Raw genomic sequence first — 72,089 nt, forward strand, 5'->3', positions numbered from 1 at the left:
AAATCGTCAGGAGGTTCTTTTTTTTATGTTTTACAAAGTATGGATGGTTAACAGCTGTTTAAAGAAAGCAATGTAGTTACTAGGCATGCTACTGGGTTCTGCTGAGGAGCGCTGTCATCCGTGCGCACACTTGAAGTAAAATTGTAGTCCTTCTTCTATTTCAGTTAATTGTCCCGGTTTTTGGCTTTAAAATTCTGGTCACCCTACCTAGATCATTGTGTGCGGCACGCCTTGGCGCCATCACAGCCCGGGGGGAAATAATTATTTGGAACAACCAGCACTGGACAACGAGTCTCGAGCTTTAAGCCACAAACAACACCCACAGGTACGAAGTGTACTGTTTATTTATTCTGCAGTCACATTATACACAATTACAAAAGCACCACCGGAAACGACGAGCAGCATAATCACCACAGAACATCTGGTGTACCACGATTTGGCAGCAACACTCGGCTCTACCCACAATGCACGCAGTGTTAAGGCTAAGCCCTCATTTGTGGCTGCATTGTGGGTGGGTGTTGTGTAGCTGGTCACAGTTAGGCAGTGGACTTCATTTGAAGTGGAATCTTGTGATTTTCATGTATTTGGCCCACATTTTCCCACCATATAAAGGATAGCTGTAACTGTTATGTTATGTTATGTTATGTTTCAGATGTTATCGAGAATGGAGTTTTGAACCTTACCCCCAAGGGCATTTTGAAGGTGAAAAACAAATGTATTGCACAGGTCGCTTCACACTAACAAGGGATGAGGAGAAACGTGGTGCTGTATACATTATGCACAGCATACTATGAACTTCTGTTGCAGAGGTAGTGCGTCCGTTTCATGTGAACTGCCTGTGCAAACGTCTGCTGTCTGTATCACTCCCATGTTCATGGATTTGGTAAAATACTACCCTCAGCATCCCTGAAAGGGATTTGGACATAGACACTGGGGTCCCAAATCCATAAGGAACACCCAGACTCTGAAAGTGCTACCGGACCTTACAAATCATAGAAGTGTGTCATGCAGAACATATGTGTAACAACAGAACATATCTAATCATTTGGAGGAAAATATTTTTTAGCATATGGACTGATAAAAAAATCATCGCTGCCTGCTGGAATAAAGCAGCAGCTAACACCTGGTTGCCATCTCTTGTTGGAGCTGCTCAGGTGAGCGTGGCTGCTCCATGCAGCAACCTATGCTTGGGAAGAGTTTGTTTCCCTGTGTGTAATGTCTAGCTCTTGTCTCGACTTATGGACATAAAGTGCTTTAAGTATGGAAGTGTCTTGCCCTTGCGGCTTTTCGACAACTCCGATCACCACTGCTGGCCCTGATAAAGTGGGACATGCGTTCTACATTTGGGCAGCTAGAAAGGAGAGCCATCTTCCCCCACCTTGACGTATGTAACTGATAGAACTCACAGTATATGATTTACCAGGGCAGTGCTTAATTTGAGAAGGTGCTTGCAGTTCGGGCCCATGGGCACTTGTTTTGGGGGATCAACACCTATTTTCCCTCAACAGAATTTGATCCAAAACAAGAGAGAGAAAAACACAGACGGGAGATACGAAGGAAGAGAAAGATGAGAACCGACTGACAAACGGAGAAAGCGGTGTTTAAAGAGATCATGCAAGAGCGAGTTTAAGGGGCAGAGAGTAACTGATAATGGATTAAAGATGCCTGAGGGGGAATCAAGACTATGCAGCCTTAGCATTCCACGCCACAATCTTCTTCAGCGTTGACAGTAGCTTCTGAGCAAAATGTTTGGGCACCAACCCATATTTTTTTACAAATTAAGCATTGGTTGTCGGGCAAAAATCATGTTTATGTATCATCATTTTCTTTGAATTGTTGTGAAGCACTAGAAGTCATCTTGCATAACTTGTATCAAACTTGTCAACCAGTGTGGTCCATCTCCATGGTAACCTCCCTGTACCAAGCGGAGTACTTTGAAATTGATGTAGCGTGTCACCAGAAGCGATTGACGCGACGAGTGTAGAATGCTCCCTATGGTCCAGATGTAAAAGCAGGGGCCGTACCATAAGCATGTGGGCGTGCTGTTTCACCATATTGGAAAACACAAGAAATAACATTATAGGATTCAAACCTATAGGTTTGACATCTGTAGGGTACTTGAATCGTATACAGTAGAAAGATGAAGGGAGAAGAAAATATTAGTCCTTCGATTGGCATGGGGCCTGTCGAAACCCTGCAGCTCCACTGTAAGAGAGGAGATGTACCTGTAGACAACGGGGAAGAGTTCCTACTAGAGTGCCAGGATTGGAAGGGGTTCTATCCCTTGTCAGACTTCACTGGATACGGGACTGCTTCCTTCCTGCCCCAGCTCTACCATCCTGATCGGCCCATCCACCTCAGACCTCTATCTGAATCCTCCCTCCATGCTTTCTCCCTCACTGTCCCCTCCTGGTTTCTCTTTCATCATCACCTCTCTTTCTTCTTCACTGTCACACGCTTAGTGGTGTGACAAGGGAGCCTGGCCCGACACAAGGAACGAAAATGCCCCCTCCACAGAGGGTTAGTAATAGGCAGCCTGGTTGTAGTGCAGTGGGCACCTCAGCATCCCTAGGCCCCGGTTTCACTGCACCTGCTGCATTAATGACAGCCATTTCTCTGCTTCACCATAAATCCTCTCAGTGTCACCTCCACTGGCCGTCTGTCACCTTCTCCCATGCCTCGCTCACTGAGGCTCTTGGTGTCTCGTTTACTCCCGCCCCTTTTCCAGGTTCCTCTTTCTTTTTTTTTATTTCTGTAGTTTTTTATTGTATACAAAAATATATATTTACATGGAGCATGATATATACATGGTTGGAGGAAAAAGAAAGTAGAAGAAAGAAAGGCGGAAAGGAAAGAGAAGAAAAAACGCCCGGGGGGGGGGGGGGGGGGGGACGGGGGGTTGGCTGTCTGCTTCCAGTCTCATTTGGTTAGTTCGATTACTAGTCATCAAAGTTCTGCTTGTCGTTGTCGTCTGCCATCCCTTCGTGTTGCTTGGCTTGCATCTTTGTCCCATGCCCCGGAGGATGGAGAGGATAGAGAGGATAGGGACGGATCGAAGAGGAAAAAGAAAGGAGCGTTGTAGGTTATTTTCCATTTGTATGCGCATGGACCGGCCGGGTGTACCGCCTCGCTGATTGGCTAGATTGGCTAGATTCGCCGCCTATGCGGGTTTGTGCGAAGATAGGTAGAGGTCTAGGGAACCCCACATGTTTGACTGCCTGTGACTTTTCGGTGAGTGTTTCGCTGTGATGTTGTCAGCCCCCCTTAGGAAGGTGATCCAATTAAGCCATGCCTGGGGCGCAGCTTTCGATGTGTCTTTCCAATTGCTGAGGACTGTTTTGACTGCAGCCGTCAGCAGTAGATCAATGAGGTCCCGGTCTTCTGCAGTTGTGATTGATGGGGATGTGAAACCCAGGATCAGGCTTGGGAAATCTATGTGTATGGCTGCTCCTGTGATGTCATTAATATGTGTCCCAATTTTGTCCCAGAATCCCTTGACCTTAGGACAGCTGAGGAGTAAGTGTTCCAGGTCTCCCTTCCCCTTGCCGCAGTTCCAGCAGGAGTCGTTCTCTCAGATCCCCATGGAGGCTAGGCGGGCTGGTGTCCAGTATGCCTTATGTACTAGCCAGTATTTGGTCTGGTTTAGGGCTGCCGTTACCTTTTTCCTAGAGGTGGATCTCCATAGCTCTGCTTTCTCATCCTCGCTTAGCACCCTCCCCGCTAGTGCTCCCCAGAAATTCGTGACTTTCTCGTTGAGTTTAGTGGATTTGGGGCGTAGGGCTTTGTACAGGTGTGCCACTTGGTGTCCTAGTGTGTTGAGTTTAGCGGCGTGTTGTATGAGCGATGGTGTTGGGCTATTAAGGTTTGCCTTCCTGACTGCCACCTTGATTTTCAGGAAATTGTACAGTTCTATGTTCTGTAGGTTGTGTTCCTCCTTGAGGGTGTCGAAAGTTGCATGCATGCCTTCTTTCTGAAGGTCGTAGGCGGTGGAGATGCCATGCCTATACCATGAGTGCATGTTGAGAACCTTATCCCTGTACTTGATTGTGGGGTTGTGCCAGATGGACTCGAATAGGCTTTTCCTGATGCTTATTGTCAGTAGTTTGTCAACACTCAGAAGCGCTGTTTTTGTGTTCTTTAGGACGGGGTTGTCCTTGATTGCTGGGTGTCGGGTGGCCGTGAGAAGGGTGATAGGGTTCATGCCTTTTAGTAGTCCTCGCTCGAGTGACAGCCATGCGGGGGTGTATTCCTGTCTCGGGTCAAGCCAGTGGAGCCCCTGTCTAGCTATGCACGCTATCTGAAATCGTTTGAAGTTGGTTAAGTTAAGACCACCCAGATCTTTTGAGAGTCTGAGCTTGTGTATGCTTATTCTGGGTTTTTTCCCCCTCCACAAGAAATTGTTCAACATTTTGTCCAGTCTCTTGTGGAAGTCTTCTGTGTTTATTAGTGGAAGCATGCTCAGCATGTAGTTAACCATCGGTGTGAGCATCATTTTAATCGTCTCCACTCTGCCCCACCATGTTGTGAATTTGGGGGACCACCCTTTACTCTGTCCTTAATTTTCTGGAGGGTTGCTTGCTCGTTGTGTTCCAGTGTTGCTCTTAGGTCTCTCTCAAAGAGGAGGCCCAAATATCTTATGGGTTTCTGTTGCCATGTTAGTCCGGACGTTCCTAATACCGTTTTTGTTGTGTGGACGTTCAGTGGTTTGCATTCGGATTTGTCCTTGTTGAGTTTGTACCCCGCGACCTGGGCATATTGTTCTATCGTGTCAGTCAGTGCTTTGATGGATCTCTCTGGGTCTTCTGTGACTATTAGTACATCATCCGCATATGCAGCTAGCTTAAACGTTTCTCCCCCTATAGGTATTCCTGCTATGTCTTCGTTGGTTCTGATCATGGTGAGGAGTGGTTCTATGGCTAGTAGGAATAGGGCTGGTGATAATGGGCACCCTTGTCTAGTGCCCCGACCTAGGTTAAGTATGTCTGAAGTGCCTCCGTTTACTACCACCCGAGCTTTGGGGTCTTTGTATAGGGCCATCACCATCTTCCTGTAGTTTGGTCCTAGCCCAAATTTCCCCATGCATTGATCTAGGAATGGCCAAGACACCCTGTCGAACGCTTTCTCAGCGTCTAAGGCTATCATGCAACCAGCGACAGCGAGCACAGAAGCAGAGACGCCGAGAGACGCCGGAGGTGAGCGGGGGGGAGAGGTGCAGAGCGGAGCGGAATCGAGCGGATGCAAGGTGAAAGAGGGCGCAACCGTGGGAGAAGTGCAAAGGTCCGCAAGCGGTGTAGCGCCTAACCGGAGGCAAAAAGGCAGCGGCGTACTCCTACCGACAACAAGAAACGGGGGGTGAAAGCGAAACCTCCACACAAGGGGGCCGCCATTACCGGAAGTGCAATAGTCAGTAAACAAGTACGCCGGAAGTGGCGCACGCCCAGCAGAGAGCGCGGTCTACACACACCGCGACCGAGACCGTGACTTGTGCGGTATTCAGTCGGACCGGAGTGCGGGGCTAAGAGGCGGAAGCAGCGGCTGTGAATAAAGAGCAGGGGCCACCGCAGAACCACACGAGGGCAGAGGCTGGCGGGAGCAGAAGGGTGCAAAGAGACAGGGCGCAGAAGTACGAAGGCAGCAGCCCGAGGTCGTGGAAGCGCGCAAGTGTTCAGGAAGCGACAGGGGGCACGTACTAGCGAACTAATTCAGTGACTAACTGCCACGACGGTGGCGCCCACCCCACCCCTCCTCCCGACACAAGGGGCACAAGGGAGGGCAAAGGAAGACGCACAAGGGGGGAAGCGCTTAAGCCAGCAAAAGCAAACCAGGAGCCGCTAGCAGCGAGGAAAGAAGCTGAGGAGAAGCGGTGGTGAGAAATCGACACATCAACAGGCGCAAGAGGCCAGGAGATACCCGGCACAATCAAGCCTAGAGCGAAATAAGGCAGCCAACTCAAGGCCCCCAAACCTCCAAAACCTCGCAGCGAGCGGCGCAACAGCCACGAACGAGACAAAGCACACGCTGGCAGGTCCCAAAGCCAAGACCAGAACAAGGCACATTAGAGAGCCCAGCAGATACAGATCTCAAGGAAATTGCGCACCATCATCAAAGGCAACTCTAATAAGCACACCTGCAGCGGACCGGAAGGAGGGGCCTCTAGGCGACATTCTGTCAAGAAGAGGCATTGGAACTATGGCTGGCAACGAGGGGAAAACGGTGGGAGACCAGAAGAAGCCCAAAATAGACAATCAGGGGTCCCCACTGAAACCTAAAGGTGAAGCAGCCACCCTAGAGACCATCCTAAGAAGAATTAACGAAGGTAATGAAGTGGCGAAAGAAACGAAACTAAAAGTGGAGAACATGCAACTCGAGCTAGCAGCAATAAGAGCTGACCTTCACAAAACCAACATAAGAATGGAAGCGGCAGAAGGTCGAATCAGCTCTGTGGAAGACACAACCACTAAGAACACCAAGGCCATAGCAGAATGTCAGATGGCCACGAAAGCCATACAAAAACAGCTAGCGGAGCAGGACGACAGGGCAAGAAGAGGCAACGTAAGGATCCTGGGCGTGCCAGAGGGGGCTGAGGACAGAGCAGGCTCGTGTGCAGCCATGCTAGAGGAGATGATCCCAAAACTCACAGGCATCACCTTCGAAAGGAGGTTCAAGGTGCAAAAAGCCTACAGAGTGCCAGCAGGGAAACCGACGACAGGCAAAGGACCAAGACCAATAATTTGCAATCCGCTGAGAATAAGCCAAACAGACGCCATTTTCGCCTTTGCCAGGAAAAATCAGAAACTGACATGGGAAGGCTGCAAGATAGTGCTGGCCCAGGATTACTCTAAGCCAACGGTCGAAACCAGAAAGGGATTCCTAGCCCTCAGAGATACCCTGCGCAAAGGAGGCGCCAACTTCGGCTTCGTTGGCCCGGCCAGGTTCAAGGTCACGGACAAATGGAAAACTCGATATTCGAAAGCCCAGGAGACCTGAGACGCTACCTGCAAGGACCACCGGTGGAGGAGATGGAGGAAACAAAAAGCCCAGGAGCAGCGAAAAGAAGTGCTTCACCGGACGTGAACGGACAATCGGAGTAAGCCGCATTACAACCTACAAGACAACATGCCTACCTCACGATACCTAGACATATGGGAAGGAGGGAAGACCGGCAGCACAGGCCGGAAATCTCCACCCCATATGAGACAATAGAGCATGCTGGGGACTGCAGAACCAAGAAAGCCAAGCTAAGCTCAAGCGCGTTTTCATACAACATCAGCACAAAAAGCACAAAAAGCGTCCAGGTTCCTCTTTCTACTTCCCTATCAGTCTCTGCTCTCAAGGCCTACTCAAGGCTGCTGTTAGGGACAAGGGGGCATATCATCAAGCCTTGGAGATAAAATTATCGCAGCTTTAGCATCCGTTTTCGGACGGAAAGCGGCGATAATTTTATCGCTTAATCAGCAAGGTCAAGCTATCGCGTGAAACCTTGCATTTTCGCCCTTTCCCCCAACGCCCATCTTTGCATCTCTAATGAGATACAAAGTGGGCGTTCCTGCCCTGACATAACTGGAGAAATGTCGCTAAGCGACATTTCTCCAATTATCAAGGGGCACGCTAACCTGCAGAGCGACAAGCAAAGTAACGATAACTTCTGTTATCGCTACTTTCCTTACGCCTGCTTTAAAACTGCCTTCTATCCTATGTAAGGTGGGTATCATGGCTAAGTATGTCTTGCCCTATCAGCAAGCTTTCGCCAAACCTTGTGCGATTATCGCTGTATTTCCCAAGATAATCGCACATTTGGCAGCTTGTGAGCTGAATTTTATCGCTTTGGAGATAAGCGAGGCTGATAGCACACTATCTCCGCGATAAAATTCAGAGTTGGCCGGGGATAATTATCCTCGCGCTAAGAGCCCTGAGCGATAATTATCGCATGGCCTTGATGATATGCCCCAAAGTAGTTTGTACATCCCGAGTAACCAACAGAACATTCCATGATGCCAACTTTTGTGCCCAAAGTCCAGTGGCGTTGAGTAGCTGGCTGGGAAGTCGCATGCTTTACTCCTGCGTCGTTCTCACAAGAACAAGGTTTTACCCCCGGTGTGCACAGGCATCTGTTCACGCAAAAGCGTGACTCCCACATGCTTTTCCTCACAAGAACCCTGTTTTGCCATCTGTCACGGGCATCACTGATTCCTGCGAAACACTTCTACTCCGACCCCTCTCCAACAAGGGAGAGCTGCACAATCAGTGTAAGACGGAGAAGAATATTACACACGCAGCTAGGAGCTTGACAGGTTGACTGGACGCTATGCTCGTGTAATAAAACCTATGCACAGGCCTAGGTTCTCGTTTCAATCATGTCTACCACAGTCTTCAGGCACAAAATGTCTCTACACCTTCACATTGATTACTCAGCATGTAATACACCCCGCAGCCCGGCTCCCTCACATCTGAGAAGTCAACGAATAGAGAAAACAGTGCATTAAAATATCCGAACGAGCTAAGGCGATTGCACATTATCTGGTCTTGAGCACGGTTCCCCTAGATAGCGGCTGTCTAGAATTTAATCTTTTTAAGTTTAAGGAAATCGGTACCATTGCGCTTGGCAACAACAGTCGCTGCTCTTTGTAGCGCGTCGAAGCCACGGGGCTGTGACTGTAAGTGATATGTATGAAAAGACAGTTTCACAATATGAGAACTCTCATACGAATTGTAGTTTTCGGGAGAGAGGTTATTCCAGAACAAGGTAAATTGGCTCACCGTGTGCGCTTCACAAATCAGCGAAACAATGTCGCCACACAGTGGTGAACTTTGAACATAACAACCGGCTCCTTTCCGATGTGGAAGCCAGCTTGAATTCTCAGACAGCGGAGGAGTGAGAGATATCTAATAAATGTGCGGTTTTGCTATCGAGGTTAATTAAGCCTGATTAAAGCGCTCCGTGTTTTTATCAGAAAAAGAACGTGGGCAACTGGAGATAAAGCGATCGTGCTAGGATCATGCAAATGTCGTTAAGAGACTAGGCTAGAGTTAAAATCCCAGCTCCTGGTACAAAGTTGGACATTATCCACGTTGTATTATCCGCCCCAGAATTCGCGAACTGCACGTAGGCCGTGATCAGGCCACCTGCCTTGCTTAGAGCCACTCCGTCGTGCACTCTCTAAGAGATACGTTTACATTACACAGGCATTGAGATGTCTCTCTCTTGCATCTGGTCTTTATATTTATCTAGTATTATTCATGTTTTTCGTACCCTCTGGTCGGGGGTAATTAAGAATTTTAATTTCCTGGTTTGTTTTTATTGTATTGCAACAACAAGCTAACGCACTTGGCCACAGATATCAAGAATGGTCAGGCTATGAAAGGACTCAAAGGACCACTCAGTCTTACAAAGGAATCCTAATGCATAACAACATATTTTTAAGAAGAGGAAAACGCAAGATCAGTCTACGCAAGAAGAGTTCTATGTGAAGAGCATCAAACATTTCAGATGAGTATGGCAATCCCAAGGGAGACACGGGCCCTCGTCAAGGTTACAAAGGATGTCATCCGTGGTCTAAACCAATGTAGGGGAACAATTAGGAAAGAATCGCACGTCTGACAATAGCTTGACAAGCGTCATCTGGAGGGCCAGATGACTTTCAGTGGCTGACCGCTGCGGACAGTGAAGATCATGCCACTGAAGAAGAGTTCAGAGCTGTCGTACTGAGCGAGACCTGTGCATGGGTGAAGCAATCCAAAAGAATCGTACATAACCACTCGGATGCTAATAGGACTTGTCTTTCAGAGCACGTGTCTTCATGCCAGCAAGGAACAGCACATGTGGAAGTTGCTGCACAGCATGCATTCTCTTGAGGGGCAGAGTTCTGTAACATCTTGAGCTTTTTGGCATGGATTCCAGGAAGAGAAATGATGAGTTGGGCTACAGGAATCCCACTTGTTAGCCTGTGACAACGCTGCTCAACCCGTAATTACACATTTCCCTAAACTATCTGAGAGCTGGAGCTGGGAAAATGCACTTCAATACAAGGGGCGTGCACTTCCAAATATGTGGCTACATTTATAAACATGTTGCACTGTGCAAAGTCACCAAAAGTAATGCAAACCGGCACAAAATGTAGATCTGATAGATACTTTCCAGTGCAACTTTTTTTTATGCTGGAAAGTTGCCTATGAGTAAAACATCAGTCATGGCATTACTTAGCAGCAAGGGGTCATCCCAATGGCGGTACATGGGCATTGGTATGCAAACACCCATAGTTTTTTTATGCAAAGCTCGGTAACTAGACACAATATAAAAAAATATATAGAATGGACAGAATATCGAATTAAAAATATAGAATGGACATAATATCGAATGGACATAATATAGTGGTTAATAATATTGACATGCAGGTAAGTAATATTGACTGTCAAAATATCGAAGTATATAATATAGGCATTAAAATATATTGAATTTTTTATAATATTGAATTTTTTAAAGTGTTTTGTATGTTAGCATATGTGTTAAAAGTGTATATAATTTTTGTAATATATGTTTAATTTTTTTTAAAGTTAAGAAATTTATGTAAAATAATTTTTGCGTAATTTACTTCCGTAGCAGGTTGTGGGTTTATAGGGAAAAAGGATGGGAAGTAATTGAATTATAATAAATAATTTTTGAATTAATTAAAATTAATTAAATATATGTTATTTATTTTTTATGTAATTTAAATTTGTAGCTGGTTGTGGGTTTATAGGGAAAATGGTGGGAAGTAATTTCTTTTCAATTAATTGATTACATATTTTATTAATTAATAATTTAATATTTAAAAATTGATACTGTTAATTAGGTTAATTAATGTATTATTAATTAATTATAATTTGGCTAATAACAATAAAAAATTAATTGGTAATTATGTTAATTGTGTTAAAAAGAATTAATTAGTATTTAAAAAGTTATTAATTATTAAAATAAATTTTCTAAATATGTTAATTGTATACGTTTTTTAGGACTGGGTTCAGGGCTGATAGGAGAGTATGGTGGGAAGTAATTTAATTTTAATGAGATTTTATAATATTTAAAATTAATATTTATTAAAAGTTATTTTATAATGTTAATTGTGAAGATTAATTTCGATTTGATAATTATAAATGTGATTGTTAATTGTTATTAGTTAATTAATTAATTGTTCATTAATTATGCTAAATTAATAATAATTTAGTATGTTGGAGGTGACATTTATAGGGGAAAATGGTGGGAAGTAAATTAATTTAGAGAAATTAAATATTTTTTAATTAATGTTGATTAAATTGCTTGAGTGGGAATTTGAAATTATTGCTATCCAACACTTTCCTTACTGTTCCACTTGCTGGAGTGGGAACAGTAAATTTAACCCTCCCGCTATCCAACACTTTCCTTACTGTTCCACTCGCTGGAGTGGGAATAGTAAATGTTACCCTCTTGCTATCCAACGCTTTCCCTACTGTTCCACTTGCTGGAGTGGAAATAGTAAATTTTACCCTCCCGCTATCCAACGCTTTCCCTACTGTTCCACTCGCTGGAGTGGAAATAGTAAATTTTACCCTCCCGCTTTCCAACACTTTCCCTACTGTTCCACTCGCTGGATTGGGAATAGTAAATATTACCCTCCCGCTATCCAACGTTTTCCCTACTGTTCCACTCGCTGGAGTGGGAATAGTACATTTTACCCTCCCGCTATCCAACGTTTCCCCTACTGTTCCACTCGCTGGAGTGGGAATAGTAAATGTTACCCTCCCACTATCCAACGCTTTCCCTACTGTTCCACTTGCTCGAGTGGGAATAGTATATTTTACCCTTCCGCTACCCAACGCTTTCCCTACTGTTCCACCCGCTGGAGTGGGAATAGTAACTTTTACCCTCACGCTATCCAACAGTGATGTAAAAGATGTTTAAGAGATTACATATATTACTTATTCATTTTAATTTTTTTTAAATCATTGTAAGTATGTTTTACTTAATTGTATTGATTATTTAATTAAGTTAATTTTACTTTTAACAAATTTGATATTTTTACAAACTATATTTTAACCAACAATATTTTGTCTTTGCTATTTTTGTACTTACCTGTTTGCAGATAGGGAGACGATATTTTGTACTTTGTTATTTTGGCGTCAATATTATGTCCATGCTATATTTTGGTCCTCGATATTATGTCAGTGATCCACAAAGCTCTATCTACTCACATTTGTATACATGACTATGGGTCGTAAAATTACACTGCCTCAAGGGAGGCACAAGGAAGAAGAAAAGCTTATTTTTCTCCGAGCATTTCTAACTTGGCATGTGCACTGTATACGGTTTGGTGCACAAATTGTCAAAGGGTTAAAAGTACATCTAAGCATAGTATTTTCACTGGAAGAGTACCTTCCAGTTCCAAACCTATGTTATACTCATACAGACTCCTTTGAACTATGGTGCAAAGATGCATGTGGTGCTAGGCAGTAGAAGGTGCACCAGCGCTTAGTAAGACAGCAGCAGCCCTATAACATCATAGATATGACACTGTCCTGCTTTCTTCCTCTCACACAATGCAATGCAGCAACGTTGGTGGCTGTGCTGCATTGCATGAAAAAATTGTACAGTTGCCCCCTGTTCATTTGTTTTCAATCCACAAAAGGGCTCGAAGAGTACTACATTGTTACAGTGTAACTCTGATTGCCACATTACACAGCATAAAAAGAAGGGAAACGAATCCAAGCTTTTAATTAAAAACAGAATTGTATTAGCAGGTTGTTGCAAGTAGATTGGCAGGAGGGTGTTTGGCACAGAGTGTTTCTATAAGCCTAGACATTTTTTTGTGGCACGAGATCTACCAAAAGCACTTTGCTGTCCCTTTTCATCCTTCACATCATGGCTGTCACGAGAAGGGAGCAGCCAGGGCTGTTTGCTCCATGCCTGCTCTATTCAGAGCCCTCTTTGCCACTGCCAAATGTATTTATATATCACACAAACGCAGTCCTCGCGTGCTTTCCTGATTTATTGATGACGAGGCAGGTAACGTCAGTTGCCATTAACCTGTGTCATGCACTTCAGCTACCTGTAAATGTGCCTCAGGACATTGTTTTTACTTTGAACAATATGCACTTAAACCAAAGAGGGGCCCCACATGACATTTTTGATCCAGGCCCAGAAAAGCTTCTAACAGACCTGCTACACGCCTCTCAGTAGGCTTTCCTCGTGTGCTCAGTAACAGCAAAAACAGTAAAGACACCCCATTCCCAATACATCAGCCAGGTTGGGTGCATTCAGCCATGGGCAGGGCTACAGGCAGGCCGACCTGGGAAGTTCATTACCACAAATGATCTAAAAAATTGACATGATGCTATTAGAGGGAGCACCCAAACGATAAAATTTCATTTTCCTGTCCCTTCAAAAATATTTCATCAGAGTTTCTACCGGTTAGAGGCCCACCTGGGATAAAGTATATAAGTATGAAGGTGGTGCCATAGCAAGGCATCGTACATGCTTGGCTTTGGCTCCCGGTGTCTGTCACAGTGAACCCCCATGTTTGTCAGTGATGGCTCCTAACAAGAGAAACAGGGTACCTTTTCTAATGTGCACTCCTGTCAGATCACACACCGGCGTTAGTCTGCTGAAAGACTACATGTTTGTTTATTGACTGCCTCATATCTAGATAGAACTGAGGTACTTTCAAAATAGACAAAGTGTACACATTCTGTGCATTGTGTGATCTGCACATATGGGTTGTGCATATAGTGGCACCTGCAGATGCTCTGTAAGACCACTCAAAGGGAATGGAAGCCACAGAAAGTGCATGAACTATACTGTAAAAATAAGTAACTTTATCTGACAAAGCGTGTGAATTGTGAAGACTATTTCCCTATCTATCTCACTCTGTGCGACCAGTGAGTACTTTACCTTTGGCCTGAATGTTGTGCACCAGCCCAGTTGTGTTAAAACAGGGCTCTTACCTTCGTCTCTGTTACATGGTGAGCTTTCATTCTTTCAACACGTCATCACTCTCCAAGAAACATATCAAGTTCTGTGTGTTTCTAGAGAACATGTCACGTCATGGGTATCACTAATGAACTGGCCATACGTATGTCGTTACTGACAATGTATCATGCTACGTGAATGTAAGAATGTAGCAGTGTGTCCCTTTCATAATGCAATTCGCCTTCCAGAATGTCACATACTTGAGCATGGGTTGTATGGCTCTGCATGCCGCATTTGCCTAAGCATGAATCAACAAACTCTTGCAATGTCAACATTCTGGTCAGATTGTGTTCATATTACCGTAAGCATTTCCGATCTACCTCTCATGGTATAACACACAACCCTCCACTTTTTACTCTTGTTTACTTCCACATATCTCTCAGTGTGTGCGTTTATATTAACAAGTGTTAGGTGAAACTGTCAAGATATTACATGTACCTCTTGGCATTTCATGTGTGCCTTAAGTATATGTCATGTGTGCCTCCGAATGCCACACGAGTTAAATATGTTATCACTTTTTAGTGCCTCAAAAAGCACCATGTTGGCCTCAGTAGGTCACATGGTATATGTATGTTCTTCAAACCTCAGCATCTATCTGAGAATGGCACATGGGGCTAAGAAAGTCATGTGTACTTCTGAGCATGTCACGTGTGCCTCAACACAGGACGTGTGCTGCGTCAAGTCATGCATGCCTGAACCTTTGAACAACCTGCCTTTCTACACAAGTGCACTCAGGACTCCGCACACATGCATATGTGCTTTTGGAGCATGTATGTTGACTTCTCCATCCTGCAGGTGCCTCGCGTGGGTCCTAAGCAGCTTTGCCCAGTCAGGGCTTCGTCTCAGCTCCGGGGACTGTGACGCCAGCTCAGATCCTGTTAGACATGAGTCGCGTGTTCAGTTTCCGGAAGAATGACCTGAGCTTGCAGATCTTGCATTTCTTCTTTTTGTTCTTATTTTTTAGAAGACCATCAGCCTCCCCCCACCCATCTTCATCCTCTTCCTCGCTAGCCCATGGCCCCCAGGCACCCCCATTCAGCTCTGGGTTTCCCCGGGGGTCCTCGGCTGGGTACCTGACAGGCAAGGCGGTCCTGTTATACTGGACCAATCTCATCAGCAAGGCCTTGACCACATCTGGACGCTGCTCAGACCGGTCATAGCGTTCATAGGGGTCAGCGCTAATGTTGAAGAGCCATATGGACTTGGGCACCCCATCTGTCAGCCGCTCCAGGTTCCACCAGCTCCCAGGAAAGTTGGTTAGAGTCTGTGGGGGTATCCAATCACTGTAGCCGGGATCCCCTGTTAGGAGCTTCCAGTCCCCAACTCGTATGGATGCCTGCACCCCGGTATTCCATATACCCTGCCCTTCCTCCAGTGAGCCAGACTTGGCATAGTTATACAGTGGGTCAATATTGTGAAGAATCTCTGTCCTTGGAGAAGGCTTTCCCTCGCTGATGGCAGGCCACACGTTGTACCCATCTAGACCTTCTGCATCTGACAGGTTTCCACGAGCCAAAGACACCAGTGTGGGGTACCAGTCTGTGATGTGGACCATTGCACGGCTGGTGCGCCGCTTGCGCTTCAGTAGGGGGCTGTGGACAAATCCCAATCCGCGGATGCCACCTTCCCAGTAAGTACCCTTGCGTCCTCGAAGAGGCCAATTGCTTCCACCAGAGAATGTCTGGCCACCATTGTCACTGGAAAAGACCAAGACAGAGTTGTCATAGTAGCCATACTTCTTGAGAGCCCAAGTTATGTTCTTCACCGCCTCATCCATGCAGGTCACCATGGCAGCATACTTGCGACGGGCTACGTTGCCCATGTTGCGATAGCGGTAGATGTACTCTTTGGGGGACTGCAGTGGTGTATGTACTGCCTGGAAGGCCACATAGATGAAGATGGGTTCCTGGGGGTTGTGTGCAGCCAGGATCCGGCTGACCCTCTGTGAGTACAGGAGTGTTGAGTACTTGCCACTCTGGTCCCAGGCTACATTCTCACCCTCATGCAGATCAAAGCCGCAGACACCGGGACCATCACAATTGTCATAGGTATAGTAATCTACATTACCAGTCAGAGAGCCCAGGAAGGTGTCAAAGCCCCTCCTGGTGGGCAAACACTCCTTCTTGTAGAAGCCTAGATGCCACTTGCCCACCATGTGAGTGGAGTATCCGGCCTCCTGCAGCTTCTGAGGCAAAGTGACTTGATTGAGGGGTAGGCAGTTGGGCTGGCGCGGGCGTATGATGGAGTGCTGGAGGCCAGTGTGGATTTGATATCTGAGAAGAAAGGACCAATAAAAACATGAATTAAAATCTAAATCGATCAGGCACAATATACTTATAAGTACTTTCTAAAGTACTTTCTCAACCATTCCATATACAGCTCCAAACAAAGCATCACCTCTCCCCAATAGACTTTAACGTCACCCAGCGTACCTTCACATAACATCCAAAAGGCTCTCCACAGCCCGAAAGACCCGCCCTCCCCCACTCCCATAGCTCAAAATAATATTGGATTGCCTCAATACACTCTCACATAGCCCCCCAATAATTTCTCACAGAGGGCATAAAAGGCACTCACAGAAACTTCTAAAAACTAAAAAAGACCCTAACAAAATGTCTAAACATACATAAATTAGTCACAAGAGAATATTTCTTAAGCCACCACAGACCCTCAGATAGCCTGTGAAACACCCAGCACTCCCCCTCAACAAACTTTCATATACACGTAGCAGACTTTCGAAAGACATTCACATATCCCAAAAAAGACTAAATCATAACCACAGCACATACTCAATCAGCTACAATGCACACTAATCATTGTCCACTTGACCCTCACAAAGTGCCACATGAATCTCATTTGAAGCCACTGCACCCTACAGAAACTCCAAAATCCATCCCATAGGGCCCAACAGATTATTGCCTAGTGCCAGTAGAATTGCTCATTAGTTTCCAACCCCCCAACAGTGGTTCACATAGCATTTAAGTACCCTCACATAGTGGCACTGTTCCTCACATATCTCTAATAAAACTTGCATACTCCTAGCAAGGCCTCATATAGCCCTCAACCGTGCCTAATATAGCCACAGAAGAAACTCACATGCCCTCAACAAACCCTCACATAGGGGTCGATTCCGATTCGGGAAAAAAAGCGTCCGTCCGAATCGTATTCGAAGCCCTCTCAGTACGAATCGTACACATTCGTCCGAATCGCGTAGTACGATTTGTACGGACAGTTTCCGTCCGAATCTTCACGACCCATACAAATTGCACCGGAGATTCTGTACGACTCGTACCCTCACAGTGGACCGTACGATTCGTACACATGCTGTACGACCCGACAAGTACGATCTGGACCGTGGAATGGAGAAGCGATTCGTACGGTACACGTCAGGTAAGTGTGATTCGTATGGAGGGTCACACATTTACATACTCACCGTACGGTGCGTACAACCCATGATCGTAGGGGTACGGTGCATACCCCTGCGATCATGGGGTGTACGCACCGTACCCCATGATCGCAGGGTGTACGCACCGTACACCTTGCGATCATGGGGTTCGCACCGTACACCCTGCGATCATGTGGTACGGTGCGTACACACCATGATCGCAGGGGTACGCACCGTACCCCTGCGATCATGGGGTGTACGCACCGTACAGTTTTCAGCTCTCTTAGGAAAAGAGTCATACAGAGGGTCGGCGGGACAAATCGTACTTGCTGGGTTGGGAAAACCTGCTTCGAACCGTACAAACATCGCTTGCTGCGTGTTCCGGTGGCGATTCGTACAGGAATTCGAGTCGTACGGTTCCTGGTACGATTCGTACGGGGAGCTGCATTGGGTGAGAATCATACTACGTCGTACGTCCGGGGACGTTGGAGGGTATGATTCGTACGGGAAAAAGACTCCATACGGATATTCGGAGTGCTTTTTCCCGAATCGGAATCGGCCCTATAATGTTATATAGCAGCCAACACCATAACAGCACATAGCCCCAATGTAACCTCGTAACATTCGCCTTGGAAAAAAGGTTTATCTTGCTGGGAGAATAGAGGCTGCCTCTAACTCCTGCAAGGAAATCTTTTCCATAGTGAGAGAATTTACAGCTCCCCGCTCTAATGTTTCCCGTGACACGCCCCCGAAGTCCTGGGCTGCGGATCTTGCGAATTTTTTCACCAGCAAGATAAAGCTCATCCAGGACTCTTTCCATCTGGTGGCGCCTGCAGGGTCAACCTGTATAGAGGATGGCTCGCGTCGGGCAGCTTCATCAGGCCCGACGCTGGCAATCTTCCCCCCCCTCTCAGCCGCTGCTTCCTTAGGGCTTATGGGCACGCTTAAATCTGGGTCGCCCTTGGACCCCTGCCCGGCTAAGTTTTTGTCAAAAATGGTGGAAGTTTTAAATCCCCTGGTCAACCCACTTCTTAACCTTTCGCTTAGCCAGGGTCTGGTTCCGCTAGTATGGAAGCAGGCAATGGTGATTCCTCTGCTGAAGAAGCCTGGCCTCGATCCTGAGGCTTTGGTCAACTATAGACCAATTTCTCTCTTGCCTGCCCTTATGAAAATTCTGGAGAAGCACATACACACGGTGCTCTCCAATTTTCTGGAATCGCACGAGATCCTGCATGCCTCCCAATCGGGCTTTCGCCCTAATCTCAGCACTGAGACAGCGCTCCTGGAGGTGTCGGAAGACATTAAAGGGGTACTGGACTCGGGGGGCAAGGCCATGCTGGTCATGTTGGACTTGTCGGCGGCCTTTGACACCGTCCCCCATGATGGCCTCCTCTTTAGACTCTATGAGATAGGCCTCAGGGGGACGGTGCTCAGCTGGTTTTCATCATTTCTAGCTGACCGCCGACAAACGGTCTGGGCCTCCTCGGACTCTGCTGTGATGCCGCCATTGGGTGTTGGGGTCCCGCAGGGCTCTATTTTGAGCCCGACCCTCTTTAACATCTTTATGACCCCTTTGGCGGCACTGGCGGAGTCTTTTGGGGCCCGGATCGTGTCCTATGCAGACGACACACAGCTCCTCTTCTCCTGTAAGAGTGGAGGAGATTTTAATGGAGAGAGCATCCGGGATTGCCTTGGGGCTGTCTTCAGATGGTTTCATCTGAATGGCCTCAAGTGCAATTCTGAGAAGTCTGAGGTTCTCTTCTTTGGCTGTGCGTCGGACCCTGACTGGCAAATCTGGTGGCCTACTAGCATGTTTCCACCCTCCCGTCCATCTTTGGTTGCTAAGAATTTGGGGGTTAAGATGGACAAGGGCCTGACGATGAGAGCCCAGATTCTGGGGGTGACGGGCACCTGCTTTGGCCTCCTCAAGGTGCTGAGGAAGTTTCTACCCCTTTTGTCGGAAGAACATCGGAAACTGACTGTGCAGGCTCTGATCGGGTCCAGGCTGGACTATGCCAATGTCCTCTACCTGGGCCTGCCAGAGTATCTGCTGCAGCGGCTCCAGGTGGTGCAGAACGCCGCGGCGAGAGCCATTTATGGTTTAAATAGGCGAGCTAGTGTAACGGGTCTCCTGCAGGCCTTACATTGGCTGCCTATCCGCAAGCGCATCATCTTTAAAACGCTGACTTTGGCCTATAAAGCCCTTCATGCCGGAGGCGCGAAGTACCTTCAAAGGAGACTGTCCTTGTATCATCCGGCCCGTGCTCTCAGATCGGAGTCACAGTTCCTGGCTGTGGTGCCACGTGTGAAAAAAGCTCGCATCGGAGGTCGTTCCTTTGGACTGCGGGCGCCACAGCTGTGGAACTCTCTGCCGTTGACACTCCGGGCTGCCACCAGCCTACTCGCCTTTAGGAAGGGTCTAAAGACCTGGTTGTTTACTTTATAGGCCTTGTTTCTTTCTTTTACTGAACCTCTCTTTTTTGTTTTATAGCTGTGTTATGTTACCTCACCGTAGGTCTCGCTGCTAAAGCGCTGGGATACTCTTTTTGAGTCACCGCGCGCTATACAAAAATAAATTTAACTTAACATAACATAACATAACATAACATAACCTTGAAATGCTTCCAATCATCCATGGCTTGACCCTACCAAGCGGGAGCGATAGCGTAGGATACAAGGCGGGGTGTTGTTAGAGTTCAGCAGGAATTAAGAAGCGGAGGATTCATAGAGATTCTTGTGTTTCTCGTAGAGATTAACAAAGCGGAGCGAGGCTACCTGTCATTTCCTGAAAGAACACGCAGTGATTAAGGTAGGCGTCGGAGGGTCCCCATGTGTTGTGTTAGCACGCTTTTGGTAAAGTTTTTTGGTAATGGCTTGGACAGGCAGTCATTTTTCTCGTAATTTAATTCATTTAGGACCATCATCATTTCGAGAGGACAAGTCGTTCAGGGCGCAGATTAAGGTACACTTGTACAGGTGACCATATTTTGCATGACCACACAAGGTTTGCAGTGTTGGCATGTTTTTGATTTGCACGCAGGTGAGGGTTGAGCTAAGCTGGTACTAGTTTTGACAAACTTGCACTATAGTCAAAATGTACACATGGTGGAGTTCGGGGGTTCCCTTATTTCCAAGTTTGATTATCGTTATTGTATTCATTTCAATTGCAGTATTCCCCTGATGAAGGTATAGACATACCGAAATGCATTGGGAGTAAATGAACCAGAGGATGGGATATACATGAAGAAATGTATTATCTGATTGAAGAATATAAAGGAAAATGAGGACACAAGAAAATCTCAATTAAACAGTCAACGTTTCATATTTGACTTGTTGTTACCTTTCTGTTGTATCATTTCATGGAGTATGAACCTGATATAAAGCTGTTTTAAGATATGTTTTCAAACTTTTGAACAAACATGCATCACTATGGTATATAGAGCACCCCGCGGGGGCATGTGAATAGTGCGTCGCTTTCAAACAGGTTCTGTTTGTGCTTATGTTTTGACCCTACCAAACCCATCACTGGACTCCAGTAGACAGTCATTTGGGTCCAAAACGGCCATAAACATCCAAACGTTGACCTCAAAATATCTTCACATAGCCTTAATGAAGGGAATCTGCAGGCCTCCAACAGTCTGATACGCTGCTCTCAAAAGACATTCAAAGAGTGTTCAGAGCCCCAGCAGACACTCCCGTAACCTCAAGAGGTTCTAAAATAGAGCAAGAATGCCAATTTATAGTCCCATCAGAACCTGGCATCGCCACACTATGCCATTAGTTACCCCTATATATTATCAAAGTAAACCAGCAGCTGTTCGAATACCCCAAACAGACCCCCAGAGAACCCCTAACAGACCCCTAGAGAACCACAAACATTTGTTCAGCGTATCCTGCAAAGCCCCCAAAAATGCAACATATATTTCCCACAAATATGATAGTCTTCAATAGAGCTTCATATATCTCTTTGGAGAATGTTGCATAGCCTCCAGCAGGCACAATGGAGCTCACAAAATAATTTTCAAGGTAACTAAAGTCAGTCTTGTAGACACAACAACTAACAACCCAGAACTTTGAAGGGCTTCCTGCCTCTCCTCTATGCTATCTGTAACGGTTGGACCAGGAGCTTGATACTACAGGACAGTGGCACTAGAGAATGTGTAGGATTAAAAGTAATTTACTCTCACACCAACCTCCCCAAACCAGTTCAACATTAAACAAGTGCTCTATTATACTCATGCGATCAGACACTCATAAAAAACTCACAATCTAGAATGATAGCCTTCTAATTCAGCACAAAAAGGAGCCCAGATAGACAATGATCTACGATGCCACAATAATAGCAGTTAGTGCCCTACAAATATAAATAGAATGGCACAAGATAAAATATACCTAGGCTATCATGTTTTAGGTTTAAACCTATAATATCTGATAAAACCCCACTGAAAGGAAAATAGCCCTCACCAGTGTAACCATATAAACACTGAAAAAACAACTTTGCAACCACAAAAGAAATGCAATTTAAAGAAAGGAAAAGATGAGAGAAAAAGTCATTTTTATTTCTTCCTGAAGGGGCCAATACAGTGTAACTTTGTTATACAAGGCAGCAGCAAGAAAGACAGGGTTAACATTATTTTGCTTGAGTTTTGTTGTTTAGGGATGTCAGTAAAATATTGTTTCTTCTTCCTTTTGCTTTTTTCAGTTTTGTGGTCTTTGGTCTAAAGATGTAGGATTTAGAAGCATGTTCCAGGTCTTATTTAATTATGTTATAAACTGTAGAGAATCAGGAAATATAAAAGTCATATTTAATATTTTTTCTAAGTTTGATTCTTTCACTGGTAGGTAAAATGGCTGGTTTCATAAGAATCTTTCCCAGTATGTACCATCACATTTACCCACAGAGAATGGGAGAAACCCTGTAATACATCAGTCCCCTTTTCTATCAATTCAGTAGTAATAGTAGGTGAATTGCCAAACACCCCAGGCTTTAAACATTCAATGCAAGGTGTAGTGACAGGTATATGTGAAAAGAGTGCTGTCACCAAGCATCTGGGATAGAGGTGAAAACATGACACCAGATGTTTGGAAATTATGGAGCGCAGTGTCACTTGGAATGCTGCTGCAAAGAGTTCCACATTTTTGCTTACTGTGAAGAAACTCAAATCTTCATTCTCAGGTGTCTCACTAATACAAAAGAAGAATCTGACCACAGAAGCTGGAATATAAAGAGAACATTTTTATTAAACTCAAATGAGTGAGACTACGTCACACAGAAGCCTTAGCAACTGAATGTGTAATGGATGTTTTGCGAAGGAAAGAGCGAGCTCACATGACCAAAGACTCACTAAAGAAGGATTGCTTGGTGCACTATAATAATTTGACTTGTAAAAATGTATTTGGACCTTATGTACCCTGTAGACACATGTTCTATACACATGCACTATCAGTGCAGAAAGCAAGCAATAATAAAAGCATAACTTCCCATAAACACTGGAAAAACACCATTTCTGCTGCGGACAGCTAGCCACGTGACGGTAGGCATGTGTGGAGGATGGCCGGAGGCCGTCCGAATCCCGCCCACTCACTAATTAGCCCACACAGCAGGAGAATTAGCACTGCACGCAAGGTGTTAATAGCACAAATGTGCAAGCACTGAAAACCACTGTTTTGTTAAGGTATTGAAAACACTGAAAAAACCCAACCAGAATTTTCCAAAAATAGAAACTGAAAACAGGAAAGCCTAAATATACCCCTAGAACTTCTAGGTTCAGTGTGACCAGTGACCACATGTGGGAACTTCTTACCAGGAACCCTGCTTCCTTCCCTGGCAGTGGTGTGAGAACACTCACTCACTTCAACGTGGTGAAGGATAGGCCTATTCTGATCTTTTGGTGGGAGGGTATTATCTCATCAACACATAGACACCCACACCACAAAATATGCAGTGTCATGAACCAACAACACATCTGCAAAGCTGGCAAAATAGAGTGTGTTAGTCTCCCTGGCTTACAAGCTAAAAAGAACAATCCGAAAGTAGTAGTCAGATGCTCTGATAGGAAATGTGAGTGGCTTGAACCTACCACTGAATCTGGACACTAAATCTAGGAACAAAGAGCCCTGAAATAGGGACTAAGGCCCAAGAATTCTCAGGAACCACTTCCCAGGCAGGGTATTTACTTTTGCTTTGATTCTAAGCCGTGGGTCATCGTGCACAATAATTTCAAATACAGCAACAATATATGTAGTAATACATAAAAGATACCAGGCAAATAAAACAATAACGAATAAATGTAACGGAAACTAACGCTACAAATAAAAATGCACCTAAACATTGGTAGCAGTCTCTGATCCTATGTTTGGTTTTCAAATATCTTCCATCATAAGCCACAGCGTTCGAATGCTGCAATCAACCCACAGGTTTCACAGAAAGACTTGTGGAGTTTAAACAAGATGATACACGTCTCTGGATACAATCTCTCCTCATAGGAGAGTAAGGTGAGGAGACACTTCTTCTCTATAAAGGGTCCAACATTGTGGAACTCGCATCTCTTGGAGGTGAGCAGTCTACCTCCTAAACTTCATAAACATCACTCAGTCAAAAGCCAATGGCCCAGCCATTTTGTTAGGCCATTGTCCCGGCTGCATCAAGAGGCCTGGAGGGATTGTTGGGAGGGGGGAACTTTACAAATGCTGTCAATAAGCCGCCAGCATCAAGAGGCTCAGCATGAGGGCGCAGCTTCAGAACTGGCCTACGAGTTCTGGAGGGGCTTTGTTTTCAGGGTGTCCTTTGTCGTCTGTACCTGACTAAAAACCAGCCAAAACCAGCTGTTCTCCACGAGGTGAACCCTGGAGAGGACATCAGAGCTGGCAGACGTCATGTAATTAGCTCATAGTCCGCAGCAAGGCAGCCAGGGTTTAATTACAACTACACGCCCAATGCAAACACTCTCTCCACCCACCAGGCTCCACCTCCCCTGAGAAACCTACGGGGCTTATGGCCCCACTAAAGATATCTGTTTACTTCCCTTCTTTCACTTCCTCTCTTTCCTCTCTGTCATCTCAAGTTCTTCTTTTGTTTGCCTTAATTTCTTTCCTTCGTTGTTACTTTCGTTGTTTCTCTGTTTCACCCATTAGCCCTTAGAAGTAGCCCTGCCCATGCACCTTTCCGGTATTTGCTATTGTGATATGTGTTGCTTTCTGTCCAAAGATAAGGCCCTGCACATTGTCTCTTTCACCCTCACCTTCTCCAAGTACCAAAGTGTCCATGACGTACAGGGTTGGTTGGCTTCTCAGTTCCCAATAAGGCCGCTGTTTTGCACTAGTGAACAGGCAACCCTGTCTCCACATTTGCACTGACTAACTAAGCAGTGCCCAATCAGTGCAAAATGCCACTTGTGTTGACCGATCAGTTCAATAACAAGCTGTGCTCTGACTGAAAAGTAACTTTTGTACTGGCTGCCCAGGCCAAAAGCGCATGGTCACGATATGAAACGCGCTGAGTCATCAGAGCAGTGCACTTTATCCAGAGATAGGGCCTATTGGAACGAAGGTCAGCGCCCTCTCCAGACTGAGTACAGTGCACCGGCGCTGGGGCCAGCGGATGGCGAGGTCTGACATCAGTGTGGGTTCCTGAGCACCTCTTAAGAAACAGTGGTGTATGTGTACCTGGCTCTGCATTACTCTGTAACTGCCTCAGGTCCAAAGAAGCTGAGGCTTCGCAGCGCTTCTTTTTTCCTTCCATGTGTAAGGCATGTACAGACTTCTGTGCATGGCTACCAGGTGGCACAATGTCATGTTCAACACAACAAAGGATTTCTTTCTAGCCGTCAGTACTTTGCATTTTGAAACGTGTAGTTTCACGTGTAGCCCTACCCGTGTGTGTTTAAAAAGTCCATTATGCAAAGCGCTGTGAGTGAAACAGCAGAAATGGCTGATCTTGTAACACATGACGAGGAACGCCTGTAGGTAAACACCAGATTCGGCTCCCAGGCACAAATGTTGATATCCCTCCCTCTCTGTCATCAAAAGCTCCCTTCTGTCACTCAACACAATTACGCGATATCACCCTTTGTGTGCAGAAGGGGTAAAGCGTTATCAAACTCATAAACTGGGGCCTCTACGGGAGCTCCTGCCTCTCCTCAGCTCAGGCCCCAGGGCTTTAAGTGGGATGAAAAATCTGGAGAGTCTCTTAAAGGGGCGTGGCCCCTGTAATAAAGGCGTGGCTTAAAAACACGTAAACTTAAAATCTGTGTTTAGCATAGTGTGCCACCTTAAAGGTATTTTGCTGCTTCTGTCACTGCGTCCAGATACATAATACAACAAGTAACACTACACCTGCAACAAGCCAGAACGATTGGCTTTGTCAATAGTTGTTAGTTACATAAAATAAATAACCAACACGTATAGCTTTGTTGTATAGAATATAGAACATGCTTCAATTCTGAAATTATGAGACAGAAAGAACTATAACGAGTCTCTTTGAAGTTACTTAAAGGGCAGTGAAGGGTGGCACTGCTGCAGAATAAAAATGTATTTTTATAATCGAGGGTGAGGGCAAAAATAGAGAGCCCGATAGGGACCCGTCTCAGCACCTGCTTTTTACGAGGACCCGGCCCACTTAAAGCCCTCAATAACCGGCACCATAGTTTACAACATATAGGCTTCACTGCCCCCTCCCCCTAATGCCGGCGAGCCATCTTTTCCTGCTGACACAATGAAAAACCTTTCCACTGGTGGCTCACACTCGGTACTCTGCCTCACCGTCTCTACCTTTCCTAGCCGCACCCTGGCACTCAAGGGTCCGTCTCCCTGACTTCAGCCCACTGCCAGGAGTCATTTGTCACATGTGTACAGTATTGTAAACAGTTACTGAATTGATTTATATTGGTAGAGCTGTGCATGGAATTTAGCTATTCTATAACATGGAGTACGTCAGTTCGGAGCTGAGATGCATTGACGCAATTGCGTATTATTCGGTAATAACGCAGCATGGATTACGTCATCGGAGTTCAGATGCACTTCTGGAGCTGCGTATTATGCGGTAATGGCGCAGAGTGTAGTCCGTCAGCGCAGGGTTGAGATGCTTTGCCGGAGCTGTATACTATTCTGCATTGGCGTGGCGTGGCATGGATTACGTCAGTTCGGAGCTGAGGTGCATTAACAGAGCTGTGTGTGAGTCTCGTCTAGATTTGCATGAGTGCTACCTATGAGGACTGAGGTACTTTGGCAGAATTGTGCATAGAATTTAATATTGCAACAGCAATGGATGCTGCTGGTCAGCATTTTGAGTGCACTTACACCATTTCTAGGGGGGGTGAGGGGGGGGGGGAGTGTTACAGAAATACAACACCCAGGAGTGACACGGACCGGAGTGGAGGTGGATTGGGAAAGTTGTCTGGACTAGCACGGATGCCACAGGCTAGGAGTGGGGTGCGCTGCATTTGTGGGTACAGCTACGTGTCACAGGGCAGAGTGGGCAGGACAGAGTGGCATTAAGGCCATTGTAGGCAGCTGCCGATTCAGGATCCCAGCTCGCCACAAGAGTCTACTAAATTGCAGCAAATCGTTTTAAAAAAAAGTGCGCTATTGTGCTGCTGTGGGAAAGGGCGCACTCAAAAGGCAAAATCATGCTTTCCCTGGCGGTCCAAAAATCATATTTGCACAAAAATCTCGCAGGGATCCTCCTTTTGCAGACTATGACAACTGTTACTTTCTAGCCTGGATAGGGGAGGTTTATTGGGGTGCATCAGAGCAGAGGTTCGGGTGAGAGGGCGAGGGCGAGGGACTGATGTGAAGCGCAGTAAAGAGTGGAGAGGTAAAGGTAGCATGTAAGAGGAGAGAGAGACGGGGAGAACGAGAGAGACAGAGAAGAGAGAGACAAAGAGAGAGAGGGGGAGGCAGAAAGAGACAGAGAGAGATGGCGAGAGAGAGAGAGAGTAGCAGCTGGAGCTACGTTTTCTAGTGCAAAAGTAGGCACATAGGAGAGGTTAACTACCGTGCGTTGTTGAGAAAGTAGAGTGGTAGGAGAAAAACTCATGTCTGTGGACTATGGCCGAAGAAGGTAAAAGCAGAATTAATAATTTAAAACAAATAGCGGATCCATCCTGTACTTTGGCAACATTGGGGGTAGTGGCGTCTTCCAGATATTTCCTCTGCCTCTCTAGTTCATACGTAGGTGTCTTATAGACTTCAGCCGACCGACACCCAGGCATGTTTTCCTTTCCTTCTCGCACCCGGGGTCTTTTCTTCTCCTGCCCACACCCATGCATGTGTTTGCCTCTAATTGTCAGCCATGGGTCCTTGGTGCTCCTAGTTACACACATGTCTCTCTCTGCCTCTTCTCACCCGGCTAGCCCAGCCTTTCCTGCCAGTGTCCAGGGCTCTCTGCCCCCCCCCCCCCACACGCTATAATACTGAGATCCCTGCCTCTTTCATCACACCGAGTGGCCCCTTCCTTCCCTGAGTCCTTCCCCTAACTAAAAGCCTCTGTCTCTGATGACCACGCCTAAGGGGTCTCTGCCTCTCGTTCCCACCCACACGGGTCGTTGCCTCTTCTTCTGACCCGAGAGGTCACTGCCTCCCCTGCCAGTATCCAGCCGCCTCAGACTCTCCTGTCTCCCTCACAGGGGCAGTCCCTGCCTCTCCTGCCCAGGCCCCGGGGTCCCAGCCTCGCGCACTAAGGGGTCTTTGCTCCTTGCATGGGTCTCGGCTTCCCCTCCCACCCCGGGAGGGCCCTCCCCGGCCTCACCTGCCCGTGATGAGCTGGCTCCTGGACGGGGTGCAGATGGGCTGGATGTAGTAGTTCTCCAGCTTGACCCCCTCGGCCGCCAGTCGGTCTATGGTGGGCGTCTGGATGTCCGAGCCGTGGTAGCCCACGTCGTGGAAGCCCTGGTCATCGGTCAGGATGAAGATGATGTGAGGGGGCCGTGCCTGGGCCAATGGGCTGGGGGGCTTCTCCAGGTACTCGGCCGCGCTGTCCCCCAGCAGGTTAGGCTTCACCCAGTCCCAGGACACGTAGCCAAAGCTCAGGAGGCTGGCCAGGGAGAAGCCGGTGAGAGCATAGACGGCCATGGTGGGCAGCTGGGGGCTGGGCACCTCCGGGGGCGGGAGAATCTCTCGCCCAGAGGCTCGTGGAGGAATTAGTGGATTAGAAGACAGGCCGCCCAGTGGTCTTGGTTTAATGTTCTCTCGGGCGTGGCATTAACAATACTTGCAGCTTGCATCTGTTGTAGGGTTAGTGTCCTGGGGTACCTGTAGATATGGCATTTAGTGTCAGTAGCACAGAGGGTTAAAGCACCTGCTGCGGAAATCAGGGTGCAACGTCAAGTTCACAGGTTGGAATCATCAGTGCTTCATTCTTTCCTTATAAACTTCATTAAAAGCATTCTACAATACAGAGCAACAGTGTTGTGGAACTTAATACACTAAAGTGTGTATTAAAAAATCAGCGTTTGAAGGCTGTTACTAGGTCCAGCATCTTTCAAGTCGAATATCCATCCGTGCCGGAGAGTCCAGGGATGCTGCCCCCTTCGAAGCTGGTCCCTGCCTCGGGGTCACGCACGTGCCTCCGTCCAGTGTCAGGGGTCACTGGATCCCTCTTTCCAAACACCTCTCACCCATACCGGCGCCTTAAGCCTGGTCGGAAACGTCCCTCCCCCGCGTCCCAGTTGTCACTTTCTCTGCGCGCCGCTCAGGACGCACTTGTGGCCGAGCCCACGGCCTCCCCGGAGCCTCGAGCCATCCTCGAACCCTGGACACCACCAGCTCTCCCGCAGCAGGGCAGCATCTATCTACACTGCAGCTTCGAGGGCGAAAAGTAACTTGTTCATGTCTTTTCATCGCCCCTGCAGTCTGCAGGCAGTGATCCTGGAAGGAGGCGGCCCTGAGGAGCAGAGGGGGGCGTCTGCTGGTCTTTGTCCAGAGCCAGCTGTCAGAGGGGGAAACGAGAGAATACAAGGAGGCGGGGGAGGTCCTGGGTGCAGGCTGCAACATCTGCCCCTAAAATGCAGCCCGCTTTATTGCGAGCCGGGAACCCCTCCCAGGGCTTGCAAAACTTTGTCAGCTCCTCCTGCGAGGTCCTAGCGGGCCTCGTGTTATTAGAGATTCGTGAACCCAGTCTATCTATGGCTGATGTTCTGTGGTGTGAAAGGAGGGGTTGCTTCTGAAAATGTGCACCCCTCACCCTCACAATGTCCCGCTTTGGCTGGCGGATTAGTTCTTCAATGTACTCCAAGCACTCGGGCGTGAAACCACTTCTAAAAGCAGAAAAACAGCTTTCTCCACATACGAGGAATTCAGCAACTCAGCCACCTTTGACCACATTCTCACTTGGAAATCGTGGTTGAAGTTATCAGAGAACCGCTCACTGTCCATCAAAATGCCACCTATAAATCAGGTTTGTAATAAGAGAGAACTACCTTTTACCACTTATTGCCATAGAAAAGCATTGTGATGCAAACTGTAATGGAAGTAACTACTTTTGCACTCTGATAGAGCTCATTATAGTGTGGTTCTGAAATTCTGAACCCTGCTGTTATCCCGGTATCGAGATCCAATACCCGTGCCACAAAATATCAATGTACCAGGACGAATTTGGTGTCGACGGACCGATAATGATTAGGACATCATCCCTATGCATTTGCGTCATGATTGAGGGATGCCAACACCCCTAAACCATAGTTTCCGTTCCGACCCCTTAGACTCCATTTTGTAAAACGGCATCCATCTTGCGTCTTGCCCTCATGATAAGTCAATTGAGTAAGGTCGAGCTTGATCTAAAAGGACACGTCCACCTTCTCTGACTCCCCCCTGACCTGTCCCAACTGACTCCATTGCCTCCAGCCAAACCTGTTTGGGCAGCTCCTCACCCAGTGGCCGTATAAGATAGCATCAATACATAACATGCCACAAACCATTCACTACGTACAGAACATGTTTTCATCACACACACTCCTGTCCATGTTCCTTGTTTATGGCCAGTTTTATGACTAGGAGGTGCCCTGCTTTATTGAGGTTTCATCGATATCTGATGGGAGTTCCGGGCCTGGCCGGGTAATCTATCACGAACTGGACGTCTAAAATATGGGTTGGCCTACATGACTTCGCTCTTTGTATTATTGTAGAAATATGTGTATAACCATACCGTAAACTTAGGAATTCATGCCTGCAGCTATTATTTCTGTATATAAGGAGAAAGCTGGTTCTGTAAAAACGAACAGTCTCCTGAGAAATACACGCCCCGGGTTGTCGTGTTTCTAGGACACATGTTACTTGGTAGCTGCCAATAAAACTCGATCTCTGACTTCAGCTAGAAGACTCCGTGTTTCTGTGGTCCGGAACAGGGAGAACTCAGAGGTCTTCGGGTGTTATCCCCTGGCACCACCGGGTTCCTAAAAACCCGTTACCTCAGTTGGCGCCCAACTCGGGGCGGTATCAAGCGGCGACGGTCCAAGCCAGATGTTCGTGAGGAGCTTCGTGTGAAAATTCCAGAGGACGGCCAGCCACTTCAGCGACCCCTGTATGTCGACGTGGTTCCGAAGGTCTTTGCTGCGAGGTTCCCCGCGTCCCGACGGCTACGAGGGACTGCTGCCCTGACTATCGCCCTGTTTTGGACCCAGTGATCCTTGGTAGAGCGAAACGATAGACGAGTCTTCTAGTGACGTCAACGATCTTCAAATACTTCAGTTAAGTATAAGTGGAGCGTCTCCAAGTCCTTAGTTTGATCCTTAGTTTTTGGTATCCTTGAGATACGTTTTGATTTGGTACTTGCAAGCCCCAAAGCCGAAGGACTCGTGTATTCACGAGAAATATCGTAATTGATAATCCTTTGAAGTTTGAAGCTAAACTAGTGAGCAAAGATGCCTTGTTTTAGCAGATTTGGAAACTTGTTTTGTCTTGGTTGTAGTAAGGACTCCCGATTAGAGGATTCTTGTCCGGTTCCTCCGATCGGAACTCCAACATATGAGTTATATATAAAACACGGCGTAGGTCCTATAACATATAATGAAGTGTGGATAAAATACACCCGCAAGGATGGTGTTTTAAAATGGCCCCAATATGGTAGTTTTGACTCAGAAATATTAGATAACCTCGAGGTCAAATTGTTCAAGAAAAAAGCCCGGCCGGCGATGTTTGACTCTTTTCGCTTGTGGCGCAAAGAAGCCAAACAGAAAGAAATAAAATTAGCAAAAAGGAATAAAAGAGGTATGTCGATGGTGCAAGCTGCCGTCGCATACAGGGATAACGAGGAAGAGCAAGAGAGCGAACAAATGCTTAGGAGCAAGAAACTAGCAGTAGATAAATGCTACCCAATGTTACCCCATAAGGGACAAGGTCAAGAGGAAACATCCGAGAAAGATCCATTAATGTCCCACTTATTAAGCTCACCGCCACCGTATGCGTTAGACGCTACCGCAACCCCAAAGCGTTTTATTATACCGCGCCCCGGCGCACGAAACACAGCTCTTGCACAAACGCCAGCTACTCTTCAGCTGGTTCCTACTTCTCCGGCGCAGCCTTCTCAAGGGCCGCCGCCTCTGCTACATACTCCATCTACTTCTACGACTTTGCCTACCGCTCCAACTGTTCCCTATGATACTACATCTGCCACTGCTTCAACTTCCTCTGCTATTGCTTCGACTTCTTCTTTGCATCAGCCTGTCTTTTCTGACGCATCTGCACCTCCGCAAGCTTCTCCTTCTATTAGTCAGAGAATGGCAAGTACTGTCACTGGTCTGTTTTCACCTTCCTTTGGGTCGCCTAGAACGACCGCTAAAACGGAACGTAGACAGTTACGTAGTCAGCTGCCTGATAACGAGGAAAGAGAAGTGCTAAATGAGCTAGCACGCCAATGGATTACGGACACTGTTAGATATGATGTTCAGTCTGTTATGGAAGTTTTCCGTCAATGGGATGCACCCACTCAGAGATACATATTGGAAGAGATGTGTGTATATTTGTGTGAAGATTTGGAGACAAATGATCCCAAACGCAAAATGAACGAACTATGGCGTACGCGTTTTAAGTTCCATGAAGGTATGATTATAGGTGCCGATGTTGAGAAAGCGATAGATTTATTGTTTTCTTATAGGAGTAAGGGAAATACTTCTAGATCATTGTACGAAGACGACGTATCAGGTAGGAAAAAAGCAAGACAGTACCCCATGAGAGAGGTTCCTCCGGTTTGGAGGGAAGGTGATGCGAATGTAAATTCACCAATTCTGCCACATTTCCAGCGTGTGTGGGTACATGTCCCCTGGAAAAGATCCGAAGTTTTAGCACTCAAGCAGACATTACCCGATCCCCGTAAAAACCCGACTGGGTATTATAAGGAGTTATCGCAGACTGCCAGCTCATGTATAATGAATTTAGCGGATGTAGACATGTTGTTTGGGAATGTTGTTCCACATCCTTTATGGAGTAAAATTCGTCATACGGATCATGATCAAGAACTAGGTGACTCATGGGCTAATATTGCAGGTATAGATGCTAGACAAATCGGTGGTTCTAAACCTGAGCCGTTGATAGCCGAACTTCCTGGTAGGATTATCGCGTACATGAAAACGTTAATGCCTGAATTACGCGTAAATTGGGACAAGCTGTCTGCGTGCAAGCAGAAGAAAGATGAGAATGTGTCTCACTTTTTCACGAGATTTGAGGAGACTTTCACAGATCATAGTGGTCAGGATATGGCTACCGAGGGTGGTCAAAGACTGTTTGTAGACAAATTTGTACATAATCTGCTTCCTGAACTGTGTAATAAGCTGAAAGATTCAGAGAGTGCTTGGGCTGTCTCTACGTCAGCACAGATTTTAGCTACAGCCCAGTACTATGAAAATAGGCGCAAAGACGAGCTAGATAAAATAGACGCTACCGCAACCCCAAAGCGTTTTATTATACCGCGCCCCGGCGCACGAAACACAGCTCTTGCACAAACGCCAGCTGCTCTTCAGCTGGTTCCTACTTCTCCGGCGCAGCCTTCTCAAGGGCCGCCGCCTCTGCTACATACTCCATCTACTTCTACGACTTTGCCTACCGCTCCAACTGTTCCCTATGATACTACATCTGCCACTGCTTCAACTTCCTCTGCTATTGCTTCGACTTCTTCTTTGCATCAGCCTGTCTTTTCTGACGCATCTGCACCTCCGCAAGCTTCTCCTTCTATTAGTCAGAGAATGGCAAGTACTGTCACTGGTCTGTTTTCACCTTCCTTTGGGTCGCCTAGAACGACCGCTAAAACGGAACGTAGACAGTTACGTAGTCAGCTGCCTGATTACGAGGAAAGAGAAGTGCTAAATGAGCTAGCACGCCAATGGATTACGGACACTGTTAGATATGATGTTCAGTCTGTTATGGAAGTTTTCCGTCAATGGGATGCACCCACTCAGAGATACGTATTGGAAGAGATGTGTGTATATCTGTGTGAAGATTTGGAGACAAATGATCCCAAACGCAAAATGAACAAACTATGGCGTACGCGTTTTAAGTTCCATGAAGGTATGATTATAGGTGCCGATGTTGAGAAAGCGATAGATTTATTGTTTTCTTATAGGAGTAAGGGAAATACTTCTAGATCATTGTACGAAGACGACGTATCAGGTAGGAAAAAAGCAAGACAGTACCCCATGAGAGAGGTTCCTCCGGTTTGGAGGGAAGGTGATGCGAATGTAAATTCACCAATTCTGCCACATTTCCAGCGTGTGTGGGTACATGTCCCCTGGAAAAGATCCGAAGTTTTAGCACTCAAGCAGACATTACCCGATCCCCGTAAAAACCCGACTGGGTATTATAAGGAGTTATCGCAGACTGCCAGCTCATGTATAATGAATTTAGCGGATGTAGACATGTTGTTTGGGAATGTTGTTCCACATCCTTTATGGAGTAAAATTCGTCATACGGATCATGATCAAGAACTAGGTGACTCATGGGCTAATATTGCAGGTATAGATGCTAGACAAATCGGTGGTTCTAAACCTGAGCCGTTGATAGCCGAACTTCCTGGTAGGATTATCGCGTACATGAAAACGTTAATGCCTGAATTACGCGTAAATTGGGACAAGCTGTCTGCGTGCAAGCAGAAGAAAGATGAGAATGTGTCTGACTTTTTCACGAGATTTGAGGAGACTTTCACAGATCATAGTGGTCAGGATATGGCTACCGAGGGTGGTCAAAGACTGTTTGTAGACAAATTTGTACATAATCTGCTTCCTGAACTGTGTAATAAGCTGAAAGATTCAGAGAGTGCTTGGGCTGTCTCTACGTCAGCACAGATTTTAGCTACAGCCCAGTACTATGAAAATAGGCGCAAAGACGAGCTAGATAAAATAGACAAAAAAACGAAAGATTTAAAAACTAAAGTTCTTCTCCAGCAGGCCTATCCGCCTCATACGGCTAGTCAGCCTAATTATCAACAACGACAGCAGTATTCGAGAAACGCGCAAGGAAACGAGTTTTCCCATCAGCGTATTCCGTATGGCCCGAATCAATGCGCATATTGCAAGGAAGAGGGCCACTTTAAAGGTAATTGTCCGGCTCTTGCGCGACGTTTAAACGGTGTTTCAGGTATAAGGGGTAGAGGTGTTCAACATGCTCCTAGGGGTAGGGGCCGTGGAAATTTCCCCCAGAATCCAACTTCTTTTCCGCCTCAGAATTCCTTGAACAGCTTTGACCAACAGAATAATGCATCGTCTAGGTCAGCCCAGTACTATGCTGACGACTATTACACCGAAAACGAGAATGAGGACAATAATTGCTAGGACAGCCATGGACAAAGAGAGGGAGTCGTTTCAGTTCCAGTAGATCAGAATGGACCTTATGTCGAGGTGATTACTTCAGGAGTGTCAGAGCCATTTCTGCTGGATACTGGTGCTACAAAAAGCTCTATTATGCACTCGAAACTTCCTGGCGCACCTTTGTCTGGCGAAACGAATGTTTCAGTAGGTTTCTCTGGCGCCCCTGTTAGAAACCCGATCTCTAGTCCCATGTCCCTTTCTGTTGGTCCTTGCGAATTAGAAGCACCCCTCATCCTTACAACAGGTTGCGGTGAAAATTTGTTAGGTTTGGATTTACTGAAGAGGTTATATGCAACTTTGTACTGTTCTCCCTTGGGAGTACAACTTACCTTAGGTAAGAAAGTCATTTCTCAAATGTATTTGTCAAAGGAAAATATTCCAACTGAATTGTCATCTCTTCCGGATATACTCTGGGCTAATGGTTCCAATGATGTAGGCCGTTTGGAGATTGCACCGTATGTCATAACATTGAAAGCCAACGTTAGGTTGCCACGTATTCCCCAATACAAAATATCTAGTGAATGCGAAAAGGCGTTGTTGACGATTATTTATGATCTGATCGAGAAAGATGTCATCGAAGAAACAACAGGCAACGTTTGTAACAGTCCAGTTTTGCCTGTCTTAAAGCGAACCGATCCTTCACAGCCCCCTGTGTACAGGTTTGTCATTGACCTCAGAGAAGTAAATAAGGTGGTTATTCCACAGTTTCCAGTTGTCCCCGACATTACTGCCTTATTGACAATGGTTCCAGCTTCAGCAACTTGGTTTTCAGTGATTGACCTGAAGAACGCTTTCTTCAGCATCCCGATTGCTGAGGAGAGTAGAGATATTTTTGGTTTCAATTTAGGAGGACGAAGTTTCCGCTTCAAGTGCGCTCCTCAAGGCTACTGCGAAAGCCCATCAATATTCAGTCAGGCCCTGAAAACACAACTAGACACAATTGTTCTGCCTGATGGGTCAACTCTGATTCAGTATGTCGACGATCTGCTGATCGCTGCGGACACTGAAGAAATTTGCAAGCGAGCTACATTATCATTATTGCGTCACTTATGTGACATGAAGCACAAAGTCTCTCTCTCAAAACTGCAATTTTGTCGACAAGAAGTAACCTACTTAGGTCACATCTTATCGAAGGAGGGAAGGAGACTGACACCAGAAAGAATACAGGCAATTGCAGAGCTGAGTGCCCCAAGGACACAAAGAGAGGTTCGGGCTTTCTTGGGCATTACATCATACTGTAGACAATGGATACCAAATTTCTCACTACTGGCTAAACCCTTGCTGGCACTACTCTGTAAAGACACGCCCAATCCTATGCCCTGGTCTGAAGATTGTCAAACAAGTTTCCATGAGTTGCGTGATGCATTGTGCTCGGCTCCTGTGTTGGGAAACCCCAACTACAGTAAGCCTTTTACATTATATGTCCATGAGAAGGAAGGTTGTGCATTATCAGTCCTAACACAATACTTTGGGGATAAACAGCGCCCATGCGCGTATTTTTCGGCAACTCTAGATCCCGTGGCTAAGGCACTACCAAGTTGTCTGAGGGCCACCGCCGCAGCGGCTGTCTGCATTCGACAGTCCGCTGGGCTAGTCATGAATAATACTCTGATCGTTATGGTCCCACACGCAGTAGACATTTTGCTAAACAGGACGAAGACACAACATCTTACTAGCGCTCGACTATCCAGTTACGAACTAACACTGTTAGCGAGTCACATTCACATAAAGAGGTGTGATACACTCAACCCGGCTACGCTACTACCCATCTCGGCAAAGACAGACGAGGTTGAAAAACATGACTGCTGTTTTAGGACAGAAGAAGAGACCAAAGGGAGAGTAGACTTACAGGACACTCCCCTTCCTGAATGCAATGATGCTTTTTGGGGTGATGGTTCATGTTTCAAGTTGCCGAATGGTGATACGACTGCAGCATATGCCGTAACGACATTACACACCATCATAGAGACCGCGCGCATTTCCCACAATTCCGCACAAGCCGCGGAGCTAATTGCGCTTACAAGAGCATGTGTGTTGGCAAAAGGAAAGCGAGTGAATGTGTACACTGACAGCCAATACGCCTTTGGCGTGGCTCACAGTTTTGGGAGATTGTGGCGTGAACGTGGGTTCCTGACGTCGCATGGTGCAAAGATACAACATGGTCAGCTAGTTAATGAGCTCCTCGAGTCACTGACGTTGCCACTACAAGTTGCAATCGTAAAATGCAGTGCACACAGAAAAATTCAAGACGATGTTGGCCGCGGGAATGCATTTGCAGACGAGGTTGCGAAAGAGACTGCAAGGAACACAATGAGTCGGATGTATGTTGTAGGTCCCGCTAGATGGATTACTGATGTGGGGATGTGTGAGGACACCATTGAAAGCGTGAAAACTATGCAAGCTGAGGCCACTGAGAAAGAGGTGAATGAATGGAGAGAAAACAAGGGTAGATTAGATGCGAATGGTTGTTGGGTCGAATTGTCAGAACACCAGCGATGGCTATTACCTAACGCATATGTACTTGCAGTAGTAACAATGGCCCATGGAATTGCACACATCAGTACGAAAGGAATCTGTAAACTATTGGCCCCAGTATGGCAGAACAGTAATATCCCAAAATATGCAGAGAATGTGGTCAGAAACTGTATGGTATGTGTTAGACGGACCGGGAGGGTCGGCCGAGGATACGGGGAGAGGTCTCCGGGGAGAGCCGTCTCCAGTGAATCGTACAGACAAGTAACTTCCCCCCCACAGACGGACACCACACAATGATAAAGTTCAACGATACTTTATAGACAATTCTTCAAGTACGGTAGAATGGTACAAGGAGGTCTGGACTCAGGGGTCCCCTCTATTCTGGTCTCTGTTTGGGAAAAGGGTAGCGGGACAGTCTTGTTACCAAAACGATGGAAAATAGCTCTCAATCCTCGAGCTCGGTGGTGTAGATGAACGGGCCGCGGCGGAGCCAGCAGGTCCCGAGATGGATGAAGGCAGACGACGGTCCGCGGCAGAGCCAGCAGGTCCCGATGAAGGTGGTGGTTACAAACGGTCCGCGGCTCCGCCAGCAGGTCCCGACGATGATGAAGGATAGGGTGGTTCCCAAAGCCGCGGCAGCGCCAGCAGGCAAGACGAGGGTGCACAAGACAGAGCTACGGCAGCGCCAGTAGTCCGTCAAGGATGAGTTCTTCTTTGCGTCTCTCGACTCCAAGATACAACTCCCGTCCTGCTCTGGAGCTGCCCCAGTTATAGGGCTGGTGTGCTTTGATGTCCGGACCCTCGCACTTGGAGGTCGGGAGGTCCGGGATGAGGGGGTTCAGACACCCAGCAGGGGGGTGGAGCCAGCGTCCGGGGAGGCGATGGGCGAGCGGCACTTGGCGGGTGAGAGCCATCGACACCTCCTGCTCCCATTGACTGACCAAGTAGCCCGCTCACCTCCTGGGTGGATGTTGGTGCCGGAATGTCTGAGGCCTGGCCAGGCCCAGGGTTGAGGTCGATCGGGGGCCAGGCGGCCTCGTGGTGGAGTGTCCAAGATGGCGCCCAGGATGGGCGCGCAGGCCGGTAGTGGGTCGGCCTACGGGGTCAACAGGTTCGAGTGTAGGGGTCCCTGCGGGGACGGTGGACGTGCAATGGTGGTGTGTGGTACTTGCGTGGCTGGTTCGGGCCTGGTTGGGCCGGGGGAGAGCGGCCCTTCATGTGGCCTGTCCAACAGTATGTTTGAAGCACAATCCCGGTAGGGGAACCCCAACTCCAGCTGGTCATTTTGCGCCTCCAACGTATCCGTTCGAGGTTTTGCAGCTCGATTTCATCCACATGGAGAGGTGCAACAATCTGAAGTATGTGCTCGTTGTTGTTTGCGCTTTCTCCAGGTGGGTGGAAGCGTACCCCCTTAAGGACAACACCGCCTTGTCAACTGCCAAAGCCCTTGTCAAGGAATTCTTCCCTAGATTCGGTATGCCTAGAATCGTTTGGAGTGATAATGGAAGTGAATTCGTGGGACGTGTGATGAGGAGAGTGTGTGAGTGTCTAGGCATACACCAGAAATTCCACGCTGCAAATCACCCCCAATCAGCTGGATTAGTGGAGTGCTACAATGGCACGTTAAAACTCAAATTAGCCAAGATCCAAGCCAGTACAGGTCTTAAATGGCCTGACGCCTTGCCTCTAGCACTCCTGTCGACCAGAATGACCGTCCATTCCAGATTAGGACTTAGCCCCCATGAAATAGTGTTTGGCCGCCCAGCCAACGTCTGGGGCGTGCCCAGGCCAAAGAAACTCAGCGAAATAGAGCACCCCGTACTGCTTGACTATTTGTGTGAATTAACAACTAAATTGCGTGTTTTACACCAACAGGTTCACAGTTCCTCTCCGCCAGCCTCTGATGATCCAGGTCACTCCATCGTACCCGGCACTTGGGTGCTGGTGCGGAATTTTCAGCGCACGAACAACGAACAGCCCAGGTGGACCGGACCATACCTTGTCCTTCTTTCCACGAGATCGGCTGTGCGGGTGGGGATGCTGGGCGTCCCGGACTGGGCGTGCGTCACCACCCGGTCCATGACCGCCCGTGCCAACACCCGCCCAGAGGAACTCGAATGGCCGGCGCCACCGCCTCCGATCGCCCCCTCCGAAAACACCGACCGTGACGTCCCCCCCGAACCAGCTCAACCTCCAGACCTCGCTAACCTCGACCAGTGGCCTCAAGAGGGGGGGCCCACGCAAGAACAAGTTCGCCAAGAACAAAGGACCTGTCCGTCCCTCGAGGGACTCCGCCAGCAAGCGCTAGCCCACCTGGTGCCCGAGGTAGGTTACAGACCCTTGCCCAATTTGACATTTTCTGGCCTTGATCGTGAGGCCAGCTTGCTGAAGGGCGTGCAGTACTGCTCGGAGGTGGTGGAGGTGCTCGGACCACTGGTTGCTGTATACAGCGATGTCGTCTAAGTAGGCGGCGCTGAATCCTTCGAGCCCCGCCAGGACCTGATTGACGAGCCGTTGGAATGTTGCTGGGGCATTCTTCATGCCGAAGGGCATGACTGTGAAATGGTAATGGCCATCGGGCGTGGAAAAGGCAGAACGTTCTTGTGCCCGGGGTGTGAGGCCGATTTGCCAGTAGCCCGCCGTCAGGTCGAAGATACTGAGGTAGCGGGCGGCTCCCATGCGGTCGATTAGTTCATCTGCCCGGGGGATGGGATGTGCGTCTGTCCTGGTGACCGCATTCAAGCCCCGGTAGTCGACGCAGAACCGGAGTTCTGGTGTGGTGCCGGGGGCAGCTGCTTTGGGGACCAGTACTACAGGGCTGGCCCAGAGGCTGTCTGAGGGCTCGATGACCCCGAGCGTGAGCATTTTGGCTACTTCCTCCTGGATGCAGGCCCGTACCCGATCTGGCACGCGGTAGGCCCGGTGGCGGATAGGGGGGCTGTCCCCCATGTCCACATCGTGCGTACACCAGGAAGTGACACCTGGGGTGAGGGAGAACAGGCTGGCGAATTGTGATAGGAGAACTTGGCACTCCTGGTGTTGCTCTCGGGTGAGGGCCTCTGAGAGTCGGACCCCATCTACGGAACCGTCTTTCTCCCGCGTTCGTAGGAGGTCCGGGAGGGGCTCGGAGTCCTCTTCAGCCCCATTGTCTGTGGCCATCAGGAGGCTGAGTTCTGTCCGTACAAAGTGCGGTTTCAGTCTGTTAGCGTGGAGGACCCGGAGGGGGTTCCGGGAAGATTCCAAGTCGATGAGATAGGTAGCCGGACCCTTGCGCTCGACCACCTTGAAGGGCCCTGTCCACTTGTCTTGTAGGGCGCAGGGTTCGGTGGGGGACATCACCCATACCTGTTGCCCAGGTTCAAACTCGATGGAGGAGGCATTCCGGTCATACCACCTTTTCATGTCCTCCTGACTGGCCTCTAGGTTGGCTTTTGCTAGTTCTCGGAATCGCCGGGTCTGGTTGCGGAGTGTTAGGAGGTAGCGGAACACATCTGGTGGGTTCTTTAGAGGGGGCATCTCCCAGCCTTCCTTAACTAGGCTGAGCGGCCCGCGCACGGGGTGTCCATACAGCAGTTCAAATGGGCTGAAGCCCAGGGACTTCTGGGGAACCTCTCGATATGCGAAGAGAAGGCACGGCAACAGTACATCCCACTGGCGACGGAGGGGCTCTTCCAACCCCCCGATCATCCCTTTGAGCGTGCGGTTGAACCGCTCAACGAGTCCGTTTCCTTGAGGGTGATAGGGGGTCGTGAACCGGTAGGTAACCCCGCACTGTTGCCAGAGAGATTTCATGTATTTCGAAATAAAGTTCGTGCCTCTGTCACTGACGACCTCCCGGGGGAAGCCCACCCGGGAGAAGATCCCCATCAGAGCCCGGCCGACTACCGGGGCTGTCACAGTCCGCAGGGGAACAGCCTCCGGGTAGCGGGTGGCGTGGTCCACTAGCACCAGGATGAATCGATGGCCTTGTTTTGTGCGCGGGTCCAGGGGCCCCACGATATCGATTCCGACCCTCTCGAACGGGGTGGTGACCACGGGAAAAGGTTGCAGGGGGGCTTTCAGTTTGCGGCCGCTCTTCCCACTGGCTTGGCACGTGGGGCAAGATCGGCAATGCTGGTGTACATTGTCCCTCATTTTGGGCCAGAAGAAGTGGGTCACCAGGCGGCTATAGGTTTTGTCTTGACCCAAGTGTCCTGCCAGGGGGACATCGTGGGCCAGGTTTAGCAGAAAGTCTCTAAAACGGAGGGGTACCACTAGGACTCGGCTGGCCCCCAGCTCCGCGATTCTTTGCTCACTGTACAGCAGATCATTGTCCCAGTAGACCCAGTGAGTTCCGGAGGTATCCCCTGCGCTTTGGGCTAGCGCTTGCTGGCGGAGTCCCTCGAGGGACGGACAGGTCCTTTGTTCTTGGCGAACTTGTTCTTGCGTGGGCCCCCCCTCTTGAGGCCACTGGTCGAGGTTAGCGAGGTCTGGAGGTTGAGCTGGTTCGGGGGGGACGTCACGGTCGGTGGTTTCGGCGGGGGCGACCGGAGGCGGTGGCGCCGGCCATTCGAGTTCCTCTGGGCGGGTGTTGGCACGGGCGGTCATGGACCGGGTGGTGACGCACGCCCAGTCCGGGACGCCCAGCATCCCCAGGTGCTCTTTTCGTTCGACTGCTGCCCATGGAGAGCTTTCCAGGTCATTACCCAGGAGGCAGTCTACGGGGGCATCATCTCGGACCGTCACCTTCAACATGCCGGAGACCCCTCCCCATTCGAAGGGGACGCAGGCCATCCGACACAGACTTTCTGAGTTATCGGCGGAACGTACAGGGCAGAGAATGTTTGGTAAGTATTGTTCGGGGGTCACCAGGTGACAGCGGACGGCTGTTACACTGGCCCCAGTGTCACGAAGGGCTTCCGCCCGGCGTCCATTGATGCCCACCCATTGGCTGTACTTCTGGGTATTAGCGGGTAGGGGGACCCGCGGGACCATGTCTCTCCCCCCTAGGCAGGCGAGAGCCATGGCGGCTGGCTCCCATTCTGGGTGTTCCTGTTTATATTCTTCTTGTTCCTCTGAGATCCGTTCCTCCCCCAGAGCAGCAGCGGCTACTTGGCGGGGTCTTGGGCTCTGGTACTGGGGGCAGTTTGGGTCGTTTGCATAGTGTCCGACTCGTTGACATCGATGGCAGGTAACATTGGCTCGAGGTCCCGGTCGCGCTGGGGTGCTGCCCCGGTTGGACGGGGGGGTGGGGCTGATAGTGGGGGTGACCGGAGCGTTGCTTCTTCCGCGTCCTTGGCCTCCACCTCCTCGGGGACGGTGCTGACCATTGTTGTTCCGGTTCTGTTCGGAGGACCCATTTCGACTCACTCTGGTGATCTCCCACCGGTCAGCTTCGGCTGCGAGCTGCCGGGGATCCGTTAACTTGCTGTCGAGGAGGTGCTGGCGAAGTTCAATGAAGCAATTGTTCGACAGATGCTCCCATACCATAAGATTGAACAGTTGTTCGTAGGTTGTGACCTTGCTTCCTTTGATCCAGCCCTCGAAGGCTCGGCTAAAGTAATTGACATAGTCCACCCAAGTTGTACCTGGGATGCGGGTGCAGTCTCGGAACCTCTGACGGTACATCTCGGGTGTGAGGCCATAGCGGGTGAGGAGTGCCGCTTTCATATGGTCATAGGAGGTCATCTGCTGGTCCGGGAGTTGCAGCAGGGCGTCGCGGCCCTCATTGAGGAATCTCCCCCACAGACCGGCCCCCCAATCGCTTCTATCGATCCGGTGTGCAGTCATAGCGATTTCATAGGCCTTAAACCATTGCTGGATGTCGTCCTCTCGGAAGTATTCTCGAACGACATCCTTGGGGATGTGTACCTTCTTCTCTGTTGCCCCTGGAGTGTGGGGTTGCTCGGGCACCCCTGTTTCTTTATTCTGTTTGCGTAGGTCGATTTCAGCTAATTTCCGTTCATGTTCATATGCCAGTTTCTTTTCCTCGAGCTCCCTTTGTCTCTGTTTCTCCTCTCTTTCTTCTCGGAGACGCAGGTGCTCTAAGTTGATTTTCTGTTCGGCCAACTTTAGTTCAACGTCCATTTTGAGCCGGGCCATTTCCAGCTCGTGTAGTCGGGTTCTTTCTCGTTCCTGGATCTCGCCTGGTGAGAGACCCGTTCTTCGCTCTTCAGGGGCCATGGGGGTTTGTGCTGTGATGTCTTGATCGGGGGTTCCGGCAGCCCCGGTTTCTGCCCAAGATTCCAGGGCCTGCTTAAAGTCATCTTTGGTATTTAGTCCGGTGGTAGCGATACCTAATTCGATACAGAACTGTTTAAGTTCACGATGGCTGTACTCGCCCAATTTCTCCATCTGGAATTTCTCCGTTGATCCGCTTTCTTTAGTTGACATCGTGATTCGCCGTGGGGTGAGCTACTCTCTGTACGGTTTATGCGGTGATTCGGATCCCGTCGCTGGCCACCAATGTTAGACGGACCGGGAGGGTCGGCCGAGGATACGGGGAGAGGTCTCCGGGGAGAGCCGTCTCCAGTGAATCGTACAGACAAGTAACTTCCCCCCCACAGACGGACACCACACAATGATAAAGTTCAACGATACTTTATAGACAATTCTTCAAGTACGGTAGAATGGTACAAGGAGGTCTGGACTCAGGGGTCCCCTCTATTCTGGTCTCTGTTTGGGAAAAGGGTAGCGGGACAGTCTTGTTACCAAAACGATGGAAAATAGCTCTCAATCCTCGAGCTCGGTGGTGTAGATGAACGGGCCGCGGCGGAGCCAGCAGGTCCCGAGATGGATGAAGGCAGACGACGGTCCGCGGCAGAGCCAGCAGGTCCCGATGAAGGTGGTGGTTACAAACGGTCCGCGGCTCCGCCAGCAGGTCCCGACGATGATGAAGGATAGGGTGGTTCCCAAAGCCGCGGCAGCGCCAGCAGGCAAGACGAGGGTGCACAAGACAGAGCTACGGCAGCGCCAGTAGTCCGTCAAGGATGAGTTCTTCTTTGCGTCTCTCGACTCCAAGATACAACTCCCGTCCTGCTCTGGAGCTGCCCCAGTTATAGGGCTGGTGTGCTTTGATGTCCGGACCCTCGCACTTGGAGGTCGGGAGGTCCGGGATGAGGGGGTTCAGACACCCAGCAGGGGGGTGGAGCCAGCGTCCGGGGAGGCGATGGGCGAGCGGCACTTGGCGGGTGAGAGCCATCGACACCTCCTGCTCCCATTGACTGACCAAGTAGCCCGCTCACCTCCTGGGTGGATGTTGGTGCCGGAATGTCTGAGGCCTGGCCAGGCCCAGGGTTGAGGTCGATCGGGGGCCAGGCGGCCTCGTGGTGGAGTGTCCAAGATGGCGCCCAGGATGGGCGCGCAGGCCGGTAGTGGGTCGGCCTACGGGGTCAACAGGTTCGAGTGTAGGGGTCCCTGCGGGGACGGTGGACGTGCAATGGTGGTGTGTGGTACTTGCGTGGCTGGTTCGGGCCTGGTTGGGCCGGGGGAGAGCGGCCCTTCATGTGGCCTGTCCAACAGTATGTTTGAAGCACAATCCCGGTAGGGGAACCCCAACTCCAGCTGGTCATTTTGCGCCTCCAACGTATCCGTTCGAGGTTTTGCAGCTCGATTTCATCCACATGGAGAGGTGCAACAATCTGAAGTATGTGCTCGTTGTTGTTTGCGCTTTCTCCAGGTGGGTGGAAGCGTACCCCCTTAAGGACAACACCGCCTTGTCAACTGCCAAAGCCCTTGTCAAGGAATTCTTCCCTAGATTCGGTATGCCTAGAATCGTTTGGAGTGATAATGGAAGTGAATTCGTGGGACGTGTGATGAGGAGAGTGTGTGAGTGTCTAGGCATACACCAGAAATTCCACGCTGCAAATCACCCCCAATCAGCTGGATTAGTGGAGTGCTACAATGGCACGTTAAAACTCAAATTAGCCAAGATCCAAGCCAGTACAGGTCTTAAATGGCCTGACGCCTTGCCTCTAGCACTCCTGTCGACCAGAATGACCGTCCATTCCAGATTAGGACTTAGCCCCCATGAAATAGTGTTTGGCCGCCCAGCCAACGTCTGGGGCGTGCCCAGGCCAAAGAAACTCAGCGAAATAGAGCACCCCGTACTGCTTGACTATTTGTGTGAATTAACAACTAAATTGCGTGTTTTACACCAACAGGTTCACAGTTCCTCTCCGCCAGCCTCTGATGATCCAGGTCACTCCATCGTACCCGGCACTTGGGTGCTGGTGCGGAATTTTCAGCGCACGAACAACGAACAGCCCAGGTGGACCGGACCATACCTTGTCCTTCTTTCCACGAGATCGGCTGTGCGGGTGGAAGGAACGGGTCCCTCTGCCCCTTCCCTACGACCGGTGGGTCAAGGAAGGAATTGCCGACTCCGAGACAGAGTCCATACCTCGCTTCATCCCTTTCAGCGATGCACGTTTGAAAGGAACTGGTACCGGAAAGGAGAGTGATTATATTTTACAAGGACTTGTGCCGCCGTCAATGCAGTTGGACACTACAGAACCTGAGACATTGTTTGAAGACCACACCGTACCTGGGAAACAACGATATAATCTGAGGTCGAGACAAAGAGACTAATAAAGAAAGAAAGAAAAACAAAAGCAAATTAATGTGACCCCCCCAAGAACTATTTTTGATTTTCCAGCTCTCTCGCCCAGGGAACTTGCTCATTTTTAGTTTTCGAACCGTCATCCGGTTCTGCTGCTAGGGTCGCGGTTGAAGTCTGGGGAGTGCAGCTGGGGATGTTTAGGTCTACGGTTCTGGTTGGTCCAAGGGAGTTACCCCGGACTGAACAGAGCGCATTCCCTGGCAGAATCAATCTACCACCGCGGGCAGCAACTAGAGGATGGGGTTTCCGAGGGTTGAGAGACCTGCCAGATTCACAAACTTTGAAAGACAATTATGCACAGTACTGGCCAGAAAAAGGTTTTTGATAATATGTATTTTAATGTTGTGCAGCATAACGATGTTCTTGATTGGCTATACTCTATTCACATTTCAAGTTACCTTTGCAAATGACACTCGGCCAACACCTCCTCCTACTATCTCTCCACACTCTTTTCACCCTCTACCTGAACACGAGTCTGCCAGAAGACTCGAATTTATAAATAACTCATTTATCCAACTCCTACACCAACACCAGTCCATAATGAATACATCGAACTGTTGGATATGCGGACTCATGCCGCACACAACTGATAAGGGTATCCCATACTTCATCCTGCCATTCAGTTATTATGGCTCTCTGTGTGAGGACGATGTTCCTGTTCGCCCTAGAACCATACCCGCCCCGTTCCACTGAGAGCGATTCCAGCAACAAGGCACTAGTGGCAGGGATAAGAAATATGAGTAGGGATATTGACACATATCGAGTGATTCCCAAAGATGAACTCACTCCATACAGTCGCTGGAACGTAACCAAATATGGAGTTTCCTTGAGTAAGGGCCAGACAGCAAAGAAATCCCGCCCAGTTTGGATAGTGCCACACCGAGGTCACTTATGTCTGCAAGGTATCGGCAGGGATCCCAAAGCACAATTGGGAAAGAGCATATGCACGGAAACATATGTATTCGCTTCCCGAACTTCCCCTCTATTCTTGGCAGCTAAAGGTACATATTTCGTCTGCCATGACCAAGCCTATACATGGTTGCCCCCTGACTTCTCGGGCACGTGTTTTATCTCATTTCTGCTGCCACCCACCTATACGGCCAGGGCAGATTACCATCGGACCAGAACAGCTAGGGGTGTCGTGAGTAAAGACGACACTGCGGGTCAGGAATTTGCCGACTTCGCAAAGGGTTTTCTGCCATTTTGGGGGCCCATGGTGAACAGCAGGAACATTCGCCAGTTATCGAGGATAGTTGAATCCGCCGTGACCGAAACGGCCGGAGCCCTTGGCAACTTAACATCTGAGCTTCAGTCGGATCGACTTATGACCCTTCAGAACCGGGTTGCCCTAGATATCATACTTGCAGACCGTGGTGGTGTATGTAGAGTGATCCAATCCAGTTGCTGCATTTTCATCCCTGATAACGCACCGACAGTGTACCAGGCCATCTCTAAGCTACACAAAATATCTGGTTCCCTTCACGTAGAAAAAGGGGATTGGTCCCTGCTAGGGTGGTTCTGGGAATTAATCACTGCCTGGGGATGGAAAACACTGATCTTCGTTGGAATGATCTTAGCGCTTCTGTTTATGTTCTGCCTGTGTGTACAGTGTGCTCCTGCACTATGTGGCCTCTGCGCTACATCATGTGTAAGGAAGCCTGTGTCCAGGGACGAACTGAGCAACAGAATGATGCTACAGAAGCATCTCCACGAATACCTTCATACCGATTTGGACTCAGATTAACATGAGTTATTGCCTTATATGAGGGCAAAAGGAGGGTCTGTGGTTCTGAAATTCTGAACCCTGCTGTTATCCCGGTATCGAGATCCAATACCCGTGCCACAAAATATCAACGTACCAGGACGAATTTGGTGTCGACGGACCGATAATGATTAGGACATCATCCCTATGCATTTGCGTCATGATTGAGGGATGCCAACACCCCTAAACCATAGTTTCCGTTCCGACCCCTTAGACTCCATTTTGTAAAACGGCATCCATCTTGCGTCTTGCCCTCATGATAAGTCAATTGAGTAAGGTCGAACTTGATCTAAAAGGACACGTCCACCTTCTCTGACTCCCCCCTGACCTGTCCCAACTGACTCCATTGCCTCCAGCCAAACCTGTTTGGGCAGCTCCTCACCCAGTGGCCGTATAAGATAGCATCAATACATAACATGCCACAAACCATTCACTACGTACAGAACATGTTTTCATCACACACACTCCTGTCCATGTTCCTTGTTTATGGCCAGTTTTATGACTAGGAGGTGCCCTGCTTTATTGAGGTTTCATCGATATCTGATGGGAGTTCCGGGCCTGGCCGGGTAATCTATCACGAACTGGACGTCTAAAATATGGGTTGGCCTACATGACTTCGCTCTTTGTATTATTGTAGAAATATGTGTATAACCATATCGTAAACTTAAGAATTCATGCCTGCAGCTATTATTTCTGTATATAAGGAGAAAGCTGGTTCTGTAAAAACGAACAGTCTCCTGAGAAATACACGCCCCGGGTTGTCGTGTTTCTAGGACACATGTTACTTGGTAGCTGCCAATAAAACTCGATCTCTGACTTCAGCTAGAAGACTCCGTGTTTCTGTGGTCCGGAACAGGGAGAACTCAGAGGTCTTCGGGTGTTATCCCCTGGCACCACCGGGTTCCTAAAAACCCGTTACCTCAATAGAATCCCCTTTCAACACATTCCTTCTACGGACATCCATTTGAATACATTTAATTTATTGTATTCACTGAGGTGTTATATAGAATGAGGAAAACATCGTTTACAACGCAGGCATTACATCGAAATGCCATTACATCGCGGTTTTTACAACTCAAGTCGTTACAATGACTTGCGCTAGATGGCGCTCTAGGACAACGAATAGTATAATTTACTAACCAACACCTTCCCTATTGTACGTAGACTGGAGTTGGAATAGTAAATTATACTACTCCTAAATCCAGCGCCCTCCAACGCAAGTCGTTGTAACACCTTCCGTTGTAAAAACTGTGACTACGCAGTGCGAGATGACGGCGCTCATTTATAATTAAGGGGGATTTCCAATGCCACAGAAGCTTGACGCAAAGCAGATATTAATACACTGAACTCATTGAAATATATGGAGAAGAATCACTAATATACAGTGAGGTGGCCATCCCCTTGGGACTATTGGATGATTGGACAATACATCTTAAAGAACGGCCTAAAAATGTTAAAAGCGGACCTGTTATCAATATATGAAGACCGATTACAAGCTGCTGCCCCCGGCGAATATTTTATTATTGGGAGGAATAATTGGAGGAACAATCAGTATATTTTGAATCACCACTTTTTTGCCCTAAAGAAGTCCTTTTGGACGAAACGCTTTGGCTACGATTTGTCTGAAGAATAAAGAATAAAGAACTTTTAAAAAGTCCTGCTGAATGGATTTCACATTTCGTTATATTTGATTGCCATTTAACTTTTGTGGGGAGTGCTGGATCATTGTGGCTGTGATGGGCAAGAAATACCAAATCACAAGAGTGATCACAAACATAGGAATCATGCATCCAAGTACATAGTTCAGAACTATATATCCAATACCCAGATTTAGTGATTGCAGTTACAAAAGGTTTTTCCATCTATAGACTAGATAGACAGCGTAAAAAAGGCGGCGGCATAGCAATTATTGCTCGTAACTCATTCACCGTTAGAACCAACATGATCCCGTCACCTTCCTGTGAAGCCCTACAATTTTCCATCAAGTTGACTCCCTCGTACAACTTTAGAGGGATCCTCTTGTATCGACCACCGGGATCAAGAGCAGGCTTTATTTCTGACTTTAGCTCCATCTTGGAATCGTTGGCCCTCGACAGCTCTCTAACAGTCCTTGGTGACTTCAATTTTCACTTAGATAAAACAGAGGATAAAGATACTGCATCCCTTATAGCGGACATGACAATTTTCGGTCTCCCATTATTGGTCAACTCTTCTACGCACGACGGAGGCCATATATTGGATGGCATTTTTTCTAACTTAGATGAAATATACATATCCCAAATCCTTCCCCTTACTTGGTCAGACCACCATGCAATCTTGGCTTCATTGACTATTCATGATTCCGGTTCCTTCACCTCACCCTCTAACCCTCGTCAGCCGTTTCTGGCCTGGAACGACATCGACAGCTCCAGCTTGAAAACGCTGTTGATTAATTCCAATCCCTCCTTTTCTGTTGACCCTAATATTGCCACTACACAATTTTATGATTGGTTGGGTTCTGCTGCCACCTCACTGGCCCCAGTTAAACAGCTGACCCGCAACAGACTTGCCCCTTCGGCTCCCTGGTTTACTGAGGATTCAAGAACTCAGAAACAACTTTGCAGGAACAAGGAGAGGCACTGGCGAAAGGACTATACTGACGAAGCCAAAATTCGGTATAAGGAAATGTTGGCTAAATATAAAATCATGATTAGTGATGCCAATAAAAAGTTTTTTAGCGATAGGATCGAATTAGCCAAAAATTCCACTAAGGCACTGTACGAAACCACCAAGCAGTTAGCTGGCTATTCTTCCAACTTGACCCCACCCCCTTCCCAATCTCTCTGCGACGCCTTGGCCAACTTCTTTTTTAGTAAGGTCAATGATATCTATTTGGCCTTCTCAAACAACACTACCCCCCCCCCCTCTATAACTATCACTCCTACTCGCATTGGTCCTATGCTCACCCAGTTTGCAGACATCTCCAACGCCCAGATAGCGGACATCATTTCCACGATTAGATCAGGTTCTGCACTCGACCCCTGCCCTTTTAAAGTACTTCCACCTATTATTGATGTGCTTCTTCCTGCCATTACTTCAATATGTAATTCCATGTTCAGAACTGGTATCTACCCAGTCACCCTAAAAAAAACTCTCCTCAAACCGCTACTAAAGAAGCCACACCTCGACATGGATGAACTGAAAAACTACCGCCCAATTGCCAGCCTTCCAGTCCTGGCAAAAATTGCCGAAAAAGCAATGAACCTACAACTTTCTGCTTTTATAGAGGAACACCATCTACTCGATGAGTCCCAATTTGGCTTCCGCCGATTCCACGGGACGGAGACGGCTCTAATTAAAGCCGCGGATGACATCAGATCCATCCGTGACGTTGGTGGAACAGCAGTACTAATACTGCTAGATTTATCGGCTGCGTTCGACACGGTCGATCATGCTATTCTGATCGACCGTGTCGAAAAGATGGGTGTCCAACAAACAGCCAAGAAACTACTGGCCTCCTTCCTGGCTGATAGGACTCAGGCGATCACACTGGGCTCCTTTCATTCCTCCAATCTGTCGCTGCCATGTGGGGTACCTCAAGGCTCATCCCTAAGTCCAACACTTTTTAACATCTATGTGTCGGACCTAGCTAACATCATTCGAGCACACGGGATGAGCCTTACTTCCTATGCAGACGACACGCAGTTGGTCCTTGCCATTAAAAATAATGGCCACAAAATAGCCGAAGATTTCAAAGTGGGCATGTTGGCAATTGGGGACTGGATGGCCTCCAATTGCCTAAAACTTAATTCCGACAAGACGGAAGTGGTTAGCTTCGGACACCTGACCCCTGAATGGTCTTCTCTTTGGTGGCCCTTGTCCCTTGGACTTCCCCCTAAACCCGTCAGTAAAGTGAGAAACCTGGGAGTTATCTTCGATGACCGCCTCAATTTTCTCCCACATGCCAATCAAATTATTTCCGCCGCCTTTCACAAACTTAGACTCATAAATAAAATCCTTCCCTTCCTCCCCGAAACAGCTGGCAAAACCTTGGTAACGTCCCTGGTACTGTCCACTTTGGACTACTGTAATGCCTTGTTCATAAACGCACAAGGAAGGGTCATAAATAAAATGCAAGTTATCCAAAATTCAGCAGCCAGGCTCCTGGGTAGAATTCTCAAATATCAATCTGCTACGGAAACCATTAGAGATCTACATTGGTTATCCATTAGAAATAGGATTAAGTTCAAAACCCTCTGTATTGTGTACAAGGCCCTGCACAACCTAGGACCTGCTTTCCTCAATCAAAATCTGATTCCTTACTGTCCCCCCAGATCATTACGCTCTTCCACTCTAAATGACCTAATGGTTCCCCGTACCAAATCGGTTTCTTGGGGAGACAGAAGGTTCCTAGTGTCAGCCCCAAAACTATGGAACTCTCTGCCTCACTCAATAAAAACAAGCCCTTCACTCTGGTCATTTTGCAAACAACTCAAAACTTGGCTGTTTAACCAGTAAATTCAGACCCTCCCCTCTTTGGTTAAATACTGCAGATATCTTAGCGCCGAGATGCCTACGGAACATTGTTTGCGCTCTATAAATATTATTAATAAATAAATAAATAAAGTACACAATTAGGAACTCTGCAGCCGCGGCCTGTGGAGGGAGCTACGTTAGGGCAGAAAGGCGGGCGGGGAGGGGCAGGGTGGAGGGGTGCTAAAAACCAGCATATGGATAATTGGAGGTAAGTAAACAATTTAATAAATAAAATGAATTTTGTAGCGCTACGAAATTCGTTTTATTTATTAAATTGTTTAATTGCAGGTAAGTAAACAATTGAATAAATAAAATGAATTTTGTAGCGCACGCTGCATCGCATTTTGTGATGCAGCGCGCTACAAAATGAGTTTTATTTATTAAATTGTTTACTTACCACCAACTATCCATATTCCGGTTTTTAACACCCCCACCCTGCCCCTCCCCTGCCCCGCCTTTCTGCCCTACCGGAGCTCCCTCCACAGACAGCGGCTGGAACTCTGTTTCCATGTACACTGTTAGAAATAGGGTCTCTAGTTGGCAATGGATTGCACCCTGCCCAAGTAGGGATCTTCACTCTAGTCAGAGTAAGGGAGTCACACAGCTAAGATAAACCCTGCTCACTCCCTTGGTAGCTTGGCAGGGCAGTCAGGCTTTTCTCGGAGGCACTATGTAAAGTATGTGCGCGCACACACACATACACACGCACACACACACACACACACACATATACAGTGAAATCACTACAACATGAGTCCACACCAGTTTAGAAAAATAGCTAAAATTTATCTGAATAGAACATGACCAAAACAACAAAAATCCAACATACACGAGTCAAAATATCACTTTTAAAAGATTAAGCAAGTTTAGTCCATAGAAATCAATTGATGCATTAGTTTTAGCACAAAGCCCTTTAGTTGAGCCAAAAAGCAAAGACTGTGCAAGGCGCAGGGGAGGTGTGGCAACGGAAACGCAAAGCGATGCGTCGGTTCCTTACTACACAGGGGAGGTGATGAGTCAGTTCCTTACTGGCAGGAGAGGTGATGCATCAGTTCCTTAGTGCTAGGCATGGGAGGTAATGCATCGGTTTCTTATTAACAGGGGAGTTGATGCGTTGGTTCCTTACTGGGAGGGTATGTGATGCGGTGGTTCCCGGACACACAGCCTTGGATCCTTACTGCAGTGTCGATGAAGAATCAGTGTCGAGGGACAATGCATCAAAAATCCAGATGCCCTGCGTAGATGCCACATCAGAAATTCAGGTGCTGAGTTGTTTTCACAGCTACGGAGCAGGCACTGCAGTGAATCCTCAGCCGCGAAGCAAATGCTGTGTCGGAGTCAGAGCGGGTGCCAGTGATGTCCGTGACACAGTGCTCAGGACTCACCGCAGCGATTCTTCTGACGTGCTGCGAAGGCGAGCTGGGGCCTGGGTTGAAAGCAGTGGTTGATACTTCCAGCAGGAATCATGCTTTGGGGCAGGCAACAGCGAAGTGTTGATCTTTGCAGTGATGCATTGAGAAAACAGATGCTGGGGGTCGATGTATGGATTTTCTCCTCAAGATCACCAGGTTACTCTTCCAAGGGCCTAGGAACTGGATTTGGCACCACTTGGCAAGTCCGAACTCTCAGCAAAAGAGACCAGGCACTGGCAGGGGAAGTCTTTGATGGCCCTGAGACTTCTTAACAGGAGTCAAGCACACACAAGCCCTTGGAGAACCTTGGAAGCAGGATGTAGAAAGCAAGGCTCAGTCCTTTCACTCCCAGGACAGAAGCAGCAGGCCAGCTCAACAAAGCAACAGGCAGAGTGGTAGTCCCTCCTACAACATCCAGCTTCTTCTTGGTAGAATGTCTTCAGTCCAGAAGTGTTCTTATTTTGGGGTGTCAGAGGTCTGATACTTATACCCCTTTCTGCCTTTGAAGTAAGCAAACATCATAGGCAAGTCTTTGTAGTGCACAAGACCCTGCCTTTCCCTGACCTGGCTCCAGGCACATCACAGGAGGGGTGGAAACAGCTTTATGTGAGGACAGGCACAGTCGTATTCAGGTGTCAGTGACAACTCCTCCCACCACTCTAGCTCGGGAAGGCCCATCAGCTTTGTGATGGGCCATCAGGATATGCAAGGCACACCTCAGCTCCTTCTGTCGGACTGTTCAGAGTGAATGTACAAGACCCAAGCCATTCCTGACGTGCATTCTACAGACAGGCAGAGGTACAGAATGGTTATGCAAGAAAATGGGCACATTCTAAAAGTGGCAGTTTCAAACATGCAATTTAAAAAAAACTTCACCAAAACATGTGTTTTAAATTGTGAGTTCAGAGACCCCAAACTCCATATCTCTATCTACTCCCAATGGGAAATTGCACTTAAAAGATATTTTGAGGCAATACTAATGTTACCCTATGGAAGAGATAATCCTTGCAATAGTAAAAAAACGAAATTAGCAGCATTTCACTATTAGGACATGTAAAACACACCAGTACATGTCCTACCTTTTAAATACACTGCACACTGCCCATGGGTCCTCCTTGGGCCTACCTTAGAGATGATGTACATGTAGTAAAAGGAAAGGTTTGGGCCTGGCAAGTTGCCAGGTCAAAATCACAGTTTAAAACTGCAATGGCAAGTCTGAGACAGGTTTGAGGGCTGCTCACACAGGTGTCACAATCAGTGCTGCAGGCCCACTAGTAGCTTTGATTTACAGGCCCTGGCACACCTGGTGCACGTTACTAGGGATGTATTAGTAAATCAAATATCCCAATCATGGATAAACCAACCACCAATACAATTTAAACAGAGAGCATAGACACTTTAGCACCGGTTAGCAGTGGTAAAGTGCCCAGAGTATGAGAGCCAGCAAAAACCTGTCAGAAAAAATATGAGGAAGAAGGCAAAAAGTTTGGGGATAACCCTGCAAAAAGGGCCAGGTACAACATAAATAATATGGAAGCTGTCCATCTACTGATTCTTAATTCAATTATGTACTCTAGTTTTAGGCTGGAACTCTACCCGTCTTCTATTGACCTTCCATTAAGACTGATGCTGTCTTATCACAATGCACAGCTTATTTAATTTCAGCTAGGTACAGTAATTGAATCCTTTATGTGCCTATTATTAGCAACAAAAAAACGAAAATGCATCTAAAAGTAAAACAAAAATATTACTACGTAAATCTAAAATGCACATCTCAATTATAGATTGCTCTTAGTTTTATCATTTCTCATGTAGAGCAGTTTATTTCACATGTAACGTGGACTCCTGTATATATTTAAGACAATTAGGCATCTGTACTCACTCATATCTCTATTGTCATCCTCTATACAACCACCCACTGCTGTTCACATTCAGCATAGTTTGGACCACCTACAACTTATAAATCTGATTGTGAAACTCATTAAGAACTCAAAGCACCAACATTATTTTGCCTGTCCTATGTTTCCTGGACGACCTTCATAAAAGTCTTCTAAAATCAGATTGTTGAAATAGGCACAACGTGCAGAATTACAATTGCATCCTTCAAGTTTGTTTCTCTTATCATTTATGGCATTTCTAGTGGTGTGCATCCCAAACACCCCATGCTCGGCTTTTCCTTCATGTCATATTTGCAAAAGTGCTCAGGAAAAAATGGATGAAAATAAGCTCTTGCGAAGGCACATTGCTTGGCTCCCTAAATTAAAAGGGTGGGTGCTTATACCGTCTACATCAATGTTCTTAATTATGTTATTTTGATGATGCTATCCATCCAGTAGACTTGGTCAATAAGAAGACGAAAGGTAGAAACCCCTTATCTCACTTTCAAAGATAAAACTTGATAACCCTCCTACAATTTACATATTCATACCTATATTTGTTGGGTCTCAGAATTTCTAGTTCTTCCCATTCGCTTTTTTAGAACCACAAACATTGTCCTTCAGCAGTATTAGAACCTCTCCGAGTTCAAATTAAGCCCCTTAATCAACAAAAGAAGAGGCACGGTTTCTACAATCAGAGTATAAAAACTATCCTTAATCATGAGCTCTTCTTTTGTTCAAATTCACATAACCGTATTCTGGTAACTAGTTCCTCCTTCTCTTCCCTTTACTTATCTATGTTCCTGACAACATCTGTGGGCAAAAGTTTTTAATTCATAGATAATTCTAAATCTCTTCAGACATTTTGTTTTAGATTTAAGGTGGCTTAGAGCCACCCATTACTTACCATTGGTTGGCTTCTTTGTCACTTTAATTTTCTTTGTCCTTTCTCTGTCACACGGACGAAGTACTGCTTCCTGCGGGCACCTGTGTCCCTCCTCTGCGGTGGCACTTTTGGAAATACTTTTTATGTCGAGCCTGGACAGAGCATACGCTGCTCCGCGAGGCATGCTGCATTCAGGTAGGGACTTGAAGCTCCGCCTACTCTCCTCCCATATTTTTATTGGCTTTTGTCATTGTCCGAACTGTGGCTATTCATTGGTCAATAGGCTTAGTACCGCCTTATGTCATTGTGACATCCCATGTTACTCGTGTTGTTACTCGGTAGGCAGACTTCGAGCACTATTTTCTCAAACAGCTTTTTCAGACACACTCTCTACTAAAACTTACAAAAAAAATTATAGCATGGGCGCTGGCATTGCAATAAGTCTTGCATTTGCGAGAGTTTAAGCTATTGGCATTCTAAATATCAATGCCTATTATTTATCTGTTTTAAAAACAACACATAACCAAGCCAATATTAAAAGGCATTGTCATTTACAATGTCAATCGCTCAAACTCTCTTAAATGTGCGACCTATTGCATTGCAAGTGCTTGTTTCTTGTAGTTGCAGCACTCTGTAAAAGTGCATGTGTTTGTCGGCTGTTTCTCCCCAGTGCCCACGCCCTGCGTTGTGCTTGCACCTCATCCCCTCCCTCCCACTCCTCCCGCATTCTTTTGATTGGCCCTGTCCCTCCTGTATTCTGCTGTTTCTTCTTTGTAACTGATTCAAAATCACTGGGTTTCAAGTCACAGTAAAATTAAACTGCTGCTCATTTAATTAACTTAAACACTATAGATAAAGGCTTATAAAACCGTCTGATTTGCATGATTATCCCATGTATTTGCGACAAATTTAAAATCTAACACCAGGATGGGAGCTATTGAAATGCAGGTATAATTAGGGTTCGATCATCTGCAGAGATCCAAGTGCTGCAATAAGTCTCTTCGGAGTTCCTTCTCCCCGAGCTGTACTCCAACCTCCTTGTTAGTCCTGTCCCATAACTCTAATACCAGCAGCAGTGCCTGTAATGCCATTCCCATTAAATTCCGAGATAATCGCTCTCTATGGGGTAAGATTTCTCACCACTACGCAGCAATACAAGCAGTGAAATAAGAAATTACAAGAAGAAGCCTGTTCGGGTGCTGAGAAGCTCTCAAGCAGATGTCTATCACTTAGACACAAGTTGAGCCCAAGCGTGAGACCTAAGCTGTCTGTTTCAGTAAAAAGAGGGCTTCTTTTGAATTAACTCACTGGTATGCTCTCTACACAACAACCCTTGTGATGGAAGGATAAATGCCTCAACTACATAACATTCAAGCATTGGCGAAACCAATACGTGTGGTCTAGACAAGATCAATTGGCTTTACCAATGGTTTTTAGCCATGCTGTGCAGTAATGCAGCTACTGTGCAGCATGGCTGAAAGTAAAAACAAAGTGATATGAGGCAGTCAACACTGGCTGTGTCATTTTTGTTAAAAAACATTGAGAAAACCAAATAGTAACATTATTTGGCTTTGTCAATGTTTTTTTTTGCCATGTTGTACAGCAGCGCTGCTGATGTTGAAAGTAAAAAAAAAGTGCTATGACATGACCAGCACTGGCCGCTTCACAGCACTTTTTCTTCCTTTACTTTCAGCCATGCTGCTTAGCTGCCATGCTGATGTACAACATGGCTTGACAAAACATTGACAAAGCCAATAGCTCTTGCATATGTGAGACCTACTGTCTTTGCAAATCCTTGCTCAGTAATGGAGTAATCTACATGTTGGTTCATATTTCGTCTTTCATCTTTCCTGTGTGGCCTGCACATCTGCTTAGCTAATTTATAAGAGACTTTACTTACTTCCTAGAATGCACAAATCTCCTGTTTCTTATTTATTTATATTTTATATATCATTTCTTCTTGGTTGAGACACGCCATATATAGGTGTACCATAAAGCACAAGGTGTACTTTTTAATCTTTATTAACACAAACTGTAAAAAACTCAAAGCATTCTTCCAGACACCATTTCCTCCACAAGATATAGTACTTAGCAATTGATTTCATTTGATGATTATGAAAACAAGAACATTGCTTTGAATGTGTTCAAATTATTCAATGTTCTTGTTTCAGAGTTCACATATTCTACTTCCAGGTTTAATATTACACCAAGGGGAAGATTTACAAGGAACTGACACATCTGCATAGATGTGTCAGTTTCCTTGCGTCACCTTCAAATGTCCTTGCACCACCATGGATATGCTGTAGTTACAGTACAGTGCACCATGGCGCAAGGAATTACAGATACGTCAGAAATTCTGATGCATCTGTTGGAGGAAAAGTGATCCAGCAATGCACCAGAAAACATAGGTAGATCCCATGTAAAATGCCCTGCTTCAATCATTGCGCCTGGTCTGAGCAGGCGTAGGGATTTTGATGCAGTGAAGGCATAGAGTGTCGTAGTGATATCTTGTAAATGTCACTGCGCCAGTTCTACGTGGCTTTTTGCATGGGAACGCCTACCCTGCATACATTATACCTGGCGCAGGTATAATGTGACGCAGGGCTTTACAACGTGACGCATCTCCCTAGATGCGTCACGTTGTAAATGGGCCGCAACTTTTATGTAAATGTGGGTGTACTTGTAAAGCACACTGCGAGTCCATAGAGTATCCTGGCGCTGAAGACCGCTGGGGAACCTGTCCTGGTTTTTCCCTGTGAGATGGTCTCTTTCTGGGTATCTCCAAGGTGAAACCAGGCATCCCCGGCGTCTGTGGGGGGCCGTTGTAGAGATGAGGCAAGCTTAATGCCCAGAGTTGCCGAGTGTGCTCCCTGGTTAGAGTAGGCACCGAGGCGAGAATTATCGAGTCCGTTTTGACCCTGGTCCACGACCCTGCCGCATTGGGAATTGAACCCTGGTCGCGGGCCGTACTCTGCTTACGGGTCTGCCGCCTCTAACCAGTGAGCCACACCACTCCACTTTATGCTACTGCTGCATCACAAAAGTGATGCCACAGCAGCGCAAAAGTGACGCATGGCACTTGTAAATCTACCCCCAAGTGTCTGTAATAGAAAGAAAAAATAATATAGCCTATTATATTGTAATTAGAATTAATGTATAGACCGTGCTGGTATGTTATAAAAAATCAAGATTTAACAAGAAAGACTGGTGTTGTAAAAGGTAGCATAATAGTCAAATTGCTAGTTTTCAGTAAGAGAGATTACATCTGCTGCTCTTGTATTTTCAAGGATCACAGTTTTAAAATGCCCCTTAACTTAGAAATCATCATATCGTGAATGTAAATTTCATTGTGCAAACCAAAATACTCAAACCAGTCTAAGTAATTCAATTGATCATATTTATTATGATTTTGACGTTTTTGCCAAATCCAGGATAGCAGCATGGCAGCTGGAGATCTCTTTGGCTTAAAAATCTAGCGCAAACTGGAAATTAGTGTCAGACTCCAATTGGATGGGACTCCGAGTTCTAACCTCATTATATCATTTGAAGTGTCAGATCTGAATGTCTCTTCCGTATCCAGGGCATGAAGTTTGTGATGATGCCAGGCGTTAGAGCTGTACATCAAAAGTGGAAGAGTGCTGGCTTCGGAGACCCTAACAAATGGTGACAATGAGTACACACTATATTTGGCATTACTTGGTGTTGTCATTGGTTTAGTCTTTCTGGCCAAACAAAGGTCCACTCAGATTAGAGTTAAAGGGTACGCCCCATTATGAATACTCTGTGGCACCTCAACTTAAGACCCTTTAAAAGCACAGTTGAACTTGTTAACACCAAAGATCATTATTATAGTTTTTCAAACTTTATTTTGATTGTTCTTAATGCCATAATTCTTGCGGGTGTCCAACAAACGCAACTCTATGGAGGTCCTATCAAGGAGTACCAAAGCATCAGTCTATTGTAATCTCCCAATTGGCTCTGGTCCCGGCTGAGGTGGAACATTTCTTGACGCATATTTCTAGTCCCTCTTCTTACAAATAGACAAAGACTGAGAGGAACATGTTTCATTTCATCTGTGTTCCTGGGAGATTAATCCCAGTTATGGTCTCATTAAGGTATTGCTGCCTGCCAATATTTTGCCATGAACGGACCAGGGATTCTTTTGTTATAAGTGTTTTCTTCCTGTTCAGGTTTCCCCATTCCTTACATATTACTTTTCAGTTGTGTGACATTTGTCCTCATTATTGACGGCCCACTGGTCAGTCTTTTGAAGCCCTCTTCAGCAAATGCACACAAAAATTCTTCTTGCCAGAGTAGCATCTCAGGTTCTATAGGATTGTTGCCTGTTAAAAGCAAAAACACCAAAACCCCTGTAGGGAGAATCGCAAAAGTGCCCGCCGTTGTTCCAAGCCCTAGCACTGAACTACGCTCTAGGGTGGGAAGATTGGTGGCTGCAGAAGCTCACGCTCTTCTCCCACCACCTCAGCCACTGGGGTGTATGTAAGCTTCCCGGGTATGGCCTATCCTGCCGCTTGGGTCACCAATATTTCGGAAACTGGGCAGATTATGGTGCTGATCCTGATCTATCCCAGACCGGGGCGAGGTCTTCCTCCACACTGGGTGGTCCAGCATTGCTCCAATACAAGATTTAGCATAATGCTGATGTCTGACGAAGTCTCAAAATGATACTGATCTTCCAACATATACACGGCAAACACACTCAGATGTGTGGAGGAGCCACAATTTATGAGGTAAAACTGTAGACGTGTTGCATACTACCGATTCTAAATCAAGCAAAGCCAAACTTCACTGTGTGCCACAATTATTCAAGACAACTCATGTTTGCCACTGTGATATGTGATTGTTATCCGAGGGCAGTCAGAACTTGTACGTGTACATTATATATACAGAGCCAGGCGATCGGTAGCACTTTGCAAATACATTGAAATGAAATATCAAGGCACAGCATGGGGTCCATGGTTAGTGCCAGACACCATCCATTACACCTTCAACTTTTAGGTTGTGCCTCCGTTCGCCATCCCTGGAACCTCTTTTGCTTCCCCATTCCGTCCCTGAGGATTTTCCTCTCCATTCATCATCAATGAAGACTGCCCCACTGTTCTACACCCAGGAGGTCTCGTCTCTCCCTCTACTCCCCTCCATCCCCGATGCGGCGCTCTGTCTCCCCCATTAGAGGAGAACACCTTATCTGCTCACTGTCTCCAGTTGGCTTCTCCTTACTCTCGCTCCCTTTCTCTTGGTCTCTCCCTTCCTTCGCTCTCTTGAGTTCTCCTCTCCCCCTCTCACGCCTCTCGGCCTCTCCTCTTCCTCTTGCCCTCTGTTCATATGTACCCAGGGCTTTATGTGGGATAAAAAACAGGGGGATCTCTCAAAGGGGCGGGGCTAATGTAATTACAGGCGTGGCTTAAAATCACGTAAACTAAAAATCTGTGCTTAGTATAGTGCATACATGCCAACATTTCAGAAGAGCAAAGAGGGAGATTAAAAAAAAAATTATCGGGAGAATGGGGCCTTGAATCGGGTTACTGGTATGTATGGGCTTTGGAAGTGTGCTGCTGCAGGATTGGACATTTGAAACACAAATGCAGGTGTGTTTTCTTACCTTTCAAAATCATGAAGCGCAATGTCATTGCATCCAGATACATGATAGAACAAGTAACATCATACCTACAAGAAGTTAGGACTATTGGTTTTGTCAATAATTGTTAGTTGTATAAGATAAATAAGCAGCTGAGCAACTATGGCTTGTATATAATATTGAAAAAGCTTCCACTTTCAGCCCTGGTGACACCGCGATAATGTTGCTGCTCCTGAGTTTCAAAAACAGAAGGGAATTCCAGAGAGAAAATTACTCTCTTTAAAGGATTCCCCCCCCCCCACCCCGCCCACACACACACACGCACAACACTCGACTGGCATGACCTATGCCTTAACTTCTCCACTAGTGAGAAGTGAGCAGTGTGAGTACTGCTGTCACTGCAATCCGGGAAAAGAAAGGCACAAAACAGAGCCCATAGAGACCCGTTTCAAGGCCCCCTTTGAAAAAACTGCCGGTGTTCAGCACCAGTGAGACCCGGCCCACGTAAAGCCCTGTGTATACCTTTCCCCATATCCCAGGTCTTGCCCCATTGCTTATACTTTCAGGCTCTCCCTCACACATTCCATAAGCCTTCCCATCCATTCTCCACGCCCACCTCCGCACTCCTGTTTCTCGGGCCCGCCGCCCCTCCTTTAGCCGTATCTGGGCCTTCTTTCTTCCACGCGCCGCAGTGAGTGTGCCCGGAGGACACATCACTTTGCCTCGTCTTCTCTCTGTAAGTGCTTCCATCTGGTCCTGTGCTCGTCGAGAGGGCACCGGTGACCCAGACTGCCCTCTGAGGACGCGTGACGCATCTGGCATGGCCGGGGGCACATTCCCGGCTTTTGGAGAGACGGAAAAGGAGAGGCAGTCAGAGTGAGATGGAAACGGGCACTGGTATGCTGGGGGAGGGCAAGCCATTCATAGGTACAGGTAGTGCTTGAATGGAGTGTAAGGGGAGCGTCGGTGTAGGTGGAGAGGGGCAGAGTGTTGGCGAGTGGGAAGGAGAAGTGTTTGGGAGTGAACAACTGTCCAGAAAGTCAGGCTCCAGTGAGTGGAGCTCGGGTTATGTGTTATTACTGCGGCAGGTGCGGGGCCCTGTGAGGAACGATGCACCCCGCCTGGCTATGGCTGCCCTTTTATAACAGGGGGTGCTGTCCCTGGTTTAATTAGGGCCGTTGCTGGGCCCCTGAGCAGGATATCAGACCCATCGGTAGCAATTTGGTTGAAATATTACTGCCCGGGTCCGGTGATATCTGTACCCACCACCTGAAAGCTCAAGTGTTTTAATTGCATACTTATTAACATCTGTTCACAGATGAGAGAGTGATTAGGGAAACAAGGGGGGGGGGGATGAAGGGGGGTGGTGGGGTAACATCCCCTGTAACCTACATGAGAAGGGGACATTTCAAGCGGAGGAAGCTGACAAATAGCCTTTTTTACTTAAACAAATAGGAGTCTCCAGTCTAAATTGGGGGCCTTATCTCCACCTCAGAAACGAACTTTTTTGTAGCATTGTCTTAGTACCCCAGTTTATTATCTGAAAATAAAGATCTATTCTAAAGAACTATATAAAGCTTTTCTGGATATTTCGTTTACATCTAGAAACGCTATGCATGTGTTCGGTCTCTTTCTCTTTATTTTCTCTTTCTCTCTCTCTCTCTCTCTCTGTTTGTTCTGTATAATGACCAGCGCCCATACATATCTGCATTCCAAACTCTGTCACCTTCTCCAGAAAGCTTTGACTGCCCACCCTACCTACCACTGGAGAGTCAAGAGTCGAAAGAGAGAAACCAACTTGCACTTCCATACTATGTTGACCCTTGAGACACCAGTGGCAATAGACAGCTCCCATCAAGGGTGCTGTCAAGTACGCACTTCCTGCCCAAGGACCGAGACAAAAGGCCTTACGGGGTAACTGTACGCAGCTTCCATTGACAGATAGGTGGCATTAGGGCCGGCCCTAAATTGGATTCACCCAAACCTGGGCGGAATGAAAATGTGGTGCTTGTTGTAGGGGGTAGGAGGGGGGCATTGGGGTGTGACAGCAGGAGGTGTAAGGAAGATGAGAGGAGGGCAGGGGGTTGATGGGGTGCTAACAAAAATGCATTAAGGGTTGATTACAAGGTCTTTAATGGGACCCGATTGAGACCAAGTTGGATGGCCGAGCTGCGGTTTGAATGACATTAAGTCAGGCAGCTCCCTGCTGCGCCCCTCGGAATATTGCTGCCCCAGGCCTGGGTCCAGCTCACCCATGCCCAAGGATAGCCCTGGGTGACATGATGAACTGCACAGGCAGAAGCTGGCTGCCGGTGGCCACAGAGTGAGAGTGTCATTTTACAGGTGGACATCCCTCAAGGCTGCCTGGGCCAGGATTGTGAGAATGTCTGAAAAGAAAGTGCAACAGAGAATGAAACCTCTGCTTTGAACTCTCAGCGCCAGGCCCTTGGTTAGTGTCCGGTCTGCACCCACAACCGAGCACGACCCAAGGCAGCCCGAGTGTGACCGGCCAGCAGTAGGCTTTCCTGAGCTGTTGACAAGTCTGTCCCTGAGCCCTGAGGTGAGTAGTCTGCTCCATCACTGTGCAAAATAGAGCAGACCCAGTTCAGTGGAGACACACACTAGATCTTGGGGGGTAAGTGGGCAGGCCTGGTTGGTGACCACTGTGAGGGTTACCAATCACATGATCGGTTGGAAGCTCCCTGCCTATTTCCTGGATGGGTGCTGATTCATAGTGCCATGTGAAAGGCCAAGCCTAGATCTTGGAAAGGGAATCTTGGTTGCCAATTTGTAGTTAGCTTCTTGAGGGCTGAAACCGAATATATTTCCTCTGTGGCTGTTTCTTTAATTGCCTGCTCCACTGTAATGTTTCTCATTTCCCCAGTTCAAAGAACTGCTCCAGCCTATGGATGCTCCAAAAACGGGGAGATGTGTTAGCCTGAGAAATCTAACTTTAGTAACATCCGAGAGAAGTTATCTTGCTGCACCCATTTGCCTATTCCTTGTGTATGTCTAAACCACCAAAGACCCTAGTGTACTCCTGTTAGATCTGGGGGTCTCTAGTTGGCAGAGGTAGGTACCACTGTCCAAATAGGGACCCTTGCTTCTAGTCAGGGCAAGGAGATAACCCTCTGAGATAACCCCTGCTCACCCTCTAGGTAGCTTGGCACGAGCAGTCTAGGCTAACCAGAGGCAATGCGTAAAGTATTTGTACCAACACTCACAGTAACACAGTGAAAACACCACAAACTGACTCCACAACAGTTTAGAAAAATAAAGGTCTTTTTTAATCTAAACTACACAAGACCAAAACGACAAAAATCCAACATACACAGTTCAAGAATATGGTTTCAAAAAGAGTTCTTAAGGTTGCGTTAGAATTCTCTACGTTGCGATAGAATTCTCTACTGATGCGTGAAAAGTTCACAGTTGCGTCACGTTTACTCACAGTACCTTTTAGTTGCAACAAAGTTCCAAAAGCAGAAGCTGGTGCGGTGGAAAACAAGCGATGCGTTGCTCCTGAGACCCTGGGGAGGCCTTTGCGACAGCAGCGGGCGTGTTGCGACGAATCCAGTCTGTATGGGGAGGAAGGCCACTTGTATGGATTCCGGTGCGTAGGTTCCGTAGGAAGTCTGTTCTCGCAAAGGCACGATGCGACCAGCTCGTGGGGGCTGCGACGATCTCCGGGGCGACGATGCGCGGTCCAGCGGGGATCCTCTCTCTCACAGCGCCTCGATGCGTTGATTCTGCGACGACACTCGCAGCGACGTGATGCGACCCGCAAGCAAGCGGTGCGGCGATCTCACCCAGCGACGACAGGCTCTGCGACGATACTCGCAGCGATGTTCAATTCTCCCGCACCGGTCTGGTGCGTCCCGCAAACGGAGGATGCGATGGCTCTGGCAGCGGCGTCAGGCGCTGCGACGATCTCGACCTCCGTAGCGGCAGGAAACTTCTCGCACTGTCGGGGATGCGCTCCGCAAGCGAGCGATGCGACACTTTTCAAGTTCAAAAGTCACTCAAGCTCAGTTTCAAGCTTCCCAGCTCAGGTACAACCTCCAGAGGCCCCACAACTGGATCAAGCACTCTAGGAAGGACAGAACTCTCTCAGCAGAGTTCAGGGAAGCTGGGGGTGAAGTCCTTTTGTTCCTGGGACTTCAAAACAGGGAGCCAGCTCTTCTCAGGCCCTTGGAGATTCCTTCAAGCAAGGGGACACAGCACAAAGCAAAGTCCTTCCCCTCTCCTTGGCAGCAAAGCAACAGGTCAGTCCAGCAGAGCAACAGCAGGACAATCTTCCTTCTTCAGTTTCAGCTTTCTCCTTGGCAGAGGTTCCTTCTTGATTTCCAGGATGATCTAATTTTCTGTTGTCAGGGGTCCTGTACTTATACCCCTAAAGTCTTTGTTCTCTTGGTGCATGTGGGCCCTGAGCCCGGTCTGAACCAGTTCTGGGTGGATCCTGAGCACTTTGTTTTGCTGGCTGCATCTTTCCTTTCAGAGTGAGGGGCAGGGTCCTCAGCCGCCCAGCAGGGGGGTGGAGCCAGCATTGTGGAAGGCAGGCACAGCCCTATTCAGCCCAGGTGCTAACTCCTCCCACCACTCCAGTTGCAACTGCAGTCATTCAGCCTAGTGCTGACTCATCCATCCTGCTGGGGAATTCCCCAGCCCCTGGCACTCACAAACCAGACAGTCAATACACAAACAGCCCAAGGCACACAGAAGGGTTAGACAAGAGAATAGCAACTTTCTAAAAGTGCTGTTCTCAAACACAGGATCTAAAAACAATCTTTCCTAAAAGATGTGTTATTAAATTCTGAGTTCAGGGATACTAGATACTTATGTCCTATCTTGTTCCTATGAGAAGAAATGCTGTTAACCACTGTAGCCAGCATCCCCCATGTTAATCTATGGAGCAAGATAGCCTTACAATAGTGAAAAACGAAAATGGCTGTAATTCACTACCAGAACATGTTACCTGCACCAGTACATGCTCTACCTTTCACATACACTGCACCCTGCCCAGGGGGGTACCTTGGGCCTTCCATAGGGGTGGCTGATGTGCACAAAAAGGGAAGGGTTAGGCCTGGTCAGTGGGGACACTGACCAGGAGGACATGGCAGTTCTAAACTGCCCATAGGCACTGCAGTGGCAGGCCTGAGACACCATTTTAGAGCTACTCCTGTGGGTGGCACAATCAGTGCTGCAGGCCCACTAGTAGCATTTGTCATCACCTGCCCTGGCACACCCAGTGCACTTTACTAGGGACTTCATGGCGATACAAATATGCCAAACATGTATATCCAATCAGAATAACAATTTACACAGAGAGCATATGCACTTTAGCACTGATCAGCAGTGGTAAAGTGCGCAGAGTCCTATTGCCAACAGCCACGGGTCAGGAAAAATAAGGGAGGAAGAAGCAAAAAGTTTGAGGATGACCCTGCAAGAAGGGCCAGTTCCAACAACTCCCATCATGGATGTAAATGTGGAATGACGAGACAGATAATGAAAAGTCTGAGTATTTGGTGTCTGCGCTCATTGAGGAACGGGATGTTGGTATCAAGATGTGCTCAAACACAAGGTGCAAGAAAGAGTTAAAGTTATTTATTGTGGACACCGAACAATGGATAGTACTTGTTATCACACATCTGCAGAGGCTTGGAAAGACACCACATGAAGAACCGGGTTTTAGAACCCAGCAGCGCCAGAGGCACGCCCAAAGTCTTCGGGTTCACCTGTCTTAGAATACAGAGACACGGGATACTTCTGAGTGGCGTCAAAGATCAAATTTATTGGCTGCAGCCAGTAACAGAAGTCCTAGAAATCATCACGGTATGAGTTCTCAGGAGACTGCTCAATTTTACAAAGCAAGTCATCCCTTTTTATGCCAAACATTATGCTTCAGGCAAACATTCCTTGTTTACAGTTTAACCAATCACATGTTTCTACAACAAAAGTATTGCATGACGACAAACCCATTTTTCAGTTGCCCAGCCCATGATCAATCATCGTTCAAACCCAACATTCTTCTTTAGACAGGTCGAACGAACCCATAATAAAAAAGGCCACAACCCAATCATAAATAGACCATAAAGAAAGGAGCAGAAACAGGTGAGAGTAGGATAAGGCATATTTGTGTGCAGTAAAACTTTATGATGTCCTGTGCTCTGATCCTTAATCTTGATCAGCTAAAGGGCAGGAACTGGTTTAACAAGGTCAGCTTCAGGCAACAGGGTCAGTTCACTCAGGTCAAACAGAAGTCAGCACGAACTGGAGCTAAGGTGTACATGTCCTTAAAAAGACTAGTTCAGCCACAGTCATCGGCCTATGTGAGGGCAACCACAAAATAGTTGCCATACACAAAATGGAACCCAAGGGTTCAAAACGAAATCCCTAAATACGTAATGAATCCATCGGTCTAACGTGATGAAAGCACTCATACTTGCCGCACTAACTAGTTACGGTTCGCTAATATCAAATTCGTCACAAAACCATGACCTTTATGAAACAGGTTCAGAATTCACGGAACCTCAGACCCTCTTTTTGCCCTTACATAGGCAATAACCTAAACTCACGTCAATCTGAGTCCAGGTCTATATTCATCAGATCATCAAGATGTTGCTGGAGCATAATCCTATTACTTAGTACCTCTCTTGGGACAGGTCTCCTTGCACACGTAGTAGCACAGAGGCCACATATAGCAGGTGCGCACTGCACACAAAGACAGAACAGGAAAAGAATCGCTAAAGCCATCCCAATGATCATCAGAATCTTCCATCCCCAAGTGGATAACAGTCCCCAAAACCATCCAGTCAACGACCAATCTCCTTTGTCCACATGTGTAGACTCGGAGATCTTATGCAGTCTGGAAATAGCCTCGTATACTGTAGGAGCATTATCTGGAATGAAAACGCAGCAACTTGATTGGATCACTTTACATACTCCACCTCGATCTGCAAGTATGACATCCAAAACCATTCGATTCTGTAATGTCATAAGGCGATCCGCTTGAAGCTCAGCGGTCAGATTACTAAGGGCACCAGCAGTTTCATTTATGGTGGATTCAACCACTCTCGTTAATTGCCGTAGGTTTCTACTGTTTGCCATAGGTCCCCAAAATGGTAGGAAACCCTTGAAAAAGTCTCCCACTTCTTGTCCCGTAGTAGCTTCCTTACTGAAAACACCTCTAACTACTCTAGTTCTGTGGTAATCTACAGCAGCAGTATACGTAGGAGGCAACAAATATGCAACATAACATGTTCCCGAAAAATCAGGGGGCAACCATGTATACGCTCTATCATAGCAGACAAAATACGTGCCCTTAGCTGCTAAAAACGGTGGGGAAGTTTGGGACACAAAAACATACGTCTGAGTACAAACACTCTTCCCTAACTGAGCTCTCGGATTCTTGCCTTTCCCTTGCAGACAAAAATGACCTTGATGGGGTACAATCCAAATCGGAGGTGACCTTTTTCGTCTCTGCTTCTCACCCAGAGTAATACTATATCCGGTTGCATTCCAACCAACATATGCTAGTAACTCATCCTTGGGAATAGTCTTATACGTTTCGATATCTCTACTCATATCTGTAATTCCCTTCACCAAGGCTTTATTACTTGAGTTATTTCTCATGGAACGCAGGGGATAGACTTCAATAGCATAAATAAACATCATCTGATATGCCCATACGGACCCATTGTAACTGAATGGCAGAACCAGATAAGGAATACCTCTATCCATAGTATGTGGCATAAGACCACACACCCAACAATTAGTGGTGTTCACTACTAACTGGTGTTGATGGAGAAGTTGCACAAAGGAATTATTCACAAATTCCGACCTTCTAATTTGCTCGTGTTCAGGTAAAATATGAAAAGAATGTAAAGAAACAGTAGTAGGAAAAGACATAAGTTGGGAAGTAGGTGCAAACGGCTGTTGTGTGGCATAGAAAACCAAACCCACACAAGCTAATGCAATATTTAAAAGCATTAAAAACCACATTATTAAAAAACATTTGCTACGAACCAATATACATATTCGGACTTTAGAGTCCATTTTCCTAACATTCTGGGCAGTGTCAAAAAACTCCATCCTCTAACCGTGCTGTTCGCGGCAGTTAGTTCTCTTCCACTAAGGAATGCGCCTGTCAGTCTAGGGAACGCCCTTGGACCAACCAGAACCGTCGACCTTGTGTCTACACGGCTTGCAATCCCAAGTCTTTATACCGCGACCCTACAGCTGAACCCGGATGGTGGTTCGAAAAAGAAAAAGACAAAAAAGTTTCTTGATCTGCCAAAGTGTAAATTCACTACATAAAAAAGAAAATATTTATTTATCCACATGTACAATCTTTCTTGGTCTCAAATCATAGCGTTCTTTGTCTGGCACAGTCTGATCTTTGAATAGAAGATCCGGATTGGTGGTGTCAATCTTCAGATGAGGAGGCACAGCAGCTTGTAGAACATCATCATCCTCACGTTCAGACCGTGTCCATGTCAAATGAGCATCACTAAATGGAACAAATCTAGGGACCTTCTCACAATCAGAATCGGCGATACCATCCCTTACCCACTGATCATATGGTAAAGGTAAAGGAACTTTTTTACAGTGGGTGGCATGCACCCAGTTCTTTTTGCCTGCTACTCTAACAGCGGTTCTAGTAACCAACAAAATCAGATAGGGCCGGTCCATCTAGGTTGCAAGTTCTTGGTACGCTGAAAATTCTTCACAAGAACGTACTGTCCAGGTTCAAGTACGTGGCCTGGATCTGTAGTAGCTGTCGGCAAACTGTCATAGACCTGTTGGTGGAGAACACGTAATTTAGCAGTCAAGTCATGTAAGTAATCCACCAACATAGGGTATTCAATACTGCTGTATTCTTTCGGACGAGGCACTCCCCAAACATTCGCTGGACGACCAAACACAATCTCATACGGACTAAGTCCCACTCGAGAATGCACAGTCGTCCTTGTTGACAAAAGAGCCAACGGCAAGGCATCTGGCCATGTAAGACCAGTGCTCGCTGTACCTTAGCTAGTTTCAGTTTAAGCGTACCATTGTAACATTCAACAAGTCCAGCAGACTCGGGGTGATTCGCTGCGTGGAACTTCTGACTGATTCCCAATCCAGAGCATACTTTCTTCATGATTTGACCCACAAATTCACTCCCATTGTCTGACCATACAATTCTCGGCAATCCATACCTAGGGAAATACTCTCTCAACAAAACCTTGGCTGTAGACAAGGCAGTATTATCTTTTAGGGGGTAAGCCTCTATTCATCTAGAAAAGGTGCAAACAACCACAAGAACATATTTCAGATTGTTGCATCTCTCCATGTGAATATAGTCTAACTGTATCACCTCAAACGGATACGTCGGAGGAGCAAAATGACCAGCTGGAGTTGGAGTTCCCTTACCAGGATTATATTGCAAACAGATCATACAATGTTTCACCACATTCTCTGCACATTTCGGTATTCCAGCATTCTGCCAAACTGGAGCCAACAACTTACATATCCCTTTCGAACTTATATGAGCCAATCCATGAGCCATTGTAACCACTGGGAGCACATACGCATCTGGCAACAACCATCGCTGGTGTTCCAACAACTCAATCCAACAACCTGTAGTATCCAACATACCCGTACTCCCTCTCCAAACATTCATTTACTTTTCTGTAGCTTCAGCCTGAATCATCTTCACACTTTCTATCGTGTCTTCACACATCCCACCAGCCATAACTCATCTTGCTGGTCCTGCAACATACATACGGCTCATCATGTCTTTCGCTGTTTCCTTCGAAACTTTATCCGCA

The 72,089-nt window shown here is 47.3% G+C and overlaps 1 protein-coding gene across 1 annotated transcript; it reads right to left on the bottom strand.

Moving 5' to 3' along the window:
- Window positions 1-326: 326 nt before the first annotated feature.
- ARSI (arylsulfatase family member I) lies at window positions 327-29,346 on the bottom strand. Its single transcript, XM_078653590.1, has 2 exons — window positions 28,111-29,346; window positions 327-16,251 (listed from the first exon to the last, which is right to left on the bottom strand). The coding sequence occupies exons 1-2, from the start codon at window positions 28,431-28,433 to the stop codon at window positions 14,847-14,849; spliced, it is 1,728 nt and encodes a 575-aa protein (XP_078509716.1). The 5' UTR covers window positions 28,434-29,346; the 3' UTR covers window positions 327-14,846.
- Between the last annotated feature and the right edge of the window lie 42,743 nt (window positions 29,347-72,089).

Source organism: Lissotriton helveticus, chromosome 7, assembly GCF_964261635.1.
Source record: "Lissotriton helveticus chromosome 7, aLisHel1.1, whole genome shotgun sequence".
Classification (NCBI taxonomy): domain Eukaryota; kingdom Metazoa; phylum Chordata; class Amphibia; order Caudata; family Salamandridae; genus Lissotriton; species Lissotriton helveticus.

What these genes read in the sequence shown, in the direction of transcription:
- ARSI (XM_078653590.1), bottom strand. Translation starts at nt 28,433, where the DNA reads ATGGCCGTCTATGCTCTCACCGGCTTCTCCCTGGCCAGCCTCCTGAGC. An exon ending in AGCCAGCTCATCACGGGCAG is followed by an intron (nt 16,252 to 28,110) that starts GTGAGGCCGGGG and finishes CTTTCTTCTCAG; the next exon opens with ATATCAAATCCACACTGGCC.